This window comes from Salarias fasciatus, chromosome 7, assembly GCF_902148845.1.
Source record: "Salarias fasciatus chromosome 7, fSalaFa1.1, whole genome shotgun sequence".
Lineage (NCBI taxonomy): Eukaryota > Metazoa > Chordata > Actinopteri > Blenniiformes > Blenniidae > Salarias > Salarias fasciatus.
The window spans coordinates 6905339-6977427 of NC_043751.1; the positions used below are offsets into that span (position 1 = coordinate 6905339).

General features: G+C 42.5%; 1 protein-coding gene across 1 annotated transcript; it reads left to right on the plus strand.

Moving 5' to 3' along the window:
- The first annotated feature begins 1168 nt into the window (after nt 1–1168).
- On the plus strand, nt 1169–33716 carry kitlga (kit ligand a). The gene is made up of 10 exons (XM_030096927.1): nt 1169–1478; nt 22521–22631; nt 23197–23253; nt 23349–23501; nt 23593–23773; nt 26387–26440; nt 27251–27348; nt 27564–27673; nt 28497–28561; nt 29119–33716. The coding sequence occupies exons 1-9, from the start codon at nt 1464–1466 to the stop codon at nt 28525–28527; spliced, it is 810 nt and encodes a 269-aa protein (XP_029952787.1). The 5' UTR covers nt 1169–1463; the 3' UTR covers nt 28528–28561; nt 29119–33716.
- The last annotated feature ends 38373 nt before the right edge of the window (nt 33717–72089 follow it).

Consider the following 72089-nt stretch of genomic DNA (forward strand, 5'->3'; position numbering starts at 1 on the left):
TCGAAAAGACCGCCGGCAACAGAGAAGCGAAGTCAGCGGCAGCCGCTGTTGGGTCACAAAACGCACACGCGGCCAACCAGGGGCAAATCTTGCCGCCGGTCTGTTCGCCCCATTAGCCTTTGTCACCCCCGTGACGACCACAAGGCAGTGGTATTATTTTACCCGTTGCTGGGGGGGATTGCGACATGCAGATATGGGGGAGACAGGAGTCGAACCAACAACCTCCTGATTGTAAGACAACTGCCCTCCCCACTAGATCACAGCCGTCCCAGTTTATATTTATATTGCTATTATCAATAGGTACTAAAAAAAAGAACAAGCTGTACCTCATTCTCTTCAGTGAATCCCCTCATTGTATCATCATTATCATTTCAGAAGCAGAACTTTAGAGCCCTGCCAGTTTGAAAATAGATCTCTATTCATTTGGCGTTGGAAAGGCGATGCACCACAGCCTGCGTATATGGATTTCTCCAAAATTGGATAAAGTGGCAAAGAAGACAAACAGTGTCTCTAAACTTCCTGTATCCTGGAAACATGAGCTGTCGGTGAAGATATGTGGCGCTGTTCTTTAACTTGTATTTTAAGCATCATATGTTCCAGTTCCAGTAATTCTGACTTGCCCATATGTAGAGGATCAGCCTGCCGGATGAAGACTCTGTCAGCTGATAAATGGTCCACTGTGGTGGATACTGAGAATGTTTGCTCTGCTCTTGTATGGTGCATGCTCTCATCCGTCTTCTTTACAGCTTCATGGAGAGAAACAAACACATTCACACCTATGGACAAGAATCCATCCATCCTTCTGGGAGGGGCTGGTATCTTTTCTATCAACAATAAAACAACATGTGACCAACATGATTTCTATTCAAATTAATGGGAAAAGGGGGAAGATGTCATTCAGCAAAAGTTTGGACATTGTTTATTTATTTATTTATTTATTTATTTATTTATTTATTTTTGGATCATTTTATTTCCATGCGTCTGGAAACATATTCCTGATTTCTGTATTTAAATCAGCATCCAGCGGTGTTAATGCTGCGGTGTCTCCGGAGCGGAGACCTGGAAATGTCCTCATATTGTGCATATTTCATGGTGGCGGGGGCGGCTCCCTGCCTTTACGCGCCCTATAAAAGCGCACGTCCCTCCCTCCACATGCTGACCAGCTCCTCAGCTGCCAAACACACACGGTCACACGCACACACTCTCTCTTGTGTTGTAGTCAGTCCGTCAGCCGAGCTGTATGACACAGCCGCTTCCCCCCAGGTGGCACAGACAGAGCGTTTAGTCATTTTGTTCCCGTTATTTTTCTTGTTTTTGGAGCTTTTTATTCCCTCCTCTGCTTGGATACTGCTTACCTACGGCATTGGATATGTGCACACAGGATGAGGACAACCCCTTTCCTACCCGTAGAAGTAAAATAAAATAGGCTTTCGGACGCACTGGATTTACTCCTGTCATTCCATATGAAGAAGTCAAAAGTAAGTAGCTGCTCTTGTTTGTTTCTTTATCCCCTCTTTTAATGTTTTTGTCTGCGTTAAACCATTTGGAGTTGTGGCGTAACGCGCGACCGCGGCTCCGGTTTGGCACAGTTTTCTGAAAGCCCTCGCCACTGAAGTTCTGATGCGCCTTTTTCTCTGAAAGACTCAACATGTTTTTGGTTTGATAAACGCCTGGAGAGGACTGGACGTGTCTGCAGCGCCTTCCTTATTTTATTTATTTCCTCCTCAGCCGCGGCGCGCCTTCGCGCCGCTGTGGCAAACCCGCTTTCCTCTCTAAGCTGCCTTTACGCAAACGCTCCACCTGTGCACAATGCACACACAGATTGCCTCTCACCTGCGTCCCTTTATTATTCCTCATTGGCAGTACTGTTGCACTTAATGCGTTCCTTATTAGCACGTTTAGTGGTATCGATCTGTCACTTACCTTCAGGTGAGAAACTTTTTTTCTCCCCCCTTTCCAAAGACACTTGACGTGCGTTTGCTGCAATGATTTTACGCACTGCTCTATCGCGAGTGCGGGTTCTCTGTAGACCTCCAGTCTGCGTGAAAATAACAAATACCAGCTGTAGCTGAATGTTCTTTAACTAAAGTCACAGTGGATTCACCTGAATTGGGGAAAAGCACCACTTTCTGCTTGATGCAGGCGTTTTTAAGGACGTAAATACCACGGCAGGTCAATAAATAACACTGGTAATGTAACATTTTTAAATCTATCCCTCTCTCCATTTCCGCAGCTGAGTGTTTGATGGCGTCTCAACACTGGTTAACCATCAATCCAAAGATTGCCTTCTCATCCACCTCCTCCTTATAGCATCCGAGCAGCCTGCAGGGCCAGCTTAGGCTCCATGTCAGCCAGCACTGGCACTGTAATCTTTGGCCTGTAAGGCATGGCTGACCTAAAAATGTGCAAAGTGAGGCCTGCAGGTTTATCACAATTACTTTCCCCCCCTTTAAAGACCACATTGCATTTTACAACTAGTGCAGAAAATGTGGATCCTGTGCCACTTGCGGCTCATCCTGTTCATACATCCAATCATGAGCTGAGAAGCACATTTCAATTCAAGAGAGCATCTAACAAGACCTCTGAAGCGTTTCATGGAAATCGAGTGACGCTTTATCTTGCTTTGAGATGTATATGAGTGAGAGGTCATGACTTGCTGATGTGCCTACGTGTTCCAGAGAGGGAAAGTCTTTGAAGTGAGGCTGGGCATCTTCCGGTAATGACATTCAGAGCGGAGTTTCCTTCATCGGTCTTGTTTTAATGGAGTTATTCTGCAGTACGTTGAGCCTGGCTGCAGCGCCAGACACATCTCGTCTTTTTTAAGTTAGTTACAGATGTTGCTTGCGATGCTCCCCTTTGTCACGTAATCACACTGAAGAAAGAACAAAAAGGTACCCTACTGTATTTTAGCCTCTTTTTTCTTTGGAATGTCGTTCTCCATGTTGCTTTCTGCTTTACCTGTTTATACGGTGCATTAAAACAGACGACCGTTGATCTGTTACTGACTGTAATGTCTCAGAGTCTTGGCTCCATCCTATTGAACCAGATTCCTAATTGGGCGCTGACATCTTGGCTGAGCTCTCTGAAGCAAGCTCGTGTGTGAGAAAAAGTCTAGACCTTCACACCTCCACACAACATTTGGCTCCAGTAGGGAGCGCTAATTTTCTAATGCTCGTCACTCACTTGAAGGTTTTCAGGCTGGCATGAGCTTTAGAGACGGATCACATGAAGTGAGCCTCCACCTCCCTCCCTCCCTCCCTCCCTTCCTTCCTTTATTCCCCTCATGTTCTCTCTGTCACAAAAAGGGAATTTTTCTTGATTTGCTGTTGATTAATTGACCGTAATTAGACGCTTCAGAAGTCGTCTGCCCGGCGGCCTGCAGCTCCCCGGAGTCCATCTCTGAGGTGATATACGGTCCGCTGAGGGTGTGGAGGTGTGTGTTCATGTGCTGGGGAGGGGGGAGGGGGGGGTACCAAGCAAGCAATGGTAATGCTGAGCAGTGCTTTGGCACCGGGTGTCTTTGAAGGCCTCGGTCTGGCCTCGACTCCCAAACACAGGCCGTAAATCCACAGGCCCATCGCTCGCTGGATCACTGCTGTGGCCTGTTTCCCAGCTGAGGGCCAGCAAGCAGCAAGAATAAAGGTTTTTTATTTTTATATCGATGTATAAAGTAATGATTTTTCGAGATTTGCAACTGATGAGCGGCGCTGCGACAGTATGTTGAAGACTCGCAGTAAATGAAGCTTTCTACGGTGAATTTCTCTGCGCAGTGCGGCAACTTCCTCCTCTCATTTCTTCTATAATGTTGTAAAACAGCCTGAAAAATCCAGACGTTTGTGCTTTTTACTATGTATTTGATGCAGAAGTGCGTTAACCCTGATAATGACGGAAACCCTGTTAATCTCCCGTTTTTAAAATGGGGCCTCGTTTGAGGGCCGAGCCTCAGAACCGTCGCGCCTGTTTACAATGAACCGGACCCTCTCTGCCAAATAGCTGCTTTATTTGCTGTTGCTGTTGACTCTTGTTTCAGATCAAAACAGACCTGTTTTGCTTGTATAAATTTTAATCTCGTCTGCACATCATTAAATTGGTGAAGAGTCACAGACTTTTACACTTTAGAAGCGGTCTGTGAATCGTCTTTCATCAGTTCATGGTGGAAATGCTCTTGGAATTCAATGGCAGTGCTTTTTATGCAAAACAAACCTTCACCAGTGTAATCTTTTTGCTTATTTTAAACAGTTCAAATCACCATTCAAACCAGAAATAGCAACCATTAAAAGTCTCCTTGTGATTTCCTATTAAAGCGGCGATGCCGACTGGGAAGCGAAGCCAGAAAAGGAGTGACGGCTTAATCCCATGTTTGGCCAGCACAATTATGTCACATGATCCTCGAAGCATGCAGGAAGGAGGGTGTAGCGCGGAGAAGAGGGTGCTAATGTGTCCGAATTAACTCCTGAATGAATCAGTTTACATTAGGGTTACATAAACAGCAGGACGAGAAACAGGCGTTGACGGTGCGCTAGCGGGCTGGGTGCAGCTGAATGGAGGATCAGGCGTTTGATTCCTCGTCTGAACACACTCTGGGTTTACCCCGGTTAGTCATTTCTTCCTGAATGAAGCCGTGAAGAAACCCCCACTTGTCTGCGGGGATTTAAAGCCAGTTATTCAGCCGTTCTGCTGATAATGTGGCAGTTAGCGGAGTTCTCCTCGGGCCGTACAGCTCATCGGAGCGGTGAGTGTGTGTCGCCGCCTCTTATCAAACAGTCCTGGTGACTCATGTTTCGATCACAGCTCCGGCCCGGCTGCCCATCCGTCCACCGGGCATTTGTTTCGCATTAAGTGAGATCCATCACTGCCACGTTGGTGTCGGCCTCCCGAGTTTGAAGGATAAAGCACTTTATCAGTATGCTTTCTTTTCTACGTGACGCGATGGAGCCCAGGTCATGTGTGAATTATCGCTCCTCCAGGACAGGCCATTGGCAGAAGTCAAATTAATTTTCTGTGGTTAAGCGCCGTCGTGCCTGCAGGGAGGCGAGAGAATGAACTCTGCTGAGGAGTGAGCGAGTGCAGCCGAAGAACGCAGTGTGATGTTCTCAAAGAACAGGAGGGATTTCCCCAATCACAAGTTAGGAATAAAAAGAGCCAAAAAGTTTTAAAATTATATTCATCATTTAGAGTTGAGTCACTTTATGAAACTCATTTCACTTCAAATGTGCGATTGATATGTTCAGTGGTTGACGGTGAAATCATGAAATTCTTGCCACATCTTCCGAGTTTGACTAGGAAACTACAAGATTCGGGGTAAAACCATGTGATTTCAAAGGATTTAGCCACTTGTTGAATAGATGAAATTGTGATCACAGTAGAAAGTTTTGTTTTAGGTTAAATTCACACAATTTGAAAAGCTTCAGCGCTGATAACAGCAGATGAGTTTTGGGATCAAATCCTGGAGGTATAAATGAACCAGCAGGACAGCCTCGGTTTGTCCTGGAACCACACATTCTGAATAGGGCTAATGTTGGTACTTCCCTGTTTTCATCATTAAATAGTGTGAAGTTGAAGAGGTCTAGCAGCCGTGCCGTCTTCAGCTTCAGGAAAGTAAGCGGCGTGGGATGAGATAAAGGTTTGAACAACTGAATTTACTGGTTAAAGTAAAACTACTGTGTGTGAGTGTGTGTGTGTTTCTTTTCCTCTCACTGGGAGAGAAACACTGAGGGTCTGTGGTCGGATCCACTCAGCACCTCGACTGTTTTCATTTCCTGTTGTTGTAGCTGTGACCAGGAGAGGGAACCTTCCCCTCCGCCTGCATGTCCGTCATGAACGTCCGCGCTCCGGCGTTCGGCGGATCCGTTATTTACAGAAACGTGCACCCCGTGTGTTTTATTCCCTGAGCGCTGCTCTGTTCTGTCAGAGCCGATTCTCATCCGGAGTAACGGAGGCCTTGCTTCACGTCTCCGATGAGCCAGAGAGGAAAGCCAAGACACGAAATGAGTCACTGCACATTGTAAAAGGAGGAAATCGCATTAAGACTACCGTTTGATCCCCGCTCCGCAACTCACCTCCTCTGTGCCGCCCAGGTTGAACCTGAACAGATTTGCTTCTGCTTCTATGACACATACACACACTGCGGTTTATTTTACTTTCCAAAGTGACTTTTCATCCCACTGAAACTAAATGATGAGCAGATCAGATCTGAATGGGAGACATATCTTACCTGATGTTCATTTATTACAGCAAACCTCAGAGGAAATGTTTGGTTTGCCTGAGGCGCAGCTGGGTTTGCGCTCCAGATTGACGTGGTTGTGATCTTTTTAATTTCTTCCTTGGGGCTGTGGAGAAGTGGAAGAGTAAAAGCACACACCATTGATAAGAGCAGTGTGGTTTGAGTCCTGCTGTAGAACATTTCATGCGTTGTTCCTGGAGTGACTTTCGGACCAGAGATGGCCTGTCAGCGCCCCGCTCCCAGAGCGCGCGGCCTTTCTGAGCTGCGTTCGGCGCCCGCTCGGATAAACCCTGCCGTTCAGCTGCAGCGCGTTTCTGTCATGTTCAGAACACGGAACAGAGGAGCTCCTCTTCAAGTCGATGTGGCAAGTGACCCCAAGTATATCTGTCTTCGTAATAGATAATGAAACAGCTTTCCACCGAGCCGTGAGACAGAAAACACACTTGGAGAACTCTAAAGAGTGTTAAAATAATGTTTACAGAACTCAAGTCCATTAACCACTCCACTGAGGTCTGTCACTCTGGAATTTCTACAAGCCTTTTTTTCTCTCTCTCTGTCTTTCTCCCTCTCTCTATCTCCTCAAGCTGAAATGCTAAAAACCTGAAATGAGTGGTTGGGTCAGATGAGAGATTTGTCAGATATGGGTTCTGGCTTGTCGGAGTACTCCAAGACTGACCTGGTTGTCATGTGAAGACGAACATGAGGGTGGAAATCAGTCACACGGTCGGCCGCTGTACGCCAGCGGAGCCAGGTTAGTTCTGGGGAACGGCGCAGCGCCACAGCAAGGCAGGAAGCATGGCTTCTTTCTCCTAAACATCTGTGAAGAGCGACAGCAGAATGAAACATAGATCCACTCTGGCTGCAGCTTGATTCAGGCAAAAATAATACAGGACCTGTTTCATCTCACATAAAACGTGATGTGCACGTGTACTGCGCAGTCAGTCACAGCATGGCGGTTCAGCGCTGCACAGTAAATCACCTGTTGATCATCGTCACGTCAACATGCACCGACAAGACTGAGTGAAGTCGATGGAATTATGTTTTTATCCGTTCATTCTGTGCTTCTAGCAAGAAAACAACACCCAAAAATACAAAGGTGGTCTTGTGAAGCGTTCATGCTGGGTTCAGACAGTGTTAATTAACAAAACCCAGCACTGAGAAATACATAAACATAAGTGGACATGCTCATGTATTTGAGTTTTGGGGTTTTTTCTTGGGACACGTTCATTTTGATATGTTCCTCCCTACAGCCTTACAAAACAGAAGCATATCGCTGTCCTATAACTCTGATATAAAAATATCAACATATACGAATGTTTTCTGCTTTAAAAGTTTTTTTTTTTTTTTAATTGAATTGAAACAGTTCAAGGAAAAAAAAACAATGAAATTACTGAAACCTTACAAAACCCTAAACACATCTTTTGATTTAACTTGATTTTTGTTCTGTTTCATGTCTTCGGAGTTTTGCGTCACCGGTTGGAGAAACTGCTGACTATAAAAGCCGATCAGCCCAATGAAAGAATGAGTTGCTGAGTCTCTTTCTGCTGCTGCTTTTGAAAGTCGTTGGCGGAGCTCGGCACGGCCTGCTTGTCTTCTTTTCTCAGTCCTGACTGGCTGAGAGCTTCAGCAGAGCCACCAGAATTCATCAGAATCACGTCTGCTGTGCTCCCCGGTGGCGCACACAGAATATTAAAATGTTATTATTGTGTTTCCTGCGTGGGCCGGCTCTGGATATGAAGTTTCTCTGATAATAAACCGATCTACGTCACTCCCTACCCCACATCATTGTCTTCCTGACAACTGGAACTGTCGACCCAAACCTGGACAGCGATCCTCCACCGAGGCTCCTCGGAAAATTCCTCAATCTCTTGTGAGGCTTTGTAAAAAGATAATGATAAATAATAATAAAATGGATAAAGTGAACCTTTCATTACAAGCCACAGACAGCCGACAAGTCTATTTTGTTGTCATTGAAAAGGCTTTCTGCGTAGCACCAGCAGCGTCTTTCTGAAGGGTCCCAAGGGGGCCGTTGACTGAACGATCATGTGCTTCCTGTTGAAAGTGGCATGAAAGCTAGATGAGTCAGAAGTTTAGTGTCCTGCTGCCGTACTGGCCTGGAATTTAAAGCTAGGATATAATATGAAATCCAATCTGAGGCTAATGTCCCCCAGAGGCTTCATTATATTGACTTCAGAGAGGACTTTGTGTTTATTTGGTGTTTCATCTGCTACATGAAATTGTTTTTCTTTCTTTTCTTCTTTTTTTCCCCCCACAATTGGCGTAGGATTCTCTTTTCAGTAGCTAGAAAGCAACAAAGCACATTATATGGCAGCAATGAAGTGTGAACAAAATGTGACCGTATTTATGGACTGCTCTGGCTTTTTTTTTTTTTTTTCCTGCAAGGATGCATCTAATTCCATTAGCACACTGGCCACGCCACGGTTTGTGCACACGTGTCTGTTCAGGCTCCTTCGGGGGCCCCGGCTTTCGCAGATTGACGTGCTGCCTTGAACTGTAATGGCTAACAGGAGCTGGAGGCGTCTGAACGCAGGAAGGACCTCTGGATATGTTGACAGGAGGCAGAGTCGTCATATTCAGACACGGACCGCCGCGGAGCAGGCGGCGCCGTGACTCACAGCTGCTGCTGGACCTTTAGTGTCGCCCTGTTTTTGTGGTTCTGTTTGCTTTGAAATTGCATTTTCTGCATGATCAGTTCGCCCCCGAGCGAGGATGAGAGTTTGCAAGAGACGACTGATACAGTTGTTAGGACTTGTATTAGTCATTAGCCACCGTTGAAGAATAATTAGAGGAGTGCCCTGAGGTTTCTGTGTAAGTCCATCTTACTTAGGGGTTGATGCGCCGCGCAGTAAACTGAAACTGTTCTTTGTGGTCTTGAAGCGCTGTCACTTTCAATCGCTGTCAGTTTTGCTTTTAGGAATTCAGCGTTATTACTCTGAGTCCTTGAAGCCCGAGGCTATCTGTCTGAGAGTTCTACCTGAAGAAAACACCTTTCAGTGCAACTCCACTACTGGCAAGGAGGGCGAAAACCTTTTTGAAACACAATGAGCCACGTTGGTTCAGTCAGCAGGAGAAAGTGGGATTGGAAAAGACATTTCACTCACACCTGATCCAAACTGGGAATTGAGGAAACGCCTTACCGCAGAAGACGTGTGGTTTTAATGTCAATCTGAACTGAACACCCGACCACACTCTGTCAGTGTTATGGTAGTTTATTGTGTTTTTTGGCTTCTGCAGGCTTCTCCTCCTGAATCAAACCATTATCATCAAGCTTGTTGTGGGGATAATGATCACACTTCCCTGTGGTTTATTGCCTTTTCCCTTGGCGCAGCATGAAACGGCCTCTGAATCATTTGTTCTATGTGGGACGTTGGATTTCAGATTTATTAGCGTGATTAGCATTTTAAATAAATCATTCACCAGTAATGTGTAATCCTCCAAACTTTTTCATGGGCCATTTACTGGCAAAACATGTCATGAAAATTTTGAGTTTCTGTAAAAGATCATACTTGCCTGTGCAAGATGATAATGACGTGTTTTACGTGCGTGTGTGCGTGTTCTTTGTTTGCCCGGTGATGGATTGGCAGATCTATCAGGAGCGTAACCTGCTTTCACCCTTTGTTGACGGGAATCTGCTCCAGCACTGTGTGACCCACAGTAGGATCAAGTCATGTAGAAGATGGGTTTTATTTCTTGTGTTTTGTCTGGTCTGCTTCTGCAGTAGCGTTAATCCCTCAGAGAGCGGTAGAACATTTATTTTGCTTAGTAATAAAAACAGTTCAGCAGCCAGTCGCATCCCGGTCTCTACAATCTATAACCAAAACATATTGAGTTTGTTATCTTGAATGCGTGGGCAACCACATGTATTCCAAACTGAGAGTTTCACCTTAAAGAATAAATCACTCAAAACTGTCAGATAATTCTTAAATGGTTAAATTTCTTTCCAGAAAGTGTGACATTTTGCAGAAACCGTTTTTTGATCCCTTACAGCAGCATCTGGTCGGTCTGATTAATGTGGTGCAATGGAAAATGTCCCTGTGCTGTCCTGCAGCAGAGGGAAATCCTGAGTTGTGGTATCAACAAATCTTTTATTTTGTCGTGCTACATTTAAATCCATTAGGAAAAGTAAACAAAAAAAACAAACAAAACACAACTGCAGAATCAAAGACAAGCTGGACATTTCTGCAGGAGGATTGGCTGAAACGATGTGTGGAGCATTAGTGGATGGCACAGCATCCCCACCCCCTCATCCTTATCTCAGCAATGCTTGGATTCTTCACCCAGACAAACTCGGGAACATAAATAAAACCATACCTCTGGCGTGGCTGCTCTGCAGCATGTGTTTCTGCTGAACGGTGACAATTGACCCAGACTTCAAAAGAATTGAGACAGATTATGAAGAAGTCGCCCCCAGAGCGCTGCTTCACATCAGCGTGATGGACGTTCCCGCCCACCGCCGTACGCCAGATGATCAGAACCGCCTTCATCGGTCAGCCGCCTCTTTCAACAGACGGTTTGGGAGGTTCAAGGAAGAAGTTTGAACTGTATCTTGACGGCCAACGCTTATGAGAAAATAGGACAAAGAAGCACAGTTGCACAATTCCTCTATTTTCTTTTTTGTCTTTTGTCCCTTGTTTACCAAGACACATTCCCCTCCTGCAGTTGTGCATATTAACCAGATCCGTTCTGCCCCTTGTTTGTTGACACAGTAAGTGATGTGGCTGCGTAACGAGACTGAGAGGATCACAGAACGCCGTTTTCGCCGGCCAAAGAAAACAACAAAGAACATGTGTCAAGTTCATTTCTATTTTTATCCAAACCACACACACTCTTTCTAATTTGCTGTGGCTAGCAGGCTGACATTTCCTGCGGGACGAGGCTATCGCAATCAACACAATCATAGTTCAAGTCAACATGTCCTCTGAAGTAGCAGCCATGTATTTAGACGGTGACGGCTCGGGTTCACTCAGTGTGTCCGGGTCTGCTGTGGGCCGACACTCGCTCTTACAGTTAAAGCCGTTTCCTCCTTTGAACAGATACGTTTGTCTTTTTCCTTTCCTCAATTGAGGAGATTTGTGCCTGAAACTGTCCCTTGTTGTAAAGCGGCCCCAGACTGCTGATCCTGTTTAGGCTGGCCTTCCTAATATGATTAAGAATACAGGGTTAACTGAGGTAAGTGGGCAGAAGTACCCATTTCTTGTTTCTTTATCAAACTCTTTTTTTTGTGTGTGTTTTTAGCTTGTTGATTCAGAAATAATGAACAGTTTCCTTTCATGCAAATAAAATCCACTTCTTTATGTTTCATATATGTCAAAAAGCAACTTTTGACGAACAAACTTTCCAATCCTGTGGTTGGCTGAAGTTTAAGAGTCTGACTCTTATTTATTGAAACTTCTTTGGGAAAGTAGTGTTGATTCTGATTGGACCAAGACTACAGAGTCACACTGTCTCTGCATTTTTTCTTTTTTTCCTCCCACTGTTTCCTCTGCTGTTTTATTCCTTCACTGTTAAACTCCTCTAATCTGCTCCAGATCACACACGCTTTCATAATCTTGGGTGAAAGGACATCAACATTTGATGCGCGCTAATCTTCCAAACCGAGTCGTTAGGAACAGCAGGGATTCTCTTCATTTCCACCAAATCCCCTTGATCAGGTCTGACTCACTGCACATTAGAAGCGCCTTGTTTTCCCCTCGGAAACATATGTTCAGATGAAAACTCCGCACTGTAATTTATTTTCATCTTGCATCCAGTGAGCCGTCTATTAAACAACTGATCCAGAGCTGTGACGCTATGTTTGCTTTTGCTAATCAACGCCGTCGTGCTTTAATTAAAAGCTATCTGCGGAGGTTTCTCCTCCATCTGCTCAGCTGTGGTTGATGAGTCGCTCCAGACCAGCTTTACTCTGGATCAGACAAGCCAAGATGAACTCAGTCTGAGGCCAACAGTTGCCTATCAAACACACCAGTCATATCACATCTGGAATTGATGGATTTTTCTGGCATTCATCACACAGGAAGCAATTTATTTACACAGATGCAAGAATACACACAAGCTTGGTGAGATTTGCTGGTTTGTTCAAGAAGACTGTGTGCAGAAATATAAGCTCTCTGTACCAAAAAGTTAGGGTTTTTATTGCTGTTAGTTGTTTCTAATATTACTCTAGATAATCTCAGCATGAACAGTATGCATTATTGTACTCTTTCATCTCATGTCTACAATGATCATTAAAGATAGGAAATCATGGAAATCAAGTTCTTTAGTTTTGTGTCTATTTAGGGAGGGAATTACAAGACGAGTCAACGATCGGGCCAGACTGGCTCGGTTTTCTGTAGTTGAGGCCCAGGTGACAAAAAAAAAAAAAAAAAAAATTGTGTTCCAATCTGTGACGGAACGAACAATACATGAATTTACCAAACGGATCTTATAATTTCACTATGTCGGTTTACCAAAGCAAACTGCAGAAGTCTCACGTCACTGGTGTGTTTGTTTTTGTTGAATCCCGTGACGTGAACCACGGGTCACTGCAGAGCATCAGTACCTCGGCTTCAGAATTGTCAGGATTGTCGGGTTTTTGTATGACGTCCAGGAGGCTGGTGGAGATCTGCTGACTTTGATTCATGGGGAAAATAGGTCTTGTTGTACTTGTTAGTGGCTGTCACGTCAAACAAAAGAAAAACTCCTTTCACCCCGGATGAGGAATGATTGTCACATCAAGCCATTGTTGCCGCTTTTGTCTGCTTATTAATCCAATCTGAAAGGTTTTCATAGACCGCTTCCATCACGCTATTTGTTGTTTCTAATCCACAATAATCGCCTTGTTCACTGGGCTTTAATACCTCACAATTAATGTACCACAGTCGCCCGTGCCAAGGAACAACTGGGACTTGTCTGACAGGTGTGCCTGAGCTCGCTTCCTTGCTTTTATGCGTCTCGGAGTAATTGTCTGTCTTCTCTCTATTAGCTCGTAGGTTATTCTGTTAGCGTTAGCAGCTGTGAGTGCACCTCAGCAGACAGTGAAAGCAGCAAATTGAATGTTCCTGGAAGCTAATTTGATTTCCACGCCAAGCAAGTGAGCTCCGGTCGCTTGAAATTCAAGTGTAGGTGCAGTTGTAACCTCTCTGTTACACTTCCAGCTTTTGAAAAGACAGTCATGCTCCATTAAATAATGAAGGCAATGGATTGGATGATAAGTGCACACTCAATCACGCTAGTGTTTGATTCTTGATAAGAAGTGCAGCGGTCTCTGCAGTCTTATCTTTATGAGGGTTATCAGGCAAAAAGTCCACAAGTCAAAGCGTTTGTTCTGAGCATGGTTATCAGTGGAGATGTTAAATATTGGCACAAAACCATGACTAAGCCATTTCCTTGGGTGTTTTCAGCAGTAGGGAAAGTCTTTCAGGTTGTGGAAGAGAGGTGGCAAATAATATGAACAAGTTCCACTGAAATGAGGTAAAGCTCAAGTATTCATCCGTACACCCTTGAGTAAGCCACGCCTGGATCAGCTCTCTAACATCTGGACAACAACAGCAGCCTCGTCATTCCTCCCCGCAGCCTTTGTCATCTGCTCCGGTTTAATCCCCCCCCCCTGAAACTCATGAAACCTGGGAAATAATGTCTCACGGCAAAATTTGAAGCCGTGATGCAGGAAAAAGATTAGTGTAAAACGTCCCATCTCTGCGGCGAAAGCAGGCCGCACATTGCCAGGGTGGACGAATGTCATGCGAGCGCCCGTGTGCTGCTTTTATGAGATTATGTGGATAAGAGGGCGGCGAGGCCGGCGGTCTGGAGGGCCTCCTCGGCTAATGAGGCCTACGGTTCAAAGTGGTGTCGGAAAAAAGATTGGAGAGGGTAATGATGCTCTGCATCAGGGCGATATGGGACAGCAGACATGCCACCAGGGCCTTAATGCACCTGGTGATGATGATGGACAAGGGGGCTTCAGGTTGGAGCGCTGCCTCTGATGCTTGCCGCTCTGGTTCCACCGTCGCATTAGCAAAAGTGGATAATTTCTTCCATTTCCAAAACTAGGCGGCTTATTTTCGGCATGTGAAGCCTCTCATCTCCTCTCAAGCAGCTTTACCTTCAGTCGTGGTCGAGCCGTCAAAGTGTTGTGGAAAGGTTGGAAGGACTCGGTGCTGAAACACGGAGACCTCATTGTTTGTTGATATCTTTGGCGTAATCATATGTTGGAAGTCCATAAGCATTTTTTTTGGAACGAGATCCACTTCTCATTAGTGGTATTATTGCCTTTCCAGCAATTATCTTGACTAAAAAGACATTTCATGATAAGATAAGCTCAGAATAGTTTTGGTATGCATAACATTTCACATGGGTGGGAAATGGACACGTTGTTTATTTTTACAGAAACACATCAACTCTCACAACACTTTCCCTGTGTTCTCCGCTCTTTGAAGACAGTCTTGCTTGCTGCAGTGAAGCCAAACTGACGATAGAGCACCTCAAAGACCATTTGGAGAGTGTTGTTTTGAAGTATTGTGCAGCTACTGATCACTTGGTCAACTTTTATCTTCTTCTTCTTCCTTCCGTGTGAAGCTTAGTCAAGCCATCACTGAAAAATAATCCTTGAAACCACCGTTAAATGAATGTAAATGTTGTCGTAGCCGCGTGACCTTGTGACTACAGGGGCTCTGATGGCTTATTTGATTTTCCTGCAACCCTATGCATGGTGGCTAAATATTTTCCCATGGTTTTGTGTGTTTCTTTTATGCGAACACACCCTGCCCATTACAAGCGTGTTTGTACTTTCATCTCCTCTAACAAAATAGAAATGATGATCAGAGGACTGCTTTAGGGAAACACTGTTGAAATCCCACGAGACATTTTTTGCCATTGCGAGCTTTGGCATGATGAATGTGACACATTTCAAAAGCAAGAACAATTCGGAGAGATCTAACCAGTGCGAGACTAAAGAGAAACGATAGGCCCAGCATGAAACATGCTTGGGTTGTGGGATTTTTAACACTAAACATTCGATTCTGGAACAATTTATCCTCCTTCTCCACTACTGATGTTGTTATGTCTTTTCTTGTTTTGGACAAACATGCTACAAAATCATTTACTTGGAGCACAAAACACAAAAATGTGTGTGTTAAATATGCTCTTTATCTTTATCAAAGCTTTGGCATTAACAATCAACAGATGGTTGGAATAAAACTCCCCATCTATAAGAACTTATTCCCTCACTGTCTGTCAGCTTCCTTAAAGTAATCCTACTCTTCACATTGATATGCACACAGATCAGCCAAGTCTTTATCCCTGACTCATTGTGACATGAACTCCTCTTGTCCTGGTGTCTGCTGCCAACATTTTATCCACTTCATCAGAATATTGACGTTGTCTGGTGCAACGCAGCTCTTGTGTATCTTGCCATTGCTTCCCTGATTGCATTTGATCGCATTTAACTGACCCATGGCGATTCTGACTTGAAATAAGAATCAATAACAGGGTTGCAAATAATTATCGTAGTTAGGATCATCAAACACTCTGATTTGCTTGCAAATGAAATGATTTGTGTGGTTTTGAATATGGTGACTTCTGTTGATCCAAAGCCAACATGGAAGACTGTCATTTATTACGATCAAACAGTCTAAGAATCTGGGAAGAGATTCAAATTAAAGTACCTGCAATTAGTATTTTTGCTTAACTCACTTGTAGATTAAGTAGCTGTTGAGCTGACTGAATGTTGGATCAATGAACTAGTTGCATTACAGTCTGGGGCTATGGCATTTTGAGCTGCAAGGGCAGATATAGGGCTGCTGCAGTCTCTACAAAAATGAAATGCTGTGATTTTAAGAAGCACGCCACGGTGCGTGGTCGTCCACCATCACCACCGCACCACCATGACCCGAAGTCTCCACTTTTCACAAGGAATGGGTGTTTTACGGGGCGGCTCTGAGGCTCAGGTGTAGAAATGAAGCTGATACAGTATTGGAAGTTTAGAGGCGTTTACTAAGATCGTGAGGCTGGTTGAGCTGCTGTGGTTTTCTGATGGTGAAGCCGTTGACAGTTGGCTCCGCCTCCATCATCTGATGTTGGAGTAGTCTGGTCCGGTGACGAGTGGCGTCACCAGCCAGGTTCTACAGGGTGACGGACAGATGGACACACTCCACTGCAGGTGAAATTCATCAGCTGACGACCACCGAGCCAGCGCAACACACCTCGACACACTCGACACGTCCACTTGAGGAACGGAGCAGGGAGGGGGGGGGGGGAGGAAGGAGAAATGGAGCAGTACTGAACCAATATGGCAGATGAGGTGGAGGACGTAATTTGATAAGTAGACAGTTAAACCACCCCGCTTTAATTTTTTTTTTCTTAATAATAATACCGCATCCCCGTGCTGTTGAGCCACCTTGACTTTCCACACAGGGGAGTTCTAGCTTTAACAGCCCGAGACAGACACTGGAGTCCAACCGCAACAGCTTACACAGATGAGTGTCAGACTCACCAAAGTTTTGGATGGAAGTGCTCAAAGAGCAGACGCTCATGTTTTTTGTGTTAAATTCACAGTGGTGGGTCTGGTATTAAACCCCAGCTGATCGATCATTAAGTAGACAAACACTGACTAAAGAATAGACCCACAAATCCACTTGGGCGATTCGGTTTGTCTTTCATCTGACAGAAAAATGGACCAAATTCTCAGAACAGATGCCTGCTTGGAGCAAAGAAACAATTATCCATTTGGTGGGAATCCAGATGTGGGAATCCAGCCATTAAACAATAATTCTTTCTTTTTCCGAGAACAGTCATCGACACATTACTTAATTAATAAAACCTTGATGAACGATCACTCTAAACACTTGCAAAATGTATGAGGTGTGTTTTTGGAAGCCCTCATATAACGCCTCAGAATATTTCCTTTGATCTCTGAGTAGGCTGAGCAGTCCAGTCCAACCCGCCGTCGTCGTAATTGAATAAGTGATTTTCTGCTTCCAAAAAAAAGAGAGAAAAAAAACAGCTTCTGAAAAAGCCATTTCAGAATTTGTCAACACTCGGTTGAAAGCTAATAGTGCTGAAGGAGCTGCGAAGCCTAAAGTTTAGATCTTACCGAAGCCCGGCCTTGTTTCATGGGTCATAAAGCTGCCTCAGGGAATCGCCGTCATCATTTGTACGTCATATCTTGCTGAATGTACTGCTTTATGTACCCTGCTGGATTTTTTCCCCCCACTTGCACAAAAAGCTGCTGAAGTGAGAACGTGAAGCAGCTATCATCTTAGCTGGACCAGTCCCGGCAGTTCGAAGTGACTGCCTGGATGCATGAAATGTTTTTCACATTTCCAAAAACCAGATGAGCAGATAAACGCCTGATGACCTGAGAACAGACCGGGTTCACGCTGAACTGTGGCTTCACTTAACGTGAGGAGTGGCAACGCTGAACCTCTGGCTCAGGCCACAGGCGTTCCAGGTAGCGGCAGCGTTTGAAGATGACAGGTGACTGCGCGGGACTCTGTCCAAACAACGCTGACGTTCATTCATCATTGATTTTCGTCACTGATGTAATGTTTTGTTTGGTTTTTTTTTGTTTTTTTCTGCCCGCTGGCCTGGAGGCAACTGTTTGATTTGCTGTCTGGGATTTGTTTGACATGAAGGCTTTAGCACGTTTCCCCCATCTAAAATGTTCCTTCTAAGCACACAACAGAAAAATAAAATGAGCTAATATGGGTCGAGTTCCCTCTCTGGTAAACACGGTTGGGCGTTTTGTTGGAACTGGAAGAGGAATCTCAAACAGTGAATAAATAGAAAAACCTGCATGTTTTTACTGCTGCCGTAAGTCCTTGGATTGAAAACAGTCACACAAAGGAGAAATAAACATGAGATCATTTTGTTTGCAAACATATTGAAGCATTTAGACCAAACTTAATAGAAGTGGGCATTACACCGGTCCACGCCATACAGAGACTACAAATGCTTATATTACTTTCCAAAACCTTTGTAATCAACACTATTGTAGCCATTTCTAATGTGTATATTTTTACTTCATTGTATTATTTGATGCTAACAGTAAGTTAAACACAGAAAAATGGCAAAGTTGGAGTAGATTCCAAGAGCACAACTGTGAATCTTCAATCTTGTTTATGTGATAGCATGAAAGCTTAAGAAATCTCAAGTGATGAACTTGCTCATGACATTTTCCATAGTATTACCTGTAAAAATTCAGCTTTTGCTCAACACAAATCAACAATTCATCAACAAAACTGTTCAATCTGCATGAATTAAACACAAACGGTGCTTTTCCTACCATGTTAGCAGGATTTGCCTCATAAAAGTAGATAACAAGCAGCACAAAAATGGTGATTCATAGATTTCACACATTTGTGACATTTCCCCCTGCGCTGACATCTGGTATTTATAGTTCAATTACACTCATCTGCCCTTTACATGGTGCCGTTTCCGTCGGGGCTTTCCTGCTGTTGATGGATCATTGTTCCTCTCTCTTCCTGTTGTGGCTCAGTTTGACAAACCTTTTCACAAACAGGAGGACCGTGGGCGGTGGAGTCTGTCTTAAAGATTGTTGTGTTCGTGGATCTGAACCGCCGCTGTTCTGGCAGGGAAAACATGAATGGTATCAACACGAGTGCATGTAACTGTGACTGGGAGAAGAGGCTTGTTCAGAAAGAGAAAGCATGGTCTTTAAATCCTTAAGTAAACCATTATTCGCAATCCTGTTTTACTGGTGGAAGTACCCGAAGATTAGACATGGCTCATCTCACCGTGATCTCTTTATCCCTCATCACTGTCAAACGCTTGAAAGCCCGATTCAGCAACATGCCACTTAAATTTTTTGCTTTCAAAGTTAGAGGATTGTTTTTGGGGCTTTGCTGTGGCTGCTACTAATCGACATTTGGAAAAAAAAATTGATTTATTAAAAAAAAAGCTGGTCAGTGCGGAGTGGGGATGGATTTCAAAGGCAACCATCTGCTCATAAGCCAGGTAGTCTTAGTGAATGATGTTTACAAGATGCGCACTTTTTAATTAAAAGACGTGTGCGAGTGCAATGAATCATTATTTCAGTATTAATTTCTTCACAAAACCAATCTGTGATATTTCTTTTTATCAGTGTTATGAATGTATATTTTCTAGCTCTGTTTTTCTGCTATACTCTTACAAATAACATGCCAGTAATGATACAAGGAGAACAACTTGCAGAGTTACTTTCAGTGGCCCAAAGAGGTGGTTTTTAAGCTTCATTGTGATTGTAAATAATATATAGTTTCAGCTCTGTTCAGCTCCATTTCAAACCTTTTGAGCGATATCAGATAAACATATGCTAACAATAGTATTTCTGATAAATGTAAACCGTTATGCAGATGATGGTAATGTCTTTGTGCCATCTGCCAGATAACATTGCTTTTTCCATGTCAATCGGGATGAAAAGTTGCAAATTTTTCACATATTTTTGGAAATTAATTGCATTTATTCACATTTTTCTCAACTAGAATTTAGGTTTTTCCACAGAATGAATGCAATGCAATTTTGCAATATGTGTGTTGATTTGACAATAAATCTGCAACATATTTTGCAGCCCTGGTACTTTCACTATGTTAGCTTACATCTACTGTTAATTGTGGTATAAAATTATGTTCTGAATTGCATTTACTTGCAATTAAGCCTGTTGGCCTCAGGTCAGCATGTTTTTGCTCCACTGCTTCAGTAGCGGGGATCTGTTGACTGTTTGGCGGTGTCCGATGCTGAATGGCATCATTAAAGGATTCAGCTGGTGTGAATACACTGGGACCTGTATTTAGTGCTATTCTGAATTGAAAACAACAGGTTTTCACTGAATTTGTTGCATAAAATTCTCTATCTGAGGATTTTTCAAGCTTGACTCATTTGTCAAAAAAAAAGTTTTGTTTTCAAACGGATCACTAAAAAAAATTGAATACTACTGTTTACATAGAGTGCTGGTGACTTAAACACTTCAACAGTTATCGATTCTTTATCGTGATTGCATCTCCTGTTTAATAGAATAGGACATTGCATCCAATATGAGTACAATATTTGACAGTTTTTGATGATTTCAGCGCATGTCACAACATCAGCATTCAACACAACAGAAAGTCTTGGGCGCTGTTGGCTGCACCTGGAGACAGTCTGGGTAAAAAAAAAGTTGCTTATCCTTCCAATCAAAATGGAGGGAAGTTGATGTTGTGTCTACCCGGAGCAACGTTTGTCTCAGATGAAAGGAGCCTCTGTTCAATATGACACTGGTCACTGTGGGACTCGTAATGATTTTACAACATTCATGCTCAAGGAACCGATTCCAAGAAGAACTCTTGACTTTCCATTAAAAAACTTTCAGAAACATGGTGGGAACCAGGGCTGGGCAAAATAAGTTTTTTCTTTAAAAGCTCAGTCTGATTGTTTATCCAATTACATAAATGAATGCCTCCTTTTCAGGCATTAGTTATAGCCGTCGTGCTGGAGTGATTCCCATGAATCTCCATTTTACAGTCTTCAAATTACAGGACCACTTGTGGACGAATGATTCTGTGATTTCTTTGGTTCTCAGAAGTCACTGGCGCTGCCACTGCTGCACTCGAACACCATTATTTTTGTTTTGCTCAGACAGTCTTTATGTAATCAATGACGTCACCGCGTCGCCCTGGCCCGAGCGGAAACCGACCGTTTTCCCGCTGTGAATTTTTGCGATGACTTGTCAGCGACAACGGTTCATATTTTGGTTGCACTTGAACAATTATTTTAGCTATCTGCCTCAAAAAGTCGCCCAGCTCTTCTGATTGACGCTCGTATGGATGGAAGAGTTTGATGGGGAACCCTTTGCTACAGCAAGAGATCACAGATGCAAAGAGGTGTTGGAAAACCTTTAACATCTCTCTACTCTGACTAGAAAATCCCTGAACTGCCGTCTTCATTTGATCTCCCGACTTGGATCCATAAAGGTCATATACCGGACCAGCTGCAGGAGTTCTGGACCAGTGTGACCTGGATTCCTGGTTCCAGAGCCAAACATTTATTGAGCCATTCACAGCTCTGGTTTGACACTGTGCGTCCTTGTAAAAAAGCTTTTGATGTGTCTTCAACAGAAACAGCGACCATGTCAACGCAGCGCTCGCCGCAGCAGGTTTTATTACCACCATGCTGTTAAGCAGCTATAAAATTACTGCACTTTTTTGGTCTTTGCCGCCGTGTGTAGCAGTAAAGCGAGCAATGTGCAGACTGTAAACGTGTTCCCTGACTGAAGGAGTGTGTCCAGCACTGTGTACTATTTGGGCTGTGGCAGTGGGCTGGTTTCAGAGTCAGGAGGGGCAGTTTGCAGGCCAGCGCTCATGTTTGATATCCAGTCTGAGTCGGCGCGTTTGAGGATTTGACTCATTGCTACTTCAAAGCAACCGAACAACAACTTTCACCTCAAGCCAGCTATTGTTGCCGTTTTATGGATGGTTATTAAGATGGTTGAGTTAACACGGGCAAATCTACAATACACACAAGGGTGTTGCTTATTTTTACTGCAGCAAACCAACATGGCATCAATCCCTGTTGTTCATTTTATTACCTGTCATATCTGGGGGATTTGCAGACCAAATCTAACTTTACTAGCATACTGAATGATACAGTCCTGTATATGATCTCCAGCCTATTGCAGGGACAGAGCTCCTGTGAAAACAATTGTTTTCTTGCGTCGTCACTGATGTCCAAAATCATTTGAGATGCAGCATTGTTTTTAGACCTCTGTTATTTTATGTGAAAACAGCGTCCCGATATTGAAGTGCCCTTTCATGAAACTGACGTACTGACGGTTTCTCAGTTTTTCCAGTCGATGTGAGTATATCAGTCCCAGACAGGAGCCACTCTGTTGCCAACAAGTGATTAAAGGAAAAAATAAGTTGCTGGCCTGTTGCTGATCACTATGTCACTGCTGACATTTGACTGGTTCAATCAAGTGTATTGATTATTGAATCAAACTTCTTCCTTCTTCATCTTTTTTTAAACTTATTCTTTTTACTGCAATCCATTAAGCATGATTTTGCAGAAAAATGGAAAAAGAGCAAACTCTAAGGATTGAAAACTATTTAGTAGAGATTTCCAAATTCTATTGAAACATGATGAGGTTGCTCATGTAAAGTCCCTCAAGGAATCTTGGCTGGTTTTCTTACAAAATATGCTCTCTGTGCACCATTCTGTATTCTGTGGAAGTGATATATTGCAAGCATATTCTCAGCCATGAAAAAAAAAAACAACTCGGTGACCAGTTAAAAAACATGACTAACTGACATTCTTACTTTTTGTCTTTCAGAGTTGGATACACGTCTGTGTCCGTTTCCTGCTGTTGATCATACTTACGATAAGTTCATATTCAGCTAAAGTCAGCCCCGTGACCGATGACATCTCCAAACTCTTCACTCTGGTAAGAACAATGCTGCACTGTCATTCCAGCTGAAAATATTAACCTCATTTTAATTAAACAGGGTATCATATATGAATTGGATTATAGATAAACCACAATATGGGAGGAGGAGACTTTCGGCAGAACCAGACTCAGAGGAGGAGACTGTATGTGGTTCTGGTCGGGGTCAGGGGTTAATAAAGGGAACAACAGATTGTGGGCGTTCAGACTCTGGTTTTTGTAGCGAAGGGGATGTGACTCTATCTCTGTCTTTGACTGAAACAGAAATGATGACGTCAAAGCATTTAAACTGAGAAACTCCTTCAGAATTCAATGTCAGTGATTCATTGTTTGTAACCAACTTTGCTGACCAAATTCGGAACCCGAACTGAAATGTGATTTTTTTTTTTTTTTTTTTTTTTAATCCATTTCATCTTCAAATAAATATTAAAAATATCCCACTGAAGCTTGTTTGATATCAGATGAACACGCGATTCACTGGCATCACATGTCGGATCGTTCAGTCCTTGTATTTCAGATAAAATAAAGTTCATTCATTGTGATTCATGATTGTGTCTCATTACAGAAACACAATATTCCCAAAGATTACAAAATTCCTGTGCACTACGTTCCAAAACAAGAGGTAAGAGAATGGTGTGGACTTTGTGAGCTGATAAATGCGAATGATCAAATCTGTGTGTGATCTGCAACCCTTTAACTTATCTCTCTTTTCCTTAGGGCGGGATGTGTTGGGTGAAATTAAACGTCTTCTCCTTGGAGTCGAGCTTACACGATTTAGCGCATAAGTTTGGAAACATATCGTCCAACAGAAACGACATTAGTGTAATCATTGTAATACTCCAAGACCTGCGGTTCAAATTGGGTCCTGTGGTAAGTTCACTGTTGCTGAAAAGACACTTTGAAATCTTGTTAATGGAGAGTTTCATGTCACCATTTTCTTTTCTTTTTTTTTTGTTTACAGGATCTGCTCATGTATGAATTTGAGTGCCACTACAGGGAAGAGCGGTGGCAGCCCGAGCGATACTTTGACTTTCTGAAAGAATACCTTATAGCTGCGAAGAATGAAGGAGATTCATACGACTGTCATCCTCCTCCCTGTCCCGTCACGCCACTCGATGCATCAACGCAAACTTTTACAGAAGGTGAATATTTGCTGTCAAGACTTGAATCCGTGTTTCAGTTGTTAGAGCGGGTCGGTTGTAGGTTCAATCCGCACATTTCACCTTATCTGTATGTCAAAGTGTCCTTGAGCAAGACACTGAGAAAATCTCAGTTAAGGATTTGGAATGAAACCAATTGAATTATTAAACGGGTTTCCTGTGTTGATTGGAAATTCACGCATTGTGCGGTCAAATTCCCGTCAGCGTAATGATCGCGGCACGCTGCTTCAAGGCCAGAATCGCTTTGGTTTTGTTTGTGTCATTTTCTCGGGCTGCTTCTCATAACCCAAGGCAGAGCCGGTCTGAACTAACATTAGCATCCAGCTGGGCAGTAATTGAAGTCTCTGTTTTAAGTGAAACTCTATGGTTTTGAACCCAGTGTGTTTGGGTTTTGGACTGACGATCAAACAGATCTGTACAGTTCACCGACATGTGCTTAAAGGAACTGCTTTTTTTTCTCTTTCTCTCTCTCTCTCTCTCTCTCTCTCTCTCTCTCTCTCTCTCTCTCTCTCTCTCTCTCTCTCTCTCTCTCTCTCCTTTAAAAAAGACATTTTTCTTTAATTTTCTAACAGCTGCATCTCATGCTTCATGACTGGGTTAAGGTGCAAAGCTGTGGCTGATTGCAGCGTGTTTGTCGCTGCTGCAGCGGAGGGCACATGAGTTCGCGAGATTTTTTTCCACTGCCAACAAATTTAAATGCAGTGTGGTTCGTTTTGTGGGACTCCCAACGTGTCAGTTAATTTAAACATCCATGCTTATTGTTGGTTGAAGCCGTTCCAAAGTATATAATCAACTGCATCTGAATCTGTTGCTGTTTCTTTCTTCTCATAATGTAGTTGACAGTTGTGACTTGCGTTGAAGCCATCTGGTGTGTTGTGTTGTGTTGTGTTGTGCTGGACACTGAACCACACTGCAGTAAAACAACAGGCCAAAGATCTGCGGGTCACTATGGTGTTCTCTTGCCTGAGCTGATGTTGTGGAGGTTTTCTAGCCAGCAAGCCAGGCCACCAGTTGGTGCTGTTGGTTGTTTCTGTAATGAGACTACACACACACACACACACACACACACAAATGCTGCAACAAATAAAATGCCGTAAACGTTGACGGCAAGTGCACAGACATTTGTGTGGACAGATGTTGAAGTTGGATTGCTTTTCTGGATGACTTAACTTCAAAATTACCAAGCAAAAAACAGTTCAGCGAGTGGTATTTCTGAAAACGTTTGAGGTGAGAAATAAGCTGTGCGGTTTTTGAATCTCTCCATTTTACCAATGAGCGGGATGTGAGAACTTGATGGATCTTGTGGACGAGTACCATCAATCTTTTCCGCGTGGCTAGCAATTATCTGCCTGAATAAAATTAAAGAACATCCTTCTGTGTCAAAAAAGACTTGCATAACTGGTCCAACTCGATGTCTGTGCAGATTTTCTAACAACTGGGTCATTTTCAAAAGTGTCAACTTCCTGTCTGAGTAATTTACAGTTGTGAGCACCTGCCAGGGGTCAACGTTTAAATCGACAGTCGGAGCTACATCACACAGGCTCTGTTTTCCATCAGAACGTCTTGTAAGTCTCGTATCATATCAGGTTCTTTCAGGTCAGGTCAAAATGAATTTATCAGCCATGATCCTGTCAGCAGATGGATAAGGTTGCCGGACCACATGTTCTCTATATATATTGTGAGCGATTTTCACATTGTAAGTGCAACAGTTTCAGCGTCTGCTACCCGCTAATAAACATATTTTCATTAAAGATTCAGAGTAACAATAATGGTTTCTGGTGAGAAGTAGAGCTGCTAATTTGTGGGATTTTTTTTTTTTTTTTTTTTTTGCAAAGAACTACTATAAAAACTTTCTCACTCTGTTCAGGCTGGAGGATATGAAATCTTTGATGTGGAACGTTTGAAACAAACTCAACAAATTTGTTTCTTGCAAAATACCGCTGGAGACGATGCTTTTGGTTTAAGAGCAGCTCTTTAAGTGTTTTATTAGAGTGCACATTAGCAGCGGTCGATGATGTAGGTCACATATTTTCTGAAAGCAGCAGCATTCCAGTCCAAAGCTGGCCTCTGGTAGTGAAGCCGCCGCCACCGCTGCCGCCGCCCCCCTCTCCGGTAGCCATTGTGAGCGGGCTCTATTCGGGGCAGATCTCCTGTGGCCGCTTGGAGAAGCTTTTAATCCGGCGACCATTATGTCTTCACAAGAACTTTGTGAGATAAAACCTCAAAACGGTCTCAGTGCTTCGACGGCCCATTGAGAGGCGGCTGAGTCACAGGGACCGGGGAGAGGAGACGTCCCAAGGTAGCGCATGTGAAAGGGTAGGGGAGAAAAAAAGGGCCGAAACCCAATTGTGTACGTGTTGATTACAGAGCAATCTTCCAATCTTCCCAAGCGCTCGGCTTTTCTTCTCCAGAGTGGTCGGATCAGGTCTTTTTTTTTTTCTTTTTGGGTGTTGTGTGAGGGGAATCTAGAAAAGGTGACGCTAAGGTGACTTTATAGCACCCGACAATGACGTGTTCCCATCGTCCGATGGTGACTGTCTTCCCTCGCCACACTGTCTAACTCCACAACCTTTGTTTGTCCTCCGTCGCCCTCAGCGCCACCCACTCCCAGGAGTGAAGACCGAGAGTGTCCAACTGGCTGCACAGCGCGTAAGTCTGACTCTTCTGAACTTATTTAGGGAAAAAATAAAAAAATAATCATTCCTGTTAAACCAGCCCAGCTGGAATGTAACCAGCCTTCGGCAGACAGCAGAAGGTGTTAATGACGGCCTTAAGGGAAAATTTCACCACATTTCTTTTATCCCAGTCCTGACATTGGATGGCGTTTTCCGTCTGTGTGCTTCTTTAAACTCTCACCACGATTTGCCTCTTAACACTTGAACTATGCAAGGCAAATATTTGCAAACTCGTCGTAGCAGGGCATTAACGCTCCAGCAAGAAACAACTTGCTCGTTAATTGTTACGTGTGTGTTTTTGTGTACAGGTGGCAAGTGAGCACTTATCTGAAATGCCCTCTGGCTCACACAAGCTTTACCTTAGCTGTCATTTATACCCATAATCATGCAGGAATGAAAGGACACCCAACACAAATGAATAGCTATTTTTCTTTTTAGTTGTATCAAAAAGAAAATGGATTCTCCATTGTTGCTTTTTTTTTTGTCAATGCATGTGTGACTAATTCTCCACCTTCACACTTATTCATCTATTTCCTTAAAAACACCTGTTTTTGTATTTTTCTTGATGATTATGGAAATTGTTTCAGTGATCTAATAATCGTCCGTCACTCCGATGTTGATTTACTTGTCATACTAGTTTTACAAGAGCCTGTAATCTGTGTGCAGATTACGAATTTATTGCCGTTTTGAATCAGAGAATTCAAAAGAAACGTGTGGCTGGAGGGATAATCAGCATGTCTCGAATTGCGTCCTTAACGCGTTTCTGAACGGTGTGTTGTTACAGGTCAAGAACCGAGACTCCTGCCTGAGGTGGTGGAGCGAAGCCTTCTCTCCTTACTCTTCATTCCACTGTTAGCCCTGGCATTCCTGCTCGTGTGGAAGGTGAGTTGACCTTCAACCCTTTGATGGGAGCAGAAGTCGCTCAGATGCCCCACCGATACGGCTCTCTGGCGGCGTCCTCTCTCTTTTCAGGCAGTGCTGTCCTCCCCTTTGAATTTACAGCGGCTAGCAGCGGCCTTTCAGCTGCCCTCGGATTGTTTTGTAAGACTGCACTTTGACCTCCAGGTATCATCATGTGAGCTGTTTGTCCCACGCAGGTCAGATCACGGAGGCACGGGGATGATCTTGAAGAGAATCCCGGAGAAAGTGGAGTCTTCACAGGAACAGAAGGGACTGCACCTCCACTAGATGCTGAGATATCAGAAAAGTAGGCTGCTTTTCTCTGACTGTACAGAAAAATAACTTGGTATTCAGACGTTTGAACGTTTCTCCGAAGACGTTGCAACATTGCATCTGAGAAGGGACACAAGAAGTAACTAAAATCAGTTATTCCAATAGGCTGAACATGGAGAAATGCCTCTGAATGATGAATGTGGTGCTTGATATTTTTATGAGGTGAAACCATCACACAGGGATGTTTTGGGAATTGCAGCGCTGCAGTCTGTTTTGAAACCTCCTAATTTCTCGGGGATCAAATGGCTGCACAGATACTTTATTTTCTCCTCAGTTTACCTCAACTTTGTGCTACTGAAAGACTGTTTTCATGCGAACGTGACCTCTATGCTGACTTAGTATAAAAGTTTCCGGAAAAGTTTCAATCTCTGCCGGAATAGAAACTTCTGACTCGGCCAAAGCTTAATGTTGCTTTATGCTCGTGTGTACTGAGCAAGTTGCCAAGCAAAATATCAGGCACAGGCATGTGATTGTTACTGACTGATGCCCGGGTTAATCACTCTTTACAGATCAACCAGAACTCTTTACAAGAGGAGAGATGGGAGAAATGAGAGAAGTGATCCATCTCTGTCAGTAGCAGCAGTCTATTCTCTCCAGAGGGGGAAAAAAAGAAACAAATATCTGCATGCTCGGATTGTTCAAATACTTTGAAATTGGCTTTGGCATCACCTAAAATGATCCAACTCGTTCTGGAATGTGGGGCTTTGCTCTTTGAAGGTTGTTTCTGCAGGATAATGTGGCCTAATGTTTTGTTTTTTGTTTTTTTTTTTGTATGTGTGTGGTGTGTTTCATTACAGAAACATGCTGAACGTCATTGAAACGGTGTAATGCTTCTACCCATCGATGTTCTTCAGTTAATTTGGTAAGATGTGGAGATGTTAAATGCAACACCGTCACGAGAGAAGTGGGGCATGCAACAGTACATGCACTCACCGATGTACAGATCATTTAAAGTCAGTCAGAAAAAAAAAACAATTCTTAGTCCCTGTAAGGGTTTTGATCATCAAGCGTCACATTTCAATTGATCGGGGTGGGTTTGTCAAGCATTAAGGAAAGTGACAGCTTGAGTTCAGACAGGAAGTCAGGACAGCCTCACAAACTATTTCTGTGACAAAAAGTCAGTCTAAAATGAAATTCAAGAAAGACTTGACATTTATTACAGTGAAGGAAGAAAAAAAATCAAGAAACATGCTGGAGAACCTTGAGTGTTCTGTGCTACTTGCTATTGACCAGATTGCTGATTTACTTGCTGATTCACATAAAGATGCAGGATGCAAATCATCAGGGTTTTCTTTACAATTTGCCTGGTAGTTTGGTTAGCCGGATTTGAGCCTCTTTTGGGCCTTTTTTTGGCACGCAGTCCTTATGTTTGCCACTCCTAAGCTAAACCCTCTCTTCTTGACTCCCTCTCTCTTCCAGGACTCTACCCCTCTCTTCTGCTGGTGTCCAAAGGTGGAAAACAAACCCAAAGCTGAATTCCTGACGCGAGGCGAAAGGCCTGTTTTCGACAGCTCTCCAGATTCATGACGGCATGATGACAAATTGCAAAGACCATGTTTCTCCTGGCAAAATCCTGCCAGATCACGTGTGGACAAGCTTGCCTTTCTTCTAAGCTGTATTAACCCCATGATTTTGGAAAGAAAGCAAAAGGATTTTGAGAATTTAACTGAGAGACGCCGCCCTCTGTCCCCTCTTCATATCCCCCCCCCCCCCCCCCCCCCCCCAACTTTGGATTTTCTGGCCCCTTCCGAAAACCTGCTGCATTGTCAACTTTTTTGGGGAAGACTTTGCCTCTCTTCAGTCTGCCTGCATTCGTTCCGGTCTTTCCCCATTTGTCTGTCACGGATAGAGAATGACTGATGCTGGTGATCTTCCTTGTGTGAACTGAGGCGTGAATTACTACCTCCGGTGACCCTCATGCTTATCACATCCTCAACGAGCCCCACAGCCTCCCTCCGGTGCGGGATCCCCCAAAGAATAACAAGCGTTGAACTTCCGCGGTGGAGTCGCGTGGTCTTGTTGGTTCTCATACCCACAGGAGGGTATGGTGGGTTTATTTATTTGGCGGCGGCACCCGGCTGCCGCTGTTCACACCACTGAGATGTTTCAAGCAATCATTTACGAGCACCTTGTACTAATGGGTCACATATAAAGAACAGTCTGTATACTAATGCATAAACTCTCCGAAACGTATTCTTGAACAAGTGAAAACTTCCTTGTAGGTTATTATTGTGGATATTTACGATATGATGTGGGTGATGTAGAATGGGTGAAGTGCTTACATGGAGACAAAAAATATTTGTATACAAAAAATATGCTGCTTTGACTAACTTTCCTGTAGAATATTGAAATCTGCGATGACATTCTCCCAGCAAGCATCAGGGATGACTACTGTGGGTCCAGAATGATTTTGTTTGTTTTATTCTTTTTGTTTTATAAGGTGAATATAGTTGTCAGGTACATAAAAGAAAATAACGGACCTCCCGTAGAGAACGTTAGTCGGACAATGCCTTTCTTTTTTTTTTTTTTTAATTTGTCTCCGCTTTATGCTTCTGAGGTCCAAACTGTTACATTGGAGATTTCTTTTGTTGGCCAAGAAGAAGAAAAAAAAAATTGCAAAATTCTGACACTGTCTAAGACGTAACACAACTGTATGATCCAATTTTACAAATATATATCATCTTATATATTTTTTTGTTTGTCTGTTTTCGACTGTTCTTTCATTGATCCAATCAAACCCACCCAGCTTAGACTGTGTTCACTCTGACTTTGCCCCCCCCCCCCAGTATCAGCAGCTTTCTGGTATAATAAAAATCTAATTATCGACAACCTGACGGAGGCCACTCGCACATTTATAAATACTTAGAAATACTCAAGGATGATATTTCTGTTCTGGTGTACCTTGGTTACTTTGATGGCCCCTCAATTTTAGTGTTTTTTTTTTTTTTTTTGCCTTAAAATTGGACTTTAACTAAAAAAAAAAAAAAAAAAAGGTGAGAAGCTTTAATTTCTTTCTTTTTTGCCCAGCTGATTGTTGGGGGTCCGCATGTGGTTAAGCTAAAAGCAACTACTGGAGCCCTGAGGCTCACTAATGTTTATTGGTCCTTACCTGCACTCTTTGCCAAGTTCTCTCCCAGATCTGATGAGTCTGGAGCTCAGTGGTACTCCGTCCCATTGGAGGCACATAGAAAAAAGCCAGTTTTAGTTAAATGTTTAAGATATCTTGTAAAAGTCCAACAAAGCAGTTCATCTCTATAAGTCATCAATCAAACGGTAAAACCACAGTTATGGCTTGTTTTGTAAAATGTGGAATGAAAACACTTATGTTGTGCAAATTGCCCAAAACCTTAATTTATTTTTAGAAGCACATTGACAACACACCCAGTGTTGAAAGAGAAATTTCTGCAACACAAAATTTGGACAGGGGCATGTTCATTATCGTGTTGCAGTAATAATATATCCAAGGTGTTTATGAGATAAAAGTTTGGAAGTGAAGTATTTTGGATGTTGGACTGCAGCCTTTTCCCCTGTTTATGGTTTGTTGTTTTCAGGTTTTTCCACTTTGCAAACATCCGGTCATAAAGCAGACAGACAGAATACTTTATCATACAATGTATGGACAACCAGAACGGGTAAAAACTTTTGGACTCCCACACCAAAAACCAATAACATGGGTGGTCCTGACCCTCTGTAGCTCCTCATCCATTATTTAACAGACATTTAAACATTTCAGAGTTCTTAAACCAAACGCAATCTTCAAAAAACATGTTCATAAAAATTTAATAGACAATTTATAACAAGGCACATAAAGTATTATTGGTGCTGGATCTTCAGATGATCATATTCATTTTAATCTTTTCTTCCTTCCAGTAATATTAATTAAATCCTCATCTTCAAGCCAGTCCCAGTTAACAACGCAAAAATGGCAATCCCTTAAATGATTATAAATCATTATAAAAACAAGCAGCTGACGGAGCAGTTGGGCTGAATATAATCATATATTGTTCACCTCATAATTGTATTGTTGAACCGTAACTTTATCCATTACAGACATTGCTCTTTTTGTGAATTACTGTTGTTTATTGGATTTTAAAATGTGGCATACATCATTTATAAAACACTCTTTCTGAGGTTTAAAAGAAAAATGAGCTTATTAAATCCACCACCTACAATTGAATCTTCTTATTAGGTTATACATAAAAAAATCATCATTTCTAACTTGATTTACTCATTGAGTGCAATGTTTTGTGAGTTTGCTTGCAATGCATTATACATACAGTAAGCCCTTTCAAGAGATGTTAAGGAAGCATGTCTGCTTCTTATTTCTGTAACTTTGTTCTTGTTTGCATGATTGTGTTAAACTGCATTCACAGACGGAAGTTTCCACAAGTGTTAATGCCCCCGTGCACTGATTTCGACCACACCTGTTTAATGCAGTGCTGCCCAAGGATGCTTCGACTTTCTGTTAATGTCATTTCAGCTCCATCTTTTTGTCTTTTTTTTTTTTTTTCTTTTTGAAACACATTTTAACACAGTGGTGAGCCAATCATATAGTATATACAGAATACATTTGATGCAATATTTTATTGCCCCTGTCCCAGCTTTTTGAAATGAGCAATTTTTCTTGGTCCAGATTTGACATACTTTCTTGGTACTAGCTTCAGGTAAATATAGATCTGAATTGCTTTTCACACCGTTGCATTCTTTCTTATGTAGTTCTTACTTTTACCCAAAGTCTCTGATTGCAGGCATCAGTGGGATTGCTATGATGTTAAGAGTGACAGGGCACGCTGGCTGTGACCCCGCCCATCTGGCGACTAGCTGAGAATAACACAAACGTCTGTTTGTCTTTCATATTTGTGGTCTTACGTTGTACTTTACCCATGTGTATGTGTGTGTGCGTGCGTGTGTGTGTGTGTGTGGGTGCCTTGTTTGATTAGCGAGACTGAGTCAAGTGTAAATGGCAAAAACCTCTGTTTATGTGTGATAGAAAGCGGCGTGATGATTGCCGGGTAGATTACAATATTCTCGTATATCCAAAATATACAACTCTAGGTCCATTTCCTTTTTAGATGGAAAAAAAAAATAAAAAATACCACAGCTATTTGGATTGACCTGTGCCCAGTTATAACTTGCAATCTAATCTTTTGGTAAAGTTGTATGTATTGGTATATCAAAACTGCCACAGCAAACTGGCGTGGTTGTGCGGTTTCTGTCCACGTTTCATATGTTGACCTGTAGGAAACACTTCAACTGGTAACTGCTTGTTTCCTGAGTACTTAGGATTGTATGTGAGGATGTTTTCTCAAAGGAGACAGTGGTGTATTGTGCAAAACTAAAACTGTATTTAAAAAAAAAAACTAAAAAAAATAAAGTATACCACATTGGTGTTCATATAGCTCAGATCAACTGTACCTCGGCATCAATAGCTGGGAGTCCTCGGTGAGGTAAAGTATTGTCTGTTATGTTGAACTGCAACATAATTTTATTGATTCCAAAATGCATTTTTAAAAGGATGTTGGTAATGGTGACGCGTTACCTGTGCCATGGCAGTTTAGACCCGAGTCTGTAGGGAAAACTGTGCCACGTTGGCGTCTTCGTCGTCGTCCGTGGTTACTGTACTTCTCCAACAGAGTTTGTGTTGTAGTGACGTACCGTTAATCTTTGGTGTTGGTCAAATTTCACAATTCAAAGATGCATTTTTGAACCACAATGGCGTGTACGCAATCTCTCTAGCAGTTTAGACCTGAGACTTTCTCTCCTCATCTAGATTGTGCTTCTCTACGTGACGACTATTATATGCAGTGCCCAGTATTCCGACAGACAAAAGGCTCGTGTAGCCACAAACTAACAAACAAGGTATAACTATGTCAAAAGTTTGCTTTTTATACATAGTCTATGAATATAATGAGCTGCAACAGGTCTAAGCTGTGAAATAAAACTATAAAAAATGCAAAAAAAAAAAAAAAAAGATTACATGGTCTCCCATTTTCCTGGTCGTGTGAGAGCTTCAAATATCCACAAGCAACTACGTGAGCAGTTTCATGCATTGCTCAGAAAGAACGACTGCCCTTAATTACTATTCCTGAGTGGGTTGTTATGTGTGGTCTGAGTGAGCGAGCAGTCCTGAACAGTGCATTCGGGCAAGAGTGGTCCAATCCATCCCGCTTCAGTGGCTGCATCCAATGGCTCTAGGCAGGAAATACATCTGGGTGCCAAAACTGCAAATGTAATTATTGCCCGGTTGGTATTCTGGGCAAAAACTCTACTGTATTCTGTATTTTTGTATAAATTTAAACAAACATATATAAAATATGAATAAAGTACATGTATCCAACTGTTGCTGGTTGCTTCTTGTGCATTATTGGGGTATTTTAGTTGGGAAATTTCCTCTCAAATGGAGCAATGAATCACACTCATGCTCAGTTTGCCTTAGGTGAAATAGCTCAGCAGCTTAGCTATGGAGGTGCTCGTAGATATGTAATTTCACGCAGGCCTCTGGGGAATGAGTGTGTGATGAGAGTAAAATATTTCAACATCTGCCACATTTTTTTTCAAAAACAATGGGGCACAGAATCGTCTGGAAGCTCTGGCTTACCACAAACATCTGATAAATGATACGATGACTGATTACTGTTCATTAAACAAACTTTCTGACTAAATGTTGATTTGTCGCTTCTGGCTTTATTTAGAAACCAAATACGCTCGACATGCTGACCTGTGTTTTGACTTTTCTATCGATGAGCGACAGAAAGGTTGTGAAAACGTTATTGTTCTTTGATATGTCATGATAAGTGTCTAATTGCGTTGCTGTGAATGGGCGTGCTGAATCAGGCCTTTAATAACGTGCCAAACTGACCTCAGGCAGTCACACACTACGTACACAACGTGGGCAACATGCGGCACAGCTGCTTCCCAGCTCACGCGGGTGCTGTCCATCATGCCAGTTGAAACGCTTTCTCGTTGACCTTTCCTGTGACCCTAAGGACCAGTTTTAATAATCATAGCCTGGCAGCACTTTTTGGGTTGGCAGTGAAGATGACACCCATTACAGATTGTGATGATTGATGAAAATATTGCAAAACCAGAGCTGTAAGACACATAATCTGATACCAAAACGAGTGAGATAGAAGTGGTTATATGCCTTGAATGTGCCAGAGTAAACAAAGATGAGCGAAGATGACCTGAGAGCTTTGGCAAAAGGTCTCCAGCAGCAGGTGTTAACACAGGACTGGTTCCAAAGACGTTTGGAGGTTTTACAGAACATCAGAGCTTTTCCAATAAAAATAGAACATGATGAATGCCAAAACAGTGAAAACTTGTTGAAAACTTGAAAACTATGAATAACATAAGCAACACATTCCAACAAGTGCCGGGCGTGTTCACCACAGTGTTGTATTCACTCTTCATTTAAGGACAATCTGGAGGCCTTGGGAAAATCACAGGACAATTTAGAACAATACACTTCCATCAGGAGGCAACAAGGGGGCATTCTCACCAGATACCAGAGTGTTTCGTTGGTACTGGTCAGTTGGCATTGGTTCCTCTCAATGTGAAGCAGTTAAATTAAGTAGCAGCTCAACGTTGAGTCTTTCTAACAGAGGATGATGAAACATTTTGGGTGAAAACATTTGATAATGTCATTAGCATAAAGCAGTAATCCTGTAATGCAGTTCTCCTAACAACTTGAATTACCTTGACAGTCCATCCATAAAGATCCCCAACAGAAGTAGGGACAATGCAGAGTCTGACAAAAAAAACACCCCGAACAAATCCAACAGACTGATTTAAGCACCTATTGAATAGAATTTACAGCCTTTAGAGTGAAATGTTTAAAAGCTCCTGGAACAACAGGTTCATCTCCAGGGATGTGAAGACTGCATGGTTTGAACTTTTTGTATATTATGTGTCATTGCTGACGGAAAGCATCGATTCAGTGAAAAAAAATAACCTTAATCCCAAGACAGCCACTATGAAAGTAGGTCTCCCAGTCCGCCTGTCAGCCTTTCTCATCCTTTTCCCTCAGAGAACTCCCAGCTGCACAAACCCATGAAGGAAGAACGTTAAGTTAACGTTAAGTTAACCTTTTTTTCTTCTTCTTTCTTCTTTTTGGTTGTTTCTGCTTGTTTTTGTGACTGAAGCCCAAGTTAAAGTTGGCCTTGAGGGTGTTGGCACCGTGTGTGTGCTCACTTGATGGATCAGTCCCTTATGCATCCATGAATGTGATTTGGATAAATGTTTAAACAAGCAGTTTTTGTTTGTTTTTTCAAATAATTATGCTCACTGGTGCTTTTGTCTCAGGCAAAGACAAATATAAGCTTATGTTTCCTCTCCGATTCCATTTTAGATAAATAATTAAGAGCAAATAACTCTGACACAGAGCGGTTCAAGTGGAGTCACTTTGAGAAAAGGATTTAACTGTAGTCCTTGTCCAAGAACAACACAAAATGCAACTGTTGACAAGTAGCAACAGCTTGAAAGGCTTCACTGCCAACATTAAAGAACAAACAGTAAGCACAAAGGGACATCACGCTGCGTGGCAAAGGTTCAAATGGTTCCGTGTTTGTGGAAACAATCACAATTAGAGGCCACTGTGTCCAACTTATAAGTTGGACAAATTATAATTATTTAGTAATGCAAATTGTAATCCTTTGTGTTGTTTACACATTTTGAAAGACTTTTCCAAATTGCATCAGCAACATGTGCCTGCATGTGTCAGATTGAACACAGGGCTGTTCTGCTAGTGCGCACTTCTCCTCACATTTATGTCTTCATGAATCACAACTGGTGAGGACGGTATGTGGATGCGGGCTGTTTGTTGTTCAGATGTGTTGATGCACAAAGCAAGACCGTGTGTTCCTGTGATGCATGTGTTTTCAGGATATTAGTTACATGTTTGTGGGAGGTTGATGGAATTTGATTGGGAAATCTTCTACTTTCCCATTTTTGCTTCATGTCTTTAAGCTGCTCTCGTCTCGTGACGTTATGCATCAGCAACGTCGCCCACAGATACGTAAGAAAACACAAGCAATGTACACGTAAGGTCTTCCTTCCTTTTAAGGTGCATTAAGGAGTTTGCTGATAGATGATTTCACGTAATACTCACCGAGTTAAATGGGGTACGAGTACCAGTAATACTTGCTGTATTGCACTGATACACAATACTGGTATCAGCATTTTTTCCAGGTGTGAGCGCTTGGAAACAATTGGTTTTGATGGATTCGAGACTGACCACACAGAGGTACAGTGGTGACACAGTGCTTATCTCTCTCGCCTCACAGCGAGAGGCTCTGGGTGAAAACACTGTCCGGACCTTTCTGTGTGAAATATTCATGTTCTCCCCAAGTGCGCGTTTGTTCTGGGCAGTCTTTTTCCTGGCACAGGCCAGAAATATGCATGTGACGTCATTTGGTGACTTAAAATTATAAATAAAACCTCTCGTTATGAATGTGAGTGTGTGTGGTGTGATGGACTAGTAGCCTGTCCAGGGTGTGTCCTGGCCCCGCCCAGGGTCAGCAGGGATTGGCTCCAGCTCCCCATGAGCCTGAGCAGGATGAAGTCTGCATGGATGGATGGATGGATGGATGGATTCCAGGTTGCTCAGAAGTTACAGAAGTCATTTTCTTTAGATCAGCTGTTATGGTTAATGACAGACTGACAGGTTGCTCGCCTGGTTCACAGATCAGTGTGGTGCACCACCCAGATTAATGCAGTGTGCCATTGTTTTGTTGGAAAAAAGACAAACTGTGTGACTCCTCGACACATTTGTGCGTGACTTTGTGAGAGGTAAAGCCACACAGTGTTGAAGCTTTAGAGCAATCTTTCCAACTGTTGCCTTGATGACTTAATGAGTTAATGTCCTCAACGTGCTAAACATCACCACATCATTTTTAAAGTCTCCTCAAGGTGTGCGTACGTGTGTGTGTGTGGTCCGAGTATGACTGATTGTGTTTGTGGGAGGGTCTGATGGGGTTGCCACAGTCGTGACGGTGACGCAGTGAATGGCCCTGCTCCTCACTCTGCTGCGTTGGTGCATACATTAACAACAAAACAAAACCCAAAAGAGGTGCATTATCCGCTCTCTTCAATGCATGACAAAGCTCTTTATAGTCATAAACTCTTTTTTTTTTTTTTGTGTGTGTGTGTGTGTCGTTACCTCCCACTCCGTGAGTGTGTGTGGGAATCAGCACAGGACCCTAGTCACAGGTCAGGGACTCTAAGGTTACTAATAGCCCACACCAATAGACTTGTGATCTACGTCTTGCCCTTTATGGCGCTCTTCCCTGCGGTCGGAGCAGAATGCCTTCCCCCCCAGGTGGGGAGCCTGGGCCTGGCCAGCCCCGTCCCGGGAGAACGTAACAGGAGGCTTATCGGAGTGCCGGGCTGTGCTGTAATACTCCTGTGAAAGGTCTTTCAGGCCGCCTCCCAATATTGATTTTTCTGGGCAGGAGGGAAATTGAGAAGGCCCTCCCCCCCTCAGAGGCGCTGGAGCCAGGGAGGAGGTGGAGGCGGAGGGGGGAGGAGACAGGTAGAGATGAGGAGGGGTAGGAGACGGTGAGAGACACAGAGAGCAGCCCGCTCATCTCCCATGCACAGGGTTAAGGGTTTACTGGCGGCTGTTTATGTACACAAAGCACTTGCATAACCTGTCACAACAGAACCATTACCGCTAATGGACGGTGTGCAGGTTCAATGTTTCTGAAGAGTCTCATTAATTTCAAGATTTACTACCACGGCGAGGGCTATTTGTCAAAAATATCAGGTCAGTTGTTGTCTGATTTTTTTGGTCCAAAGGCTGCATCTTTTGAACCCTTTTCACTGCCACTGTTTCCACAAGAAAAAGAAAAAAATCCAGACAGCTGAATACTGTCTGAGAAACTTGCTCAGTTCCTCTTTTTTCTGTAATGTGGTTAAAAAATTTTTTTAAAACTACAACAAAGTCATATTACTTAAATATAATCCTGCTTTCAGACGATTCCTAATCCAATTGACAACAGACAACAATGTTAACATTGACGTAAAAAGCAAAAGGAACCCCGTGACACGACTGTGTTGCTCCGGTTCCTCTTCGGCACTCTGAACTGGAAATGCACCACTTGTTAAAAAGGACAAGTATGAGTACAAACCTTTAGCAGTGTACAGACAGGCACTGCACACTGCTCTATGCGTAATGTAAACTAAGGGAGAGTGCTTGCTGTGTGCCACACACACACACACACACACGCTCCAGTTCGCTATTAATGAGTGCATCAATCATACCTCAGTCATATTTAGCATGTAGCTTCGCTGGTGTTAGCGGGCTAGACGTTCTGAGTGCCAGTTCGGTGACTCAAAAGAACGCAATAGAGACGGTTTAGGCCCTTCTTGTAAGGGGCTACAGTGTTCTTAAGCCAGTGTGGTTTATTGTCTTTAAACACCTCCAGATATTCACAGAATTCCATAACGTCCACATGGGCCCCGAGGCTGGAAACTGGGCACACGGACACCCTGTACTCCCTCAGGTCCAGCACCAGCTCACATTGAGCTGCAGATCGCTCTGTTCACACCGCTGGCATTTTTTTTAAGTAAGCACGACGTTGGCCTCCTTTGCTCCACAGCTGAGGCAGAGTCATGTGTTGGTAAATCTTTCCCTCTGAAGATACTTAGCCTACACATAGTTGGACACAGTTTGGTGATCATCATGTCAGTGCATGAGATGTGCTCAGACGGTGGTTATATGCAAATCAGTCGTGCTCAACATAGATATGACCAGTGGTGGGCCGTCAGGGCCTGCAAAGCCTTCTCTGCTGGCCTAAAAAGTATCTGAATTACAGATTGATGTAAATTATATTTTGTCCATAAATAATTAATAAATGATTCCAAACGGTATGTTCCAGTTCCTTTCATAGTTTTCCCGTGGTTGCACTGCTTCCAGACATGTTTTTTTCATATTAAATCATTTAACCAATCAGATTTCAGGCATCATCTGTTGCTAGGGTCAAAGAAATCTGCCCGAGGCCTTCGCTATCCGTTCTGATAGCCCAGTAAAGTAAAGTGAAGCGTCAAACAGACAGCTGCTTCAACCAATAGACAGTTGCTTCAACCAATCAGATTTCGAGTTGGCGACTCAGCGCCTTCTAGCTAGCCTACACTAACAACAGCAGATCCAGGCCTTCTGCTTTACATTCACCAAGAGATACAGTTGGTGGCGGTATGCACCGAAGTTGTTGGTCGCCTACCTCAATTATTCCAAAGAAGAAGACCTGAAGAGAAATAAAACTTATGCCAGAAATACCACAGGGCAAGCTGGACTTTCAGCCCTGGCTTTATGGAACTGAAACGCACGGATAATCTATATGACAGAACAGTTGAACTCTTTTTGAGGAAGGAAAGGAGGATGTATTTTGTTTTCAAATAATCGGGATTTTGGTGAGTAAAATGTTCCTCTTTTCCTAAATAATATTGCTGTTTTATTAAGTTGTTGATGCTCATTGTATGTGCACAGATGTAGCAGGAGACTTGTGCACTTCAGCAAAGGCATTTATTCTGGCTGCACAAGTATCTATCTGCTGTGCAACAACTCTTTATATGCATATCTGAATATAAGATTTTTTTTTTTTGTAGACAAAATAGTTATTGAGAAGTGGATTGGTTCAGGCGGATCTGTTCTGCAGGCCTCAGTGTGAAATGCACGGTCCGCCACTGGGTATGACAGAATTAAAAAAAAAAGATAATGAAAAGATGTGTATCCAAATACTGGCATGAATACTGGTATGAAGAGATTAGTAGGGGTACATTCAGAATGTGGCCGAGTCTTCCTGCTTTCAGCAGTCCATCAGCCAAGAACTTCTGCAAAGAAAGCAACCTTTGGGTTATTTTATATTCTGTCTTTCTGAGGATGTTTATATTAAAATTATTCATATAAAGTTAAGTAAAATACACAACCACCGCTACAGAGCTTTTCATCTGCTGCAGAGTAAATCCTGTGAGTCAAAGAAAATATACATGATTTTTCCATTTGTTTATAATGAAGTCAGGATCCTACTTAACTATGTGAATATCTGACTCCAAGTGAGCCTGTTTCCTGTTTCAGAGATTCTCCAGCAGTATTGTTCTCTCTGCAAATATACAGAGGTGGCATACATCAGGGATGGAGCCTTTTTTTCTTTCATGCTGACAGAGCAACGGATGCACTGATACCACTTTTCTGAAGGATGGGTCCCAACCTTCAACCACTTAATAAATGCCATATGGTCGAGTCTCCATAGGCAAGTGATATATAAAGGCTGCAAACCACCTCCGCACAGCCTCTGCACTGAAGCTATCGTCTCTAACAGATTCTCAAATATAGCTAATGGTAAAAAAAAAAAAAAAAAAAAGTTTTTATTCATTATTAATTGTTAATTTTACTTCCAATAGAAGGAATTTAGTAATCCAATTGTTCAGTTATTACTGGCTATCTTTGTATCATTCATTGGGAGAATTATTTATAATATGCAAGTGAAAAGTCGATTATTTGCAACAAATGCTTAAAAGCACAGGTCAGATTCACACCATCACTTTTCTTTCCCTGTCACATAATTTCATTTTTAATCTCCGTTTCAAGACAAAAGGAAAGTGATTCAGGAGAAGGAAACAACAAACCAAAATTCAAAGTGTATTTAGGTGAAATGAGATGTACAAAAAATGTTTATTAAAGCTAGGGTTGGCGAGCTGAATGAGATACATTTTTTTAAATACTGGTTAAAATGATCTTTATGACCCGATGGGAAGCAATTCATAGCGTGTTTTTAAAGTAGTTTGGAAAATATCCGCTATCTGCAGCAGGAGTAAAACGGGAAAAACAGCAACCAATCGTCTTGACCGGACACCTTTTCTTAAACCAATCAAATCCCTTCGCCGTTCGACCTGTCCCCTGCGCGTACATGTCAATGGCGTGCACTGACCCTGGTTCAGCGCACACGCAGAAGGACGGAGCGTCGTTGCAGAATGGAGGAGAAGAATGTTTGGGGGTTTATTCACCGTTGAGTGCGCCATAACTTGGCGTAGTGCAAATAAAGAAAAACAAAGAAACGACGCGCTGAGGACAGGATACTCCAGGAATGCACTGGACGCGGAAGCGCCGCACGTGAACGTCTCTGCGTCTCCGCTCCCAACGGGAGCTCCTCCAATGGAGTGGGAGCTGGGCGGAGCTGGGCGGAGCCTTGTGGGGATGCTACATTCGTGCTACATGCTAGTTTTCCAAGATCGCCAACCCCTAGCTTTAAAACTGGACAAACTAGTCTTTAGGAATTAATACTGAAAAACTCTTTGCAATATCCTGGAAGGGTAAGAAAATAATTAATCCATGTCGGTGCAAGTAAAGTAAAAAAAATCCCTGACCTGAAGGCCAATGGACCCGGAAGTAATTCTGATTTCACTGTGAGAACATTTCTGTCTTTTCACTTAAAAACAAGTATTTCATTAAAGCGATACTTCAACATTTTGGCAAATTGGCCCATCTAGGGCAATTCGGTAGTCATTTAGAACAGCATACTTACTTTTTTTGTGAGGGCGAGCTGTTGTTTATTCAGCGGTGAGTCTGAGGAGAGCTTCACGGCGGACATAATGGAAGTGGACGGTACAGTAGCTTCCCTCGTCAAACTCATCAATCCAACACAATCCAACAACCCCAAAACACACTCTGGTGGACACGTGATAATCCCCACATTCACTACGCTGTGAAATATTAATGCAAAATTACGAGATTGAGCGTTTTTTTGCGAAGATTGCTAAAACGGAACTACTTACTAAACATGGCGTCTGGGCGTAGTGATCTCAAAAGAAAAAGTAGTTCCCAATATTTGCTTCAATGTCGTAATGCTACAATATTATTTGTTGGTGTTTCACAGCGTAGTGAATGTGCGGATTATAACGTGTCCACCAAAGTGTGTTTTGGGGTTGTTGGATTGTGTTGGATTGATGAGTTTGACGAGGGAAGCAACTGTACCGTCCACTTCCATTATGTCCGCCGTGAAGCTCTCCTCAGACGCACCGCTGAATAAACAACAGCTCGCCCTCACAAAAAAAGTAAGTATGCTGTTCTAAATGACTACCGAATTGCCCTAGATGGGCCAATTTGCCAAAATGTTGAAGTATCGCTTTAAGTTGTAGCTAATTCTTAAATAGTTTCTTTTCCTTAGCTCTCCTAAGCTGTATGGATTTCTGTTAAGTTGTCTTCAGCAGGCAGACGTCATACCTTCTACATGTCCCTTCTATTTTATCCATGCAAAGCATATGGATCCAGTTAGAAGTTGATCAACAGCTAGAATTTAATCTTTCAATGGGATACTTTGAGGATTGACTCTAACAGACGCACAAAATAACACACTGTCATTTTACACATTTGATACCAAGTGTATGTCAGATAAGAGTTCATGCTTATAGATTAACTTCTGAAAATATTGGCTTTATTTTAGGATTACATGTGGTTCAACAAATTTCAAATATAGACAGAAATCTGCTGCTTTTTCCCGAAAAGCACTTTCTCAACTGGCTCACCACAACTTTAATTTACAGAATATGATATAGCATAAGACAGATGCTAGTCCCTCAATCATTTCTGAATTTATTTGCTTTATTCATGAGACTGTTAAGTTTTTTTCTTTAACCAAATACAGATGGCTTTGCTGTAATCCTTCAGCGCCTTTCACCACTCTCCCCATCAAACTCCACAATACCACATTTATTTTCGACCACATTTCATTCCATAATGAACTCAAGCAAATGAACTGGACCGTTCTCGTGCCAACAGGACAAACTGAACGTAAAATCCTCGATTGAATACTGCTGTTGACTGCTTGATGTCACTCATGGCGTTACCTTTAGTGGATCATCTGCAAAATACACAATCTTTTTGTGAGAGTGTGCAATTTAGTATCTGTTTTGCTGGATCTCAGAACCTGTTTACACAATTCAAGTGTCATTTTTTTCCTTTTTTGTACTGGAAAAGTTTTGCATTTACATGGCAATTTTCATTTGGTTTCACAAGTTTTCTCTGATCTTCACTATCTTCACCGAAAGCTGTAATTTGCCTTCTGCTGCACCAGTACTGTTGAACAAATGAATGTAGTAATGCACGAGTTCCTCTGCATTAGGTAACCCTTCTTTGTGGCTCAGCTTCCTCTCCAGATAAGATCCTGATGCCACTCCAGATCAAGATTTGCTTCAGATGGAGATTTACAAGCAGCTGGCAGCAGACAAACAGCAGACTCGCTCTTACTTTGATTATTTTTATATTCTGGTAATTTTAGGAAGTAAATGGGACATTGTGGACCTGTAAGAAAACACAATTCCTCTTATTTGAATCTGAGGGTACTAACATGTTTGAAAAAGGTTGGGATGGTTCATTGCTGTTCTGAGGAGCAAAACCTTTTTTCCTCACATCCGTGGAAATTGTTTTTTTTTTGTTTTTTTTTAATTCCGATCAGATGTTCAAGTCATGCTGGACTCTTGTTGGATCTCTTGTTTGACTTTTTTGTCCATTTTGTCCATGCATGTGTTACAGACCCCACGCCTCGTGTGGCCCGTAAACAGATGTAATTTCCTGTTTTAGACAGGAGAAACAGAGACATGAGTCCACGGATGGTTCCGCCAAGCAGGCCGTCCTCTGTCTCTATTGGACAGACAATCATTCATTTTTTTCTCTCATTTCAATCAACATTTGAAATACTTCATTTCACATCCCATGTCTTTCAAATTCACCATAGACAACTTCAAAACAAATCACAAAGTCAGCGTTCAAACAACAAACAAGTCAGCTGCTAGAATAACCCTAATTTATGGTGGCAGAAACAATATGCTTTCATACAGAAAATACCTTCCATTATAAATTCTGATGGTAAAAATCTCGATGTGAGCTTCATTCCTCTTAACTACAGCTGCTCATCAACTGAAAAAATGCATTTAACCAGTGGTTTTAACACTTAAATTGGCCTACTAAACCATTTACTTTTTTCAGAACACACATTTAAAACATACACAGCACAAGTAACTATAAAAACAGGTTTACCTATACAAAATTACAAAATAGCAAACATTTCAGCAACTTAAACTCATTCATTTCACTCAAACAATATTTACATTTGTGGAAATATTTACAAATTGATGTCTGGGAGCAATATCAAAGTAAAAACACGGCATTTTCATGGCGGTCGCCATCTTGTTAAACACAGCCGCCATGATGATCACCAAAACTTTTAAACACAATCAAAACTTAGATCTTCCACCTCCAACTTCACCAAAACAAGAATAGAAAAGTTTGCAGAAGTCCTTCGAATTGTTTTACAATGAATTATTGCATCATACTGACCTGTTTTAGACAGGAGAAACAGAGACATGAGTCCACGGATGGTTCCGCCAAGCAGGCCGTCCTCTGTCTGAGGGACGGAAGCCTCGTGGTTCCATAAAACTCACGCCCAACAGGGTTGGCACTCCCCCTTGTGGTCAACTTTTGACACTGTACCTTGTATATGTCCACAAGCATCTCAAAAACACAGAAATGTGACCTTTTCTTCAAAAATGAAAACAGAAAAACCTTACAACTGTGATTACACATTCGTGGGTATCACACACTCCCCAATAAAAAAAGAAAATGCTCCCGACATTTTAACTTCAATTATTCCACATTAATTCTCATAACCAAGACTCAACACTTTAACTTTCTTGTAAGTGCTTCACTTACACTTCCTAAAATGGGTAAATGGGCTTAGCCTGAACTACTGGCAACATGTAAGGGTGTGGTAGGTACGGTGATGGGATGTGGTGGGACAGTGGGATGGGATAGGGTGAGAAAGGGTATGGCTGCATTCCCAAAAGTGTCATGTTTGGTGTCTCAAAAACCTCTACGCCACTGACTGAGGGATGTGTCTGGACAGAAGGTTGACCTAACGTATCGTAGGTGAACAGTGTTGCTGGCCGCCTTTCTCGTGTGGACCTTCTGAATGTCTGCTCATCAGTATCAGGGGTTAGGCCAGGGACAACTTTTCTGTCCTCTGGATGAGGTTGCTCAAGTTCACTTCCATTTCCAAGAGGTGGGTTGGTGACATCTGGTCCCTCAACTTGTAGATGTTCCTCCTCTTCACTCTCACTGTTCAGCTCAACATTGTGGTAGCCAACCTCCTGTCTCAGTTCAGTCTCCTCTTGTTCTACTACAGTTCTTGTGGGTGCCTCTTTCATGTACACTGATGCTCGCTCTCTCACAGGTGTACCATAGTCAGCTGTTTGACTGCGCCCAGTAGGAACTGAATTTCTCAAGGGAGTACAGGTAGGTTCACAGGTGGCTGTAGCGTTTTGTCTGTTGTCATTTCTCAGGTTATATCGCAGCACAAAGTAAGAGTCCTCATCATCATCAGAACTAGTCTCACAGTGCACTTGTGACTCTGTCTCTTTGTGAGCTGTTTTTGTTCTCTTCTTCCTCTGTGATGATGGTTTACCTCCCTTTTCAGTTGCAGGTAAATCGACAGGTAGGTCAGTGACGAGATGCAACAGATTACGGTGCAGGACACGTGATTTGCTCCCATCCATCTCTGAGACCACTTTGTACACAGGATTGTCACCGATCTGTTCTTTCACCACATAAATTGTGTTCTCCCAATAAGACCTCAACTTTCCAGGACCACCTCGTTCACTCAAGTTTCGCACCAGCACTCTATCTCCTTGCTGTAGCATGACTCCTCTTATGTGTTGGTCATAATATTTCTTGCCACGAGCACTTGACTTCTTGCTGTTTTCAGAAGCTATCCTGTAAGCTTCAGTCATGCGTTCAGCCCATTGTTCAGCATAGCCTCGTGCTGTCTTTGGTTCCTCATTGGTGGACATTCTGAATAGCAGGTCAATGGGTAACCGTGGGTGTCGCCCAAAGAGAAGGAAGAAAGGTGAATACCCAGTTGACTCATGGCGTGTTGAGTTGTATGCATGGACAATCTGAGGTAGGTAATCCTTCCATTTTTCCTTCTTTTCCTCACCCAGAGTCCTCAGCATCTGCAGCACTGTACGGTTAAACCGTTCAGCCGGGTTGCCTTGGGGATGATAAGGGGTTGTCCGGGAGTGTCCTACTCCACTCAGTTGCTGCAATGTTCGAAAGAGTTCGTTTTCGAACTCACGGCCTTGATCATGGTGCAACTTAGACGGGTAACCAAATCTGGGGATGTAATCATTGAAAATCTTCTCTGCGGCTGTCTTCCCAGACTTGTTGCGGGTTGGATATGCCTGTGCATACCTAGTAAAGTGGTCTACCACAACTAGAATGTACTGGTAACCTCCTCTACTTGGTTCTAAGTGCAGGTAGTCGATGGAAACAAGCTCCATTGGTGAGCTGGTGGTTATACTGGACATTGGTGCTCGTGTATGTGTCACTGGCTTCTTTTGTTTGATGCATGGGCACTGTCTGGTGACATAAGCTTCAATCTCCCGCCTCATGTAGGGCCAGTAGAATCTTTGTCTTGCTAAGTTGAGGACCCTTTCAGTCCCTACATGGCCCATGTCGTCATGGAGGTGCTTTAGAACCAGGGACTTAAAACTGGCAGGTAAGACAAGCTGATGTCTTTCTGCTGTCTTTCTGTAGAGAACTCCATCTTCAATGTGAAGCTTTGCCCATTCATGCATCATCTTCTTGACAGTGCCTCTCATGCGACGTTTCAAGTCATCTGTTGGTGTTTCATTTGTCTCTTTCATTTTGAGAATAATGCTGATATCTGGATCACTTCTCTGAGCATTTTGCAGATCAATCGGATCAATGGATGGCAGAACTTCACCGCTGGCTGGTTCAAGCTGTTCACCCAGAGTCAGAGTCATGGCAGCAACCCACGCTACATCTCCATGCTTGCCTACACCACAGCCTTCCCAGGTTGCAGTGACAGCCTCTCTGGGGAGTTGCTTTGTGCACTCCTTGACATATGTGGCAATGTCAAGGGGGCATCTCGACAGCGTGTCTGCATCAACATTGATTTTGCCGGGTCGGTACCGTATATCGAATCTGAAATCGGACAACTCTCCCACCCATCTGAAACCAACTGCATTCAACTTTGCAGTACTCATGACATACGTCAAGGGATTATTGTCTGTGTAGATGGTAAAATGTGGGGCATAAAACAAGTAATCCCTGAATTTGTCACAAACGGCCCACTTCAGGGCGAGAAACTCTAGCTTGCCTGAGTGGAGCCTGTAGTTTCTTTCAGCTGGAGTGAGGGTTCTTGAGCCATAGCCAATGACTCTGAGTTTCCCATTCTGGTTCTGGTAAAGCACAGCTCCAAGTCCCTTATCAGAAGCATCTGTATGAAGTACGAAAGGGAGCTCAAAGTCTGGATACGCAAGAACAGGGGGATTTGTCAACATATCAATCAATCTGCACAGTGCCTCGTGTTGTGTCTCAGTCCATTCAACTGGTGTCCGGGATAGTAACTGTGCACCTTTTCCCTTTTGTTTCTCTTGCTTTCCCTGAGGGTGCTCATCTTTGTTTCTTTTTGGTTGCAAGAGTTCATAAATTGGTCCTGCGATTTTAGAGAAATCTTGGATATATGAGCGGTAGTAGCTCAAAAATCCCACAATCCTCCGCACATCTCCAACAGTGGCAGGTGACTCATTTTTCAAGGCGTAAACTGCCTCCAGATCTTTGGGATCAATGCGTACACCCTCAGCTGAGACCAACCGACCCACATATCTCACCTCTCGCTTGAACAGATCACATTTTGTGGGCCGGAGCTTGACTCCGTGACTCTGAAGGGCTCTTAGAACCTTTCTCATCCCTTCAACATGGCCCTCAAATGTCTTGGCGTAGCACAAGATGTCATCCAAATATGGAATACAACATTCGTCACGGAAGGGAGCAAGCATTTCTTCCATGCTGCGTTGAAATGCAGCGGGTGCATTGGTCAGCCCAAAGGGTATCCGCACCCACTCATAAAGACCCCAGGGGGTGATGAAAGCAGTTAGGTGGCGGGACCCCTCAGCAATAAACCCTTGGTGGTACGCTTTCCCCTGGTCTAGAAGGGAAAACCAACTATACCCACCCAACGTGTCAGTAAGATCTTGAATTCTCGGCAGGGGATGGCGATCGGGGACTGTGCGCTGGTTTAAGAGACGGTAATCAACACAGAGTCTGAGTGTCCCATCTTTCTTTCGCACACAGACCACTGGTGCTGAGTATGGGGATTTGGATTTCACAATCCATCCTCTGGCCAGGAGATCCTCAATGTACTCCTTCACTTCCTTGTACAGGGGTTTGGGGATGGAAGTGTATGATTTTTGGATGGGAGTACTGTCTCTGAGGGTGATCGACATTTCCAGCTTGGGTATGCACCCCATATCATCATCATTTCGTGCAAATGCTCCAGACTCTTGTCGTAACATCTCTTTCACAACTTTCTGCTGATCTTCACTTAGGTGACTGACATCGACAGGTGGGTCCCACAGCTCTGTCACACTGTCGCCTTTGTTCTGCAAAGTACCACATATTTCATCCCTGTTGTCTTTCTGGACCACTCCTGCGTTGAGGTTCAGCTCATCAGTCTCCACAATTCTGGAGATTGGCTCAATGCACCCAAGAGCAGTCTTGCAGAACAGAGTCACATCATGCTTGGTGTGGTTGCCAATAGGGACTCTCACAAAAGGGCTTTTAGTCTGGCAGACCTCTAAGAGACTGTTACCAACATCCAGCTGGTGTAACTGTGGGTTGCTCTCACAGGGTTCAAAGAGCAGAAGTGGGTTAGAGATCTCAAGTGTGGATGGTATTTTACACTTAACGTGTCTGACCTGGCCAGCTGGAATGACCACATCATGTACTCCCACTTTCAACACACCCTGACTGACACTGCGATCACTGGTGAACTTTGTCTGGATGAAGTTGACCAATGCGGCGGCTTTGTCTTCTTGAAGATTCATGGCACCCCGCAGGAGACTCACAATTGTTGGTATGAGGTTTGCATTCTCGTTTGGCCCCAAGATCAGCTGTTCGATAACATTGAAACCAATTAGGGGGAGGTCCATGGGTACACTGCTCACTAGGAAGGGGACTTGTATCGCTAGATTGGGGTCACTGTTGTCTGGAAGAGTCACCATTGCTCCCACCCAACCATCATATGGTAGCGATTGACCATTAACAGCCAGCACATTGAGAGTTTGTTGTCCTATGAGTTCAGCTAGGGGTCTCACCTTATGGTCGGGGAGGTAAGTCTTAACCCACTGACGTTCAAGGATACTCACTTGGGCTCCACTGTCCAAAATGCAATCCACTGCATAGCTGTTAATGTAGCATTTGACTTTACATTTCCTTCCCACGAGCTGGGCTACTTTTTCTTTCGCTTCAGTCTCGGTGTCAATGAGTGAGGGAGTCACACAGTTAGCTTTGACATGGGCCATTTTGTCTGTATGCTGCTCTGACTGGGTCTGGCACTGCTCTGTACTGCTGTTTAGGGAGTGGGCGTTAGCAGATGACTGGGTGGTGTTTTCAACTTGCCCCCGTTTGAGACATCCGACTGCCCTGTGACCCGTCTGTCCACATGTGAAGCAGTGGTTGCACGAACTAATGCCTTTCTTGACACACTCTGAGCAGCCAAATGGTCTTGAATTTAGCTTGAGCTTTTGCTTGTTCTGGGTGCAGTGACACGGTTGTTGTTCTGTGCTCCTCATGGCTGACAGTGACTCTACCACTTTGGTTAGGGCATCCAATTTTGCACTCAGCTCTTCTACTGCTTTGTTTTTGTTCTTCGTATTGTTGTTCTGTGATTTTTCATTGTCTTTGTCAGGGTCGAGCTGTGCAGTGTGAGCATGTGTTACTTTTTGTCGGGGATAATGTCCAAGTCTTCGTTGTCTCTCACTCTCCTCACTCGAAACTTTATTGACCTGTCTTATCAATGCTTCATCCGAGACAGTGCAATCAGACAGGAGAGGCTTCAGTTCGTTACGAATGTCACTGTATTTGGGGAGAAGGCCCTGGTGAATGGTACGTAGAAATACATTCTGGATTGTGCGGGGCTCATACTCAATGTCCATATTATCCTGTCTGGATGCAAACATGACTTTCTGTTTCAGACCTATCATCCTGTATAGGAACTGCTGTGGGTTCTCATGCTCGTACTGCTTAGTGCTCATCAACTCCTGAAACAACTCACTGCCACTCTTTTCACTCAGATGTGAACGCAGGAAACTCTTAAGCTCAGGGAGAGTCAGGTCATCCTTGTTAATCAGCATGTCCTTGAACTGTCCTGGTTTGATGATGCGGAGCACACCTTGAATGATCTCTCCTTCTGAGTGGTTCACTTTGAGTCCCTCGTCCATCTGCTTGCATAGTCCGTGGTAGGTGATGTCAGATGTATTATCCCCAACCTGACCCCCATGTACTTTAAACTCTCTGCGCTGCAGGAATGGGAGGTCTCTTAGGGAGACAACATTTTCAGGCATGGCGTATTTTAAGTCTGTTGTAGATGGACTTTTGATTTTACTCACGGGTCTGGTGTCTGATTGCTGTGTAGCTGTGAAGGTAGGTGTAGACTGTGCGTGTGGTGTCTTGAACTCAGCTAACTTCCTACCCAGAGCTTCATAGTTCGCCATTAGCTTTTCATACTCAGCTTTTTGTTGATCAATGGGCTCAATCACACTTTTTTCTGCAACATCACTCCCCATCCTTGTCTGTTTAGCTTCTACAGTGGGTGTGGGTGTTGCTGTCAATGCCACAACTTCCTCCTCTGACTCAGTAGGCAAACTGATTTCACTGATGCGTCTGGAAACAAGCTCAGTGATAGCGTCTCTCAAAGACAACAAGTATGAAAAACCCTGGTCCTCTAAGTCAAGTAAAGTTTTACAGGTCAGGTAAGAACATATATAATCAAAGCAACTTTCTTCATCACCTTTTGTCACAGTTGAAAGATCAAGTTCTGGTACAGGTGTGATGATCTCAACAATCTGGAAGAGTTCCTCCACGGTCAGTGTATAAAGGCTCTTCTTTATTTTCCAAGTCAGTTTTTTCCGTTCGTCGTCCTCCATATTGTTCCTCGTTCAGAAAGATGTCACAGTCCAGTTACCTCGAGCAAGCTGCACAGTACTCCTCCAGCTAAGGTCCCCCCTCGGCTCTCTGTGGTCCCGAAGCTGCCTCAGTCGCTTGCCTGCTGCTCCACCGGTCTGGTCCTGTGACGTCTCTTTTGGGTTCGTAGATTAATGGATCAGCATCACCCCTCGTCAGATGCTGATCCCAGCGGTGCCTCCAAAATTCTGTTACAGACCCCACGCCTCGTGTGGCCCGTAAACAGATGTAATTTCCTGTTTTAGACAGGAGAAACAGAGACATGAGTCCACGGATGGTTCCGCCAAGCAGGCCGTCCTCTGTCTCTATTGGACAGACAATCATTCATTTTTTTCTCTCATTTCAATCAACATTTGAAATACTTCATTTCACATCCCATGTCTTTCAAATTCACCATAGACAACTTCAAAACAAATCACAAAGTCAGCGTTCAAACAACAAACAAGTCAGCTGCTAGAATAACCCTAATTTATGGTGGCAGAAACAATATGCTTTCATACAGAAAATACCTTCCATTATAAATTCTGATGGTAAAAATCTCGATGTGAGCTTCATTCCTCTTAACTACAGCTGCTCATCAACTGAAAAAATGCATTTAACCAGTGGTTTTAACACTTAAATTGGCCTACTAAACCATTTACTTTTTTCAGAACACACATTTAAAACATACACAGCACAAGTAACTATAAAAACAGGTTTACCTATACAAAATTACAAAATAGCAAACATTTCAGCAACTTAAACTCATTCATTTCACTCAAACAATATTTACATTTGTGGAAATATTTACAAATTGATGTCTGGGAGCAATATCAAAGTAAAAACACGGCATTTTCATGGCGGTCGCCATCTTGTTAAACACAGCCGCCATGATGATCACCAAAACTTTTAAACACAATCAAAACTTAGATCTTCCACCTCCAACTTCACCAAAACAAGAATAGAAAAGTTTGCAGAAGTCCTTCGAATTGTTTTACAATGAATTATTGCATCATACTGACCTGTTTTAGACAGGAGAAACAGAGACATGAGTCCACGGATGGTTCCGCCAAGCAGGCCGTCCTCTGTCTGAGGGACGGAAGCCTCGTGGTTCCATAAAACTCACGCCCAACAGGGTTGGCACTCCCCCTTGTGGTCAACTTTTGACACTGTACCTTGTATATGTCCACAAGCATCTCAAAAACACAGAAATGTGACCTTTTCTTCAAAAATGAAAACAGAAAAACCTTACAACTGTGATTACACATTCGTGGGTATCACACATGTTGTACGTTGCACATTGTATGTTCTCAAACAATGGTTTTCGAGGCTTGGTGAACTCATGTCGCATTTTGTTTTTCTGGGATCTGGTTTTAATACAGTGTGCTGCCTGAAAGCCTGAAGATCACAGTCATACAATACTAGTTCCTGACACGCTGCATTTGCATTTCGTAAAATGAGTTATTTAACTTTTTTAAAAGGAATTACGAGCTGTTTCGTATGCACTTAACATAACGGTGGAAAGTAATTCGCAGCAGCGTTAAGATGTTTGTGTTTTTATAACCGCAGAACATCGAGCTATTAAATAAAGAGAGAGAGAGAGAAAGAGTTCCCCAAACACTATAGAGACAGACAGTGATGGAGGAGATGGGTCACCTGCGTAGGAGGAGGCGACACGGGGGAGGAGGGAGGGAGCGAGGTGCGCTGATGAATCGGTCAGACAAGGGGGGCCTTGAGAGCTCTTGTTCAGTGTCACCTCGACGCAGAGCGAGAGCACGCAACAACTCCAGCCCCCGTCATCCGATCTAAGGTCGCCCCTCTGCACGGTGTGACTCAGCGGCTCCTGAATGCTGCTTTCAGGCCCGCTCGGCTCGGCTCGGCTCGGGGATGAATCACTTAACTTAACAGCCTTTTATTTCTGGAGAGGATCTCGTTTCTGCGCAGCCACGTTTCCGCTCCGAAGGGAACATTGGTCAGCACCTCGCCCCCACATGAGAGCTGTAGCTTTTGAAGAGACCATCTGGTTAGCTTGTTATTTTCATCGGAATCAGATAAGTGAGCCATACAGCGAGCTTTCATGCTGTTGTACAATATGCTATTCGCTGGCTTCTTCCTACCGTAGCTACCTTTCGGATGAGGGTTGGGGGTATTTTCAGGCTCATACGTCATTAGTTATCTCAAACTCATCATGAGACGCTTCACAAAAAAATTCCACTTTTTGTCTTTTCCACACCAAATTTGTTACAGTAATCAAATAGAACCAAAATTTCTCCCTTGAGGATTTTTTTTATTTGTAAATGTAGCAAGAAAAGAAGTTGGATGGGTGTTGCCATATTATGCAGACTTGAATAACACGCCGCTTCCCTATTCAGTCGTCCTTTTGAGTGATTTCAAAGGGGAAACATGATAATACTGAAAGCAAACTGACAAAAAATGCTAACAAAAGCGTTCTCCCTCTTTTAGTATTATGACATGAAAGACACTTGTTCTTTCTCTGATGTGGCACAGAAAGTATGTAATGAATACTGTAGATAAGCGCATCTGCTGCCAGATTTGACTTGAACATCTTAAGCATAGTACCTTCAGGCTTCAAAGAATCTGAAAGAATCTAAAACAGCCGATCCAAGTCCACCTTTCCAGCCTGGACAACCCTGTCCAAGCAACAGGCTCTGTGTGTCATTCAAAACACTAAAAGGGATATTTGCTACCCTGAAGAGGCTAAACAGAAATGTTCTACACAGTTTTTATTTAGCAGAAGCGAAAATGGCTCATTTCAGTAACAGAAGGACAAGGACATGAGGTTGTTTTGACATTTTTCCAACTGGTAACATAATCAAACTACCACAGTGATTCATTCTCTTTATGATCCAAACTTGGAAGAAGTTAGATGATGAGGATCTATTTGATTGTAAATTTTGTCTTTAAAATTGAGATATTGCCTGAACATGGGGGTGTGTTCACCTTTATACCAAGCCTTTTTACAGCAAGATGCATAAAAATTTCTTATTTGTAAATCAAGTTTTGGCATCCCATAAAGCAATTTGCCCAGAAAATAAAAGTTTTTGCATGTGTAGAAAAGGATTTGCATGGTGGTAAAAGAGATTTGCATTTGTGAAAAAAAACAAAAAAACATAGAAATTCCTTTGCGAAACATCCTAATGAGACTAGTGCAAGACTATACGATTGTGTTTGTGAATTTCAACCCTGTCTTTACAGCTTTATCTGACTGATTGGTAACAAATTTAACTGTCCAATCAGGAAACAGACGCCTTTCTGTTTTTCCACCCCACTGCAGACTTTTCTATTGTTTTTGCGTTTTTGTTTCAGAAATGGTTTGCCTTTATAATCTACTTTTTGAAAATGATGCCCCTTTTCATTGAAGTGGCAGAAACACTGAAAACAGTACATTTTTCATGTTGACCACTAGTAGGTGCTGTTGTTTGTTTATGTGATGAAACCACAAGCATGAGTTTCATCTCGGGAATCGTTTTAAGTGCATCTAGGCATCATTGTCATGTAAACAGACACCCGAAATAAAACAAAAGTTTTGTGCTTTCACTTGAAATGGGCAAACAGAGACAGGTATTTATTCTGGTGGCATCTATATTTCGAAGTATAATGAAAATGTGGTGATCCAATATTTTACCCTCTGAGCATGAACATTTTTAATATAATATCAATACAGTTTTAATGGAATCACTGTCCTCAACAAGTCAACAAGACTGGTGGTAAAATTTCTGACACTGTCTGACACCTGTGACCAGAAGTGTCACATGAATTTAACTTCAGGGGCCACACCCAGCCCTTCAGTGTGTCAGATCGATAAGATAGTGGCAGGATAACCTTGAGATTTAAACTAAAGTTTTTTTGTTGTTGCGCAGAATATATTTAATCACAATGTTGATATTTGTGGAGTGGAGGAGTAGAGGAGTGGAGGAGTTTAAGTATCTAGAAGTCCTGTTCACGAGTGGGGGAAGGATGGAGCGTGAGATTGACAGACGCATCGGTGCAGCGGCTGCAGTGATGCGGTCGTTGCATCGGTCCATTTTGGTGAAGAAGGAGCTGAGTCGAAAGGCAAACCTCTCCATTTACCGGTCAATCTACGTTCTCAGCCTCATCTATGGTCATGAGCTTTGGGTCATGACCGAAAGGACAAGATCCCGGATACTAGCGGCTGAAATGAGCTTCCTCCGTAGGGTGGCTGGGCGCTCCCTTAGAGACAGGGGGAGGAGCTCGGAGTAGAGCCGCTACTCCTCCACATTGAGAGCAACCAGCTGAGGTGGCTCGTGTACCTCTTTAGGATGCCTCCTGGACGCCTCCCTGGGGAGGTGTTTCAGGCATGTCCCACTGGGAGAAGACCACGGGGAAGACCTAGGACACGCTGGATAGACTATGTTTCTCGGCTGGCCTGGAAATGCCTTGGGATCCTCCCGGAAGAACTGGAGGAAGTGTCTGGGGGCAGGGAAGTCTGGGCATCTCTGCTTAGACTGCTGCCCCCTCAACCCGATCAGATAAGCAGTGGAAGATGAATGGATGGATGGATGTTGATGTTTTCACAACAACCAAAGATTTACTACAGAAAATGACAACAATCTCAACCTAAAGCCATTTTTAATGAAACTTTCTGGTTTAAAATATAGTGACATGCTAAAAAATGCTTCTTCTATAGCTGTTACATTATGCATGTTTTTACAAACATGTTTTTGAGTACAGGAACAACTTGTGATACAGTTTAACTGCTACTAAGTCAATAAAATGTGCAGAAACGATCGTTCATTTCTTCTCTTTTACTGAAAAAATGGTCCATCGCATCATTGAACATATTACCACGTCTTGCTGGCTAACACTCTTTTTCTGACAGCATGCAGAGAGAGCCTGCGGGGCCCTTCTTCTTCTGTGGTGTCTGTGCAAAATAAGGTTGAACATGCAAACAGCACACCTAGTGGCATGAAGCACAAATGCAGTCATGACGTCATCTGTGTGCCATGGTTTAATTGGGGATAACCCTGATCATGTAAACAGGAGGAACTCTGTTCAAGCATGTAAACGGGTAATTCCAAATGTTTCAGAAACCAGAATATTGACCTTAACCCGAATATTGACTGCATGTAAACTCAGCCATTGATATCTCAGATCAGGTCTTCAAATGCCGAAGATAACAGGAGTGGTGCCTACAATGGATGAAACAGTGTGGAAGGCCAACACCCGCAGGTAAATGTCACGAAAATACATATGTCTGCTCAAAGGTAAAGCTAGGTTTACACTTGCACGACTTTTTACCACGATGTTGTCATGGCAAGGCGTGCCAATCTGGAGTCACGAACCGGCAGGCTCCTGCACTGTTCACGCACAGTTCACGCACAGCTCACGACCAGTTCACGGACAGTTGGCGCACCATGGACAGTTCACGAATGCGCCCGTCAGTGTCGCGAACTGGCACGACGCATTCACGATGCATTCACGCATAGTTTGCGCATAGTTTACGAGCTTCCCGCATTGGCACGACATGGTTGCGCACGCAATTACGCACGTCACATACGAGTAAAAAGGGGGCTTCCCCAACCCCGGGTCATTTTTGGATTTGCTGTGGAACAGATAACATGCTGAATGCCAGAGACACCATCATTGCAGAGAAGAGAAGATGCCTGTACCTGGCAGCTGCTCTGTAATGAAGAGCAGCAGAAAAGGCACTGCCTGGGGCCCCGAGCTGAAGAGGGCCCCGACGGACAGCTGACATCAGTCAATTTCAATGACAAATTAAAGGCGCTACACTTGTCACGCCCTGTGCCCCTGCAGCCATGTGGGGTCGCTCGGGTCCTGATTTTGTGTTTGTCTGCCCTCATGTTCTCCTGCCTGGTCACCTGCCTGCTCCTCTTGTTCTCCTGTCTGGTCTCCTGTCTCGTTAACTCCCTAATGTGCTGCACCTGTCCTGCCCTCTTTATAAGCCCCGCTCTCCTGGTGTGTCTTGTCAGCTCCATGTGGGTCTGTCTGCGTGCTTCTGTGTCCCTGCCGGCACCTCAGCTCCGCTTGCCTTGTATTCCGGAATCCTGTATTCGTGGCAATAAAAGACCTTTGAACTCTGTCTGGCTGCCTGCGCGTGGGTCCTTCCACCTCGCACCGTGACAACACTTGATGCTGCAACGACAGTGTGTCGAAAATCCCCCGCATGGGGCCCTTCTCCGGGTACTCGCCGGTGGTCACGACTGGCACGCATCCTCCCGCATTGTCCCAACGCGTTTACGAGGAGTTCATGGACAGTTGGCCAAAATTTTGAACATTTCAAAATTCTCGTCCCAACATGGCACGCAGTCAAGACGGGTTTACGCATACTTCACGCCACGTCACGCCACTGTACGAGTAGTTTGCGACTCAATTCGTGGCAATGCGTGCCACAGAATCATTCAAGTGTAAACCCAGCTTTAGGCTAGGCTATGCTAAGACTATAGCAATAGCTTGCTAGCAAGGCTATACAAGCAACACAAAAGGATAGTTTAAATGATATTTACAAGCTATTTAACTTTACCAGAGCTGCAACTTGTAAGCAACTATTGTATTCATTTAAATACTTCAGTCACCATCCTCCTGAAGCATCAAAGTGTCCCTGGTCTACAGTAACAGGCTTCGTTAGCATTGAGGCACCTGTAAGTTCAGCGAGCTAGCTAACCTAACAGTAGCTTAACAGTAACACTCTTATGGAGGATGTGGACACACTTTAACAATACTAGGTTAAAGGTGCTGTAGGCAGGATTTTGCTAGTCAATGCTAATTTTTCTGTGTTTTCTTTGGATTAAATGTTAGAGTATCCATTGATAATCCTTTAGGAGTGTAGCATAATTGCACTACCGCGAGGACGCAGCGTTTCCATCTGTCTCTGTTCTGAGCTGAAAAGGAATCTCGACAGCTCCAGGTATCTTTGACCAATCAGAAGAACCCATGAGGCTCTAACTGTGATTGGTCGAGGGGCGTTCGTCGCACGTTCTTGTGAGAGGAGCTTAACTTGCGTAAGGGCGTAATGTCAGAGAAAACAGGACAGGATTGGCTGTGCTGGGTTTCAAATCGCCCTCTTAGATGGGTCAAATTGCCATGGCGGAGATGCAGAATCCTGCCTACAGCACCTTTAACATAAGAGAACTAGCCCGTTAGTGCGAGAGCATGGTCAGTGTGCTTTCGTCTCAGTAGTTGTAATGTTCCCATCGTTCCTTATTTTATTACCTCCGCCAGGAGGTTATGTAATCATGTCGGTTTGTTGGTTTGTTGGTTTGTTGGTTTGTTGGTTGGTTGGTTTGTTGGTTTGTTGGTTGGTTGGTTTGTTAGCAAGATCCCAGAAAAAGTAATGGACGGATTGCAATGAAACTTTGTGGAAAGGTGGGTCTTGGGCTAACTTAGAATTGATTAAATTTTGGTGATGATCCGGATCACTGTCTGGATCCAGGAATTTTTTAAAGGATTCTTTATCATTGAGAGATAGGGAGTCTTTCACATGGTTGGGCAGGCCCGCCGACAGTGGGGGACAAACGCCTGGTTCACACAGGACGTCCCGCTTCCGACGCGGAAGTGGGAAGCGCCTCGCACCGATCGGTGCCCCTGTTAACCTATCTGACGGTTCATACAGGAGGTGCGGGACAGCGCCGCGGGCGTAGCGGCTCGCGCCGTGGAGCACAGCCGCTCCGCTCCTCTCTATTTTCTCCGCGCGCCGTGCACCGCCAGTTGTAAAGCTGGACAGAGCAGATCGTACCACACAGGAAGTCGGGAACGGAAAATACGAGAGAATCCGGTCAACTTTCAAATTAAATGAAGTAAAATAACATAAATTATGTTGCTTTTTGGTTTTCCTTTTCAGATAAGCACACACACACACACACACACACACACACACACACACACACACACAGGGAGAGAGGGCAACAGGGCGACAGAGGCACCGCACGCTGCAGCGCTACGCTCCGATCAAACCCCCGACCACAATGTTGTGTGATTATATATGGTGTTCTTATGGTTGTTGGTGACTGATTTGAGCTGTGGCAGAGGTCTGCGCTCTCTGAGTGCCAATTTCTAGTTATTTTGGATATACCCATTTTGTAGTCGATCTGGAGGATATTGTGCCGGTACCACTCCAAAAAGCCCCAATGTTCTTTGAAAGGATATTTGACCAAGCTGGCAACGCAGCTTTTGAGAAGATGAACCATTTTTTATGGGAGTAGGAAGCTTTGGACCTCGTGGTATGTTGCTGTAAGTTGTTAACGGCATGAAGGAATAAATATGACCTGTGTCTTGTCAGCAGGACATTAGCAGATTTGGTTCCCAGCAAATTTTGTGATCTAATAATTTTGTGGAAAAGTAGGAAGTTTCAAGTTTTCACTTGAAATCACTGCCATGTGAACGAACCCTTTTGCTGCTCTTGCCAGAACAACGCAAACCGAGGTTGGTTTGCTAAAACATACGCTTGCTCAGCTCCTTCGCTCTTCGTTGTCTTTGTGTTTTATTCCATCTTACATTGTGAGGACTGTCAAAAAAAAGTTCAAAACTGTATTCAAGCCCAGAGAAAAAATATTATGAAATTGTGCTCAGCAGTAGAAATATTCATAAAACTCACTTTCAATTGATAATGAAACTAGGGGAAATAGGAAATCAGACTTAAAATGATTAAACATTACATCCAGTGTGGTAGCCTGAGGATTACCTTGTCAGATTTCACATAATTTAACCAGAGGGGAATTAAAAAAAAAAAAAAAAAAAAAAAAAAGCTCAGTTTGTAGCTATGTTTGTTTAAGAAGAACAAAAATGTCTTTGATAGAAATGCCTGAGCTGGAACAAGAACCTGTTGTCCTCTGAAATCACCTCAAAGTAATCTCAGAGGCTTTGCAGTTCAGGGCCAGCTGAGGTGACGGCTGTGCGTACTCAGTGGATTTTCTCTCGTTAACATTTCCTCACTTGCTCCAGCTTACGTCCATTCTCAGGAGATTATTGGTCACAGCTTCATGCTTGACACCCACCTTATCGAGACGTTGAGTTTGGCTCAGCTTGCTCATTCATAAACACTCTGCTTGAATGGATTACAATCTTAGCCTTATTCCACACTCTCTGGCAGCAGCTTTGTAGGAAGAACAGAGCAAAATACGGTAACACTTTACTTTTTTACTTGAAGCATACCTGTATAACGCATTATGAGAACATTTATAAAGATTATAATGCCATTATAGCACTGTGTAACTGTTGTTATAAACACACATAAATGATCACAATGCTTTATAACATCAATTAGGGCCAGGACTTGGTGTCTAACCCTAACTTTAACCCTATGCTGTATAGTGTTTTATAAAGCATTGTGATCATTTATGAGTGTTTATAACTGCTTATAATGCGTTATACAGGTATGCTTCAAGTAAAGTGTTACCCAAAATACATTATGCTAAGCTTATCTGACAACAATTTTTCTGTAAATTAGGCTTATTACTATGAAACAGCATCTATTGTAAAGCAATTAATGCCAATGCAATGACAAAAAACTAGTAGGAGCATGACATCAACTCATTTGTTTGAATCATCTGTGTTGGGTTCGGAGTGTAGAGAAGTCCCATATGTAGGAACACTTCTAATAAAATGACGGCAATTTATAAACTATCAAAAGTTTGACCCTGAGTGAAACTTTACCTCAAGTTTCCTTTTGAACATCTGAATTCTGTAGACATTGAAGGATGTGTGTTGAAAGCATTTGGACTTTGAATTTAAATTGGAAAAAAATATGGAATGAAGATGGAACAATGCCAATCACATAACAGCTATATGCTTGTGCTTATGCAACATATTTTCTTTTCATTTAAGTGGACCTTTTCTTTTTTTTTTTAGTTTGGGTGACTCAACCATGTGACAGTGATATTCCTCTTTATTATTATTATTATTTTTTGGACTTCAAGGTCTGTTCAAACACATTTCTAAAGTGTGTTGTCAAACAGACGATTTCGCAAGAGAGCCAGATGTTGACTTCTTTTTGTCTGCTGCCAGTGTCAACAGGGCCATGGTCACGGTTATTGAAAGCTTTAGTAATGATAAATTCTTTCAGTCATCTTCAGGCATCATCATGCTGCTCAAACATTCAGATGAGAACGATGAAAGACTGAGTGGCGTATTCATGAAAAGGGTACGTGTCACGGTGGTGCACAACAGATACCTCAGCTGAACTCCTAATTCTTTAGCTGTTGTTTATTTTATTATTTATTTAATTGTTTTTTTGTTCATGTGTAACTCTTTCTGCACAAAGGTTAAAAAGACACATCATCTCGGTTAATACAAGGCCTTTTTGAATTTGGTGAATTTGTTTGCATTCAATTGGGTCTGAGATAACTAAGTAGCACATATCATAAGAAAAGAAAAATCCAAAGGATCCCTTAATTGGATTTGCCAACAGGCCAGTAACATGGACTGAAGAGCTATAGAGCCTGTTAGGTTCTTTTTTTTGTGATCATTTTTTTTTTGTTATTAGAAATGGAAAAAAAGGAAAAGCGTGGTACAATTCAAAGGCAGTAATACAACAGGTTAGAGGCACTTCTTCAACAATCTTTTAAGATGAACTCCCATAATAGGAATGACATAGTAGGACCTAACTTATGTTTGTATTGTTTACTGGAAAGCCCTGAATGAATTAAGTCTTGAAGTCGGTGAGGAGAGGCTAAGTGTTAGATCTCCTTGATGTTGATGTCCGGGGGTCGAGCCAATTAGAGAGTGGCCACAGCACATATGACCAGAAGTAATATTTAAAGTTAGGGACTGCTGGACCTCCATTCTGTTTATTACGCTGAAGAGTAGTTAGTTTGACACGTGGACATCCGCCTCCCCAGATAAACTTTGATATTAATTTTTGCATCTTATCCCAATAGCCTCTCGGTGGGGAAAGGGACATCATGTTAGAGTAAAAGTTCACTCTCAGGGGGACGTCCATTTTAATAATAGACACGCACGTTTGCAAGGACTTCGGGAGGCGTGTCCACCTTTCCAGATCTGCTTCCACCCGTTTCATTATATGAAAGAAATTTTGGCTTGAAGTGGAAAAGAGGGAGGGATAGATATTTATACCTATGTATTTTAAGGTCTTAACTATTGGTATATGTGTTGGTAACAAGGCAGCATCAGAGAGAGAGTTAAGGATCGTCAGCAAAGATTTAGTCCAATTTATTTTGTATCCTGAGATTGTACTGAATTCCTCAAATACTTCTGATATTATTGGATTACATTTTGATGTGTTGTTTATGTATGATAAAATGTCGTCGGCGAATAGTGATATATGGTGTGACCTGTTGCAGAAAGATATAAGTGAGAGAGATGGATGCTGCCTAATTGTCTGCAAGGGGCTCAAGAGAGATAGTGAACAAAAGGGGAGGAAGAGGGCACCCCTGGCGAGATCCCCTTGATATTGGAAAAGATGGCGATATAATGTTACCTGAGAAGACCATAGCTGAAGGGTTGGAGTAGAGTACCTTAATCATGTTAATAAGTCGATGCGTGAGTATGTTTTATGTCTATTAGAATAAAAACTGTATTGCCTAACTGTCGGACTGATAACCCGAAATACATCAATTAAGCTGAAATCAGACATAAATTTTAGACAACGAAGTTGATAAAGAGCTTTGAGAGTGAGAACAGTGACCCGCAGAGCCCAAGCGATCTGAAACAGGATCTATAACTGCATTCATATCTGCACCCATGATAATAGCAAAATCATCATGCATCTCTGTTAGGATCTCAGATAGCACAGTGAAAAATAGGGGTTCAAGTTGATTGGGTGCATATACTGATATAAATGCTATTTTAAAACCAGAAATTATAGACTTTATGTAAGAGATATGGCCGTCTCCAGTACCAAATTTTCCAAGTATGGTTATGGGGAGAGAGCGCTTCAGAACAAGAGAACCACAGGTTTTGGAGTCAACAGAGGCAGAGGCTGCCACATAATATTGTCTATTTGCAAATCGCTGTACATCTAGAGTTTTAAGATGGGATTCTTAAATAAATGCAATATCAATATGATTTCTATGGAGTAAGTCCAACCAAACCGCACGTTTTACTGGTCCATTCAATCCATTCGTATTCCAACTAGCTAACTGTGAAGTTGTCATAACACAGTTATAAGACTGAGACAAACTGAGTGATATTGTAACTGCAACAATGTACTATGTTAAATGGTTGGGACCAAGTATGTAGACCTACACTATATACATTGTCAGACATGGTGTTGATTGTACCAACCCCCCTTGAACTCACCCTGTGGAACAGGTGAGACGAAAACCAAAAACATTCACCACATCCTCAGAACAAACATAAAATGACGCCCCCCCCCCCCCCCCCCCCCCCCAAATAACATCAGGCACTTGGCACTGAGAAAGCGGGCGGGTGCACACCAGGCCCGCCCGCCCCCCCTGAGAGAAAATCTGTCAAACAATGACAGTTTTTACAATGGACTAGGGCTGAAACGATTCATCGATTAAATTGAATAATTCGATTCTAAAAAAGCTTCGAATTAATTTCTGTTGCTTCGAGGATTCATTTATTAATTGTGTACAGTGAGTGTGTACAGCTGTCAGTTTAAAAAGGTGAATGTATTGTTTTGGACTCAGCCTGAGTATTATTTTTTTATTTTATTTTTTTTGGCCAAGACAGATGGCAAATTAATATCAATAGGAATTGTTTGATAATACTGAATATTGCCTGCTGTACTTGAAGTGTTCTTTAATAATCAGCTTTCATGTGTATTTTTTTTATAATGAAGGTAAGGCCTTAGCCCTCTCTCAGGTATTTTATTTATTTTTTATTTAAATAACTTGTGAATTTAAAGTGCAATGTTCATCCTAGCAATGAGTGTTCCTGTGCAGTTAAATAAATGTTACTGAAAGCATTAATAGTAGTTCATTTTTTGTCCGTGGTGAGTTTTATGCTTGCCAAAATAAAAAAAATGTTTAAAAAATGTATATATATATATATATATATATATATACATATATATATACAATGGGGGAAATAAGTATTGAACGCATTAACTGTTTTGTCATTACATTTATTTCCAAAGATGCAATTCATGTGACATTTCTTCCAGACACTGGTATTAACTCAAATAATCCACACATGAAAAGAAATCACAACATTCAAATCCATAAATAGTGATTATGTGGAATTAAGTGCAATAACACTGGAAAAAAGTATTGAACACACTATCTGAGACTCGTTTAATACTTTGTGGAGAAGCCTTTGTTTGCAATGACTGCTTCCAGACGCTTGTTGTATGTATGAACTAATCGCCCACACTGCTCAGGTGTGATTTTTGCCCATTCCTCCGCACAGATTGTCTTCAAATCCTGAATATTCTTTGGTGCCCTCTGGTGAACCCTTATCTTTAGTTCTTTCCACAAATGTTCGATCGGATTTAAGTCAGGTGATTGACTGGGCCATTCTAACACATTGATTTTCTTTTTTTTAAACCATTCGAGAGTCAACTTTGCCGTGTGCTTCGGATCGTTGTCCTGTTGAAAGGTCCAGCCCCGTCTCATCTTCATCATCCTGGTGGATGGCAGGAGGTTCATCTCAAGAATTTGCCGATAGATGTTTCCATTCATTGCTCCTTCAGTTATAGGAAGTCTGCCAGTACCACGAGATGAGAAACAACCCCATGCCATGATGTTTCCACCACCAAACTTCACTGTTGGTATAGTGTTATTTGGGTGATGTGCAGTGCCATTTCTCCTCCAAACATGGTGTGTAGTATGACAGCCAAAAAGTTCAATTTTGGTCTCATCTGACCAGACAACATTCTCCCAGTATTCCACAGGCTTATCCAGATGCTGTTTAGCAAACTTTAGACGAGCTTCAACATGCCTTTTTTTGAGGAACGGAGTCTTGCGGGCTGAGCGTCCATAGAGGCCATGGCGGTGGAGTGCATTGCCTATCGTTTTCTCTGTAACACTTGTACCTGCTGCCTCCATGTCTTGCTGGAGTGCTTTCCGGGTGGTCCTTGGCTCTTTGAGAACTCTTCTGACCATCTTTCTGACTCCCTGGTCAGAAATCTTGCGAGGAGCTCCTGTGCGCGGCCTGTTGATGATAAGGTGATGCTTCTTCCACTTGCGGATAATGGCCCCAACGGTGCTTACTGGAATACTCAGATTCTTTGACATAAGTCTGTAACCAGTTCCATTCTGATGCTGAGCAACAATCAGGCTGCGAAGGTCTTGAGAGAGCTCCTTGCTTTTACCCATCATGAGATGTGTCTTGTTTGACTACTTGGTGAAAAAACAACCTGTTTATAGGGCCATCAATTAGCACTAACCCAGCTGATGTTGGTTTGCACTTATAGGAAGTACAAAGACTAATTACTTTCAGGTGTGAGATGGTATGGTGCCTTTCCTTGACAAACTATACAGCTTTCCCATGGTGTGTTCAATACTTTTTTCCAGTGTTATTGCACTTAATTCCACATAATCACTATTTATGGATTTGAATGTTGTGATTTCTTTTCATGTGTGGATTATTTGAGTTAATACCAGTGTCTGGAAGAAATGTCACATGAATTGCATCTTTGGAAATAAATGTAATGACAAAACAGTTAATGCGTTCAATACTTATTTCCCCCATTGTATATATATATATATGTTTTTGTATATGTATATATATATATATATATATATATATATATATATATATATATATATATATATATATATATATATATATATATGTTAGGGCTGTCAAAAATAACGCGTTAATTGCGTTAATTAATTTATGTAAATAATCTGATTAAAATTTTTAACGCAGTTTAACACATGCGCATCATGACAAGCCTCTCCTCTACCAGTGGGTGGCGGTAGTGCACCCGCATGGAATGCAAGCTGCCTGCAAGCTACCAGCAACAGAAGAAGAAGAAGAAGCCTCACCTCAGCCTCGGCTCGTCCATGCTTCACATGTACGCGTTTCCGCATCTGCTTTGGAGTGTCTGCGCACCACCGATGCGCACGCGCTTTCTCCCACACTACAATCTGGCTGCTGCGCGGACGTCCGTGGATCGGTCCACGCGGACCCTAGCGGACAGGAATTCATGACGATTTTTACGTCACGCGGACCAACGCGCAACACACACCCACGCGGACATGTGAAGCATGGACGGGCAGCAGACAGGAGGCAAAGGAGGCCTGACGTCAACTCATTTATCAAAACAGAAGAAGAAAGCAATATGGAGGGAGATAAGCCGGCTGGCCCCATGGCTTCTACTTGTTTCATTAAAAAAATGTTGAAGCAGTTTTCTGTTCTCCACACAAAGAGGAACACTGGCTAAGAATGCCCTGTTTAATTGTGCAAGAAAAAAGTGTGGTATCTCTTAGTTTTACTTTTCTTGTGATACTACATTTGTTACAGACCTTAAAATGTAACTCCTGCCAAAAGCCAACTTTAGAGGGACTGCAGAGGGAGCACTGCGCACACACACAGACAATATGTTATGGTGTGCATGTTTTAGTTTTTTGAATATTTATTTTATTTGGAGCCTTAAATATAAAACACATCTCGTGTTAAATATACATAATCATGTCCTGTCGTTTTTTTGTTAATGCAATACAGGAGAAAAGGGTGTATTTCAGACATAGTTGGAAATTGCGATTATTTGTGATTAATCATGATTAATTAATTTGTAAGCTGTGATTAATCTGATTAAAAATTTTAATCATCTGACAGCCCTAATACATATATATATATATATATATATATATATATATATATATATATATATATATATATATATATATATGTGTGTGTGTGTATATATATATATATATATATATATATATATATATATATATATATATATATATATATATATATATATGTATGTATAGGGGAGAGTGGGGTAAGTAGTGCCAATTTTTACTTAAAGTGCCTTTTACACAAGGGGATAACAGGAATGCCTGCAACTAAAATATGTTCATATAGTTTAGGATGTTGTGCATCCCTGGGAGCAATCACTTTGGATCTTAAATAAACTGTGTGAGAAATATAGCTTTGGAAAAAAAAGTGGTTTTGTGGCACAACTTACCCCAAGTGCGGGATAAATTGTGCCATTAGTCAGAATACACTGGGGTAAATTGTACCACTGATAACTGAAGTAAAAAAGATAATTTTAATATAAAAAATTTACTGTTTTGTAATGTTTTTTGTATTTTTCATATGGAGCAACTGTGTCTGAAATAAAGTTTATATAAAAATGATAATGCTAGATAAAAACAAAACAAATTAAATACAAAAGTACTTGTTTAATGCTTATTAAAGTTTTAACATAATCAAAGGCCAATTTGTTTCAACAAGGTCTAGTGCCACATGAACACATGCTAAGAACAAAATCAAAAATCAAAAATGAGCACCTGACTGCATCTGCATCTGAATATCTTCACAGATTCGACCTACTGCTGGACGTTCCACTTGTCACTGCTCCCTTCTGGCTCTGTCACCACGCTTTTATGGTGTGGGAAATTTTTTAAGCACATCACCTCGAGGGATGACTCCTTCATCATTCTCTCTAAATGTGAAGATGGACTTTCCATCAACAGGCCGCATCACTTTGCTTCAGAAACTTTGAAAAGTTGGAACCCTGTCTGTCTTCCTTTTGTATCTGCGTGACATGATGGATTTTGATCTGAAATTAAGAATGACACATAGTTTGAGTGATCAAATGGAAGAATAAGATGTACAATAACAGTAAAATACAAAAAAAGCCATATATAGTAAATAATCATAAGTTTGGGTAAGTTGTGCCACTGGCACAACTTACCCCAGGTCCTTTGGCACAAATTACCCCAGGCCCACCATTTTGAAAAAAAAATGCTTCCCCCAGCTGTTCTGACCTAGCATCATGTTAACTGTAGAGACTCATGAAGTAGCTTACTAAAGCAATAAAACATGTGTGAAATGTTTTCAAAGTTTTCTATAATTGTTCAAACACAGCAATCAAAAAACCTTAACCATAGAAATTTTACTTTGAAGGGCAAAAACATGTTTTTTGAACTTAATTGTGCTTACCTCTCAAGCCATGTGTCTCCCTTTTTTGCAAGATGACCGGAATGGACGCCTCTTCAAAAATATGTGGTCACATGACCAAAAACTACTATGGTTTTCTAAATAATAGAGGTGGCACTACTTGCCCCTTGGCACAAATTACCCCGCTCTCCCCTATATATAAAATCCGATTAATCGATTAATCGACCAAATGAATCAATAGATCAATCGATTACTAAAATAATTGATACCTGCAGCCCTACAATGGACTGCCTTAAAAGTTAAAGCTGCTCAACGTCAATGATGAATTCAAGTAATATGATAATGTCAACATTTTAAAGTTCAGTTGTTAAACCACTTCAAAATAGAAAAATTCACATGACCAGCTCGTCATCAAGCTCTGCAGAGGCCTGATAATAATCCTGATCATTTGAATCAGGTGTGTTGGAAGAGGGGAACATGCAGGATAGTGTTCCCCGAGGACCAGGGTTGGGAAACCCTGCTATAGGTAGATGTTGTGGCTGCCACAGCACGAATACAAGATAAACTGTTTCAAAGGTAGTTCTTTAGTGAAATGGGGGAATAGGACCAGGAGCTGTTAGGTTCTGTTTACATCTTTTCAAGTGAAAACACAAAAAGTGTATCCATTTCTAAAACAAAAAGGCAAAATCAATTCGTTTTCACTGAGAACGTTGCGTCAATGGTGCCTTAGAGAGGCATCAATACTCCACCGTAAAGATGAACTGAGGTTAACTGTAGCAAAAACAAAAATGTTTCTGAAACTGTTTCTTAAATCGAAATTACAAAGATTTATAAGCTCTGAATCACATAACATCAGAGAATTGAGAGAGATCTTTGTGGAAGGGGACAAACAGGAGGTCAGACTTTGATGCTTGTGACTGTCGCACCCTTAGGCATCCTTCGACAGTAAAAATGGGCTGTATTTTGGAAGGGATATCCTTAAAAGAACTTCTACAAAGCACTGTTGGTAACCTGGATCATTAGCTTCAACGGTGGAACAGTAGTTGATTCAACTGCCTTCAAATACCTCGTTCTGTCCCGCACAAGGACATGTCGCAATTGGATGTTTTGTTTAGTTGGTGACCTATAGTCATCATGTCATTGCTCTTTGACTGTGGATGGCTTGATGAGCATGAAAGACTCTGGCAGCATCTTTATCCTGTCAAGGAGTACATTTATTTCTATGACACCATTCAGAGCTTTACAAAGAGATAAGAGATATACAAGAAATTGTTGCCCTAAAGGCATTTAAAAAAGACATCAAAATGTAAAAAAAAAAAAAGTTGAGCGTAAGTAATCCAAACCTCACACTGAATAAATTGTCCAATTTAAGTCTTAATAATCCTGCTATCAGAAAGACGTCTTTAAAACAAAGATTTCCATGCATGAGCAAAACGAGACTCACTGTTCTTTAATAAAAACTTGAGCACTTGCCGAAACATTTGCCGAAAAGCACACGATGAACTTCTGGAGCTTTGGAACAATTTTCTGTACAAAAATAAATCAAAATATGAGGGAACTGGAGTGAATCCTTCAGAGTGTTCTTCAGTTTCACACAAGAAGACAAACAAGTTAATGGTGTGACCCTGCTGAATCATGTTCCGTTACATTACAACTGTTTGACTACTACCAGATCGACAAGAATTCCATCCCAATATTGCCAGAGCTGGGGTGAACTAAGGCAATCCTGCCCAGAGGGAACAATACACACATATAACTGAGCCTCTTTGATTCATTGGTAGTGGAACTTATACCATTCTGTCTGCAGATCCCAGGCTTCACGCTGTGAAAAACTGATGGATATTGATTATCTGTGCAGATTCTTCTGGCACACACTTTGTTCAATCAGCAGGAAGCCTTTGGATTTTGGATCATTTGCCTTTCTTTACATACTGGGAGGACTATCAGGTGAACGTCAATGTTTGTTCATACCATAGCAGGGAGGAATGAGTTCTTACATGTGTTACATTTGGAGGTGAGCTGCAGTCATGGTCTTTAGGCATGTTCGAAATGGGGATAAGACTAAATGCTGCATGAGAAACAGTGACAAATGGAGTGTAAAAGAAAAACTGGACGTGCGTTCATCACCATTCAGGGGGTATGGTGGAGATTAAAGGTTGGATTTGGGCTCAACTGTTCGCAGGTTTGAATCCCTTGACTAGTGGCGTGCAAACTGAGAATCCAGGTATGAAATTAGACCAGAGCACCAGGAGAGGCCTACTACACATCACCGTTAGACCACCCACCACAAGAAAACAAGGTGCCGGTAACTGAGTCCACATGCAGAATGTGAAGAGTGATTAAATATCAGCATGATCATGCAATGGTGATAGTGATCATGGTCATGCATTTATGACCTCTGAACACTGAGAAGACCAGAAGCAGGCCAGAGAGGCCCTCAGGGCCCAGATAACCGACAGCTATCCCAGAGCCCAGATCCGAGCCGCTCCCCCAGGCAGACGTCCAGGTGCCGGTCCAGAAGAGGGCAGAGGAAATGTTTTTATTGATTTTTTTTAGGGCTGTCAAAAATAACGCGTTAATTGCGTTAATTAATTTATATAATCAATCTCGTTAAAATTTTTAATGCAGTTTAACGCATGCGCATCATGACAAGCCTCACCTCCACCAGCGGGTGGCGGTAGTGCACCCACGTGGAATGCAAGCTGCCTGCAAGCTGCCAGCAACGTAAGAAGAAGAAGAAGCCTCACCTCAGCCTCGGCTGATCGAGAAGCTTTTTCGGCACTACAGACTGTTTATCTGCTCCTATACGGATTATTTAGAGAAAATTAACCACATACACTGTCAGTACATTATCATTAAGTACTAAAGTTTATTTAGCCTTTTTTTTCTGTTTCTGAATCGCGGGGGCGGCGCCGGAGCGATTCTTCTGTGTGCAGACCTTCTCCTCCCTCCAGACAGAGTCTGCTCTCTCTTTCCACAAATTTTTCACTCTTTCGGTGTCTTTAAGTGGAGCCATCAGGCTGGAGCTCCGTCTACTTTCACTTTTACCGTCATGTTTTGTCTGCTGCGCGGACGTCCGCGTGGAAACTAGCGGACAGGAATTCATAACGATTTTTACGTCACGCGGACCAACGCACAGCACACACCCACGCGGACGTGAAGCATGGACGGGCAGCAGACAGGAGGCAAAGGAGGCCTGGCGTCAACTCATTTATCAAAACAGAAGAAGACAGCAATATGGAGGGAGATAAGCCGGCTGGCCCCATGGATTCTACTTGTTTGATTAAAAAAATGTTGAAGCAGTTTTCTGTTCTCCACACAAAAAGGAACACTGGCTAAGAATGCCCTGTTTAATTGTGTAAGAATAAAGTGTGGT

Excerpts from the sequence above, each read along its gene's own strand:
- kitlga (XM_030096927.1), top strand. Across the intron at positions 23,254-23,348 it reads ACTACGTTCCAAAACAAGAG|GGCGGGATGTGTTGGGTGAA; the intron begins GTAAGAGAATGG and ends TCTTTTCCTTAG. Across the intron at positions 23,502-23,592 it reads GGTTCAAATTGGGTCCTGTG|GATCTGCTCATGTATGAATT; the intron begins GTAAGTTCACTG and ends TTTTGTTTACAG.